At 36.2% G+C, this 71775-nt stretch overlaps 8 protein-coding genes and 1 long non-coding RNA gene across 10 annotated transcripts; 7 read left to right on the plus strand and 2 right to left on the minus strand.

Annotated features, from left to right (window-relative positions):
• The first annotated feature begins 4933 nt into the window (after positions 1 to 4933).
• Positions 4934 to 5743, plus strand: LOC133799324 (putative disease resistance protein RGA3). Its single transcript, XM_062237344.1, has one exon. It carries the CDS (start codon positions 4934 to 4936, stop codon positions 5741 to 5743), a length of 810 nt encoding a protein of 269 aa, XP_062093328.1.
• A 2-nt stretch (positions 5744 to 5745) lies between these two features.
• On the plus strand, positions 5746 to 7140 carry LOC133799325 (putative disease resistance protein RGA3). Its single transcript, XM_062237345.1, has one exon. The coding sequence runs from the start codon at positions 5746 to 5748 to the stop codon at positions 7138 to 7140; it is 1395 nt and encodes a 464-aa protein (XP_062093329.1).
• Positions 7141 to 11070: 3930 nt separating this feature from the next.
• Positions 11071 to 12402, minus strand: LOC133799326 (protein ALP1-like). The gene is made up of 4 exons (XM_062237346.1): positions 12306 to 12402; positions 11919 to 12109; positions 11600 to 11831; positions 11071 to 11522 (listed from the first exon to the last, which is right to left on the minus strand). Exons 1-4 carry the CDS (start codon positions 12400 to 12402, stop codon positions 11071 to 11073), a joined length of 972 nt encoding a protein of 323 aa, XP_062093330.1.
• A 258-nt stretch (positions 12403 to 12660) lies between these two features.
• On the minus strand, positions 12661 to 13371 carry LOC133799328 (uncharacterized). The gene is made up of 2 exons (XM_062237347.1): positions 13348 to 13371; positions 12661 to 13245 (listed from the first exon to the last, which is right to left on the minus strand). The coding sequence occupies exons 1-2, from the start codon at positions 13369 to 13371 to the stop codon at positions 12661 to 12663; spliced, it is 609 nt and encodes a 202-aa protein (XP_062093331.1).
• Positions 13372 to 17994: 4623 nt separating this feature from the next.
• On the plus strand, positions 17995 to 19933 carry LOC133799329 (putative disease resistance protein RGA3). Its single transcript, XM_062237348.1, has 2 exons — positions 17995 to 19773; positions 19868 to 19933. The coding sequence occupies exons 1-2, from the start codon at positions 17995 to 17997 to the stop codon at positions 19931 to 19933; spliced, it is 1845 nt and encodes a 614-aa protein (XP_062093332.1).
• On the plus strand, positions 19882 to 21522 carry LOC133801754 (putative disease resistance protein RGA4). The gene is made up of 2 exons (XM_062240005.1): positions 19882 to 21032; positions 21152 to 21522. The coding sequence occupies exon 1, from the start codon at positions 19975 to 19977 to the stop codon at positions 21001 to 21003; it is 1029 nt and encodes a 342-aa protein (XP_062095989.1). The 5' UTR covers positions 19882 to 19974; the 3' UTR covers positions 21004 to 21032; positions 21152 to 21522.
• Positions 21523 to 31282: 9760 nt separating this feature from the next.
• LOC133799330 (putative disease resistance protein RGA3) lies at positions 31283 to 38564 on the plus strand. The gene is made up of 5 exons (XM_062237349.1): positions 31283 to 31327; positions 31646 to 31732; positions 31844 to 32023; positions 35704 to 38348; positions 38420 to 38564. The coding sequence occupies exons 1-5, from the start codon at positions 31283 to 31285 to the stop codon at positions 38562 to 38564; spliced, it is 3102 nt and encodes a 1033-aa protein (XP_062093333.1).
• A 72-nt stretch (positions 38565 to 38636) lies between these two features.
• On the plus strand, positions 38637 to 39169 carry LOC133801017 (uncharacterized). Its single transcript, XR_009876705.1, has 2 exons — positions 38637 to 38774; positions 38894 to 39169. It is a non-coding gene; the product is annotated as an uncharacterized LOC133801017 (long non-coding RNA).
• A 3701-nt stretch (positions 39170 to 42870) lies between these two features.
• LOC133802223 (putative disease resistance protein RGA3) lies at positions 42871 to 53540 on the plus strand. 2 transcript variants are annotated; one of them, XM_062240493.1, is made up of 3 exons: positions 43318 to 51224; positions 52161 to 52224; positions 53385 to 53540. In XM_062240493.1, exon 1 carries the CDS (start codon positions 43520 to 43522, stop codon positions 45095 to 45097), a length of 1578 nt encoding a protein of 525 aa, XP_062096477.1. In that variant the 5' UTR covers positions 43318 to 43519; the 3' UTR covers positions 45098 to 51224; positions 52161 to 52224; positions 53385 to 53540. The 2 variants fall into 2 exon arrangements, with proteins under 2 accessions (XP_062096478.1, XP_062096477.1); XM_062240494.1 differs by lacking the exons at positions 43318 to 51224; positions 52161 to 52224 and adding an exon at positions 42871 to 43310.
• Positions 53541 to 71775: the final 18235 nt, after the last annotated feature.

The following is a 71775-nucleotide window of genomic DNA, read 5'->3' on the forward strand; positions in this document are numbered from 1 at the left end:
GGAATGCGCTTTCGCACTCTACTGTCCATTCAAATTTCTTGTTTCCCCGGAGCAGGTTGTAGAAGGGAAAACACTTATCGGTCGACTTGGAAATGAACCGGTTCAGTCCTGCCACTCTTCCTGTGAGGCCTTGGACATCTTTCCGCGACCTGGGGGAAGGAAGCTCGAGTAGTGACCTGATCTTGTCGGGGTTTGCCTCGATTCCTCGGGTATTGACTATGAAACCCAAGAATTTCCCCGATGCAACACCGAAAGTGCATTTCTGAGGATTGAGCCTCATGCCATATTCTCGCAGTATGTTAAAACATTCTTCCAGGTCGGCAACGTGGTTGCTGGCAGTCTTTGACTTGACAAGCATATCATCGACGTACACTTCCATGTTTTTCCCGATCTGGTCCGCGAACATTCTGTTCACTAGCCTTTGGTAGGTAGCTCCGGCATTCTTTAGACCAAACGGCATGACCTTATAACAATAGACATTAGTCGGGGTCATGAAGCTGGTATGTTCCTGGTCTGCCGGATTCATCGCGATCTGATTGTAGCCTGAGTACGCGTCCATGAAGGACATGAGCTCATGCCCCGCCGTGGCATCCACCAATTGATCGATCCTTGGCAATGGAAAGCAATCCTTGGGGCAGGATTTATTCAGGTCGGAGAAGTCAATACAGGTCCGCCACTTCCCGTTGGGCTTTGGAACTAGCACGGGATTGGCGACCCAAATTGGAAATTTGGCTTCACGAATAAAGCCACACTTTTTGAGCCGGGCCACCTCTTCTTCGAGGGCTTCGGCTCGGGTTGTTCCCAGACGCCTCTGTTTTTGAGACTTGGCAGGGACGCTTTTATCCAGGTGGAGCGTGTGCATGATGATGCTCGGGCTGATTCCTATCATGTCCTCATGCGACCATACGAATACGTCTAGGTTCTTCTGCAGAAACGTAGTCAGCTCCGCCTTTCTTTTATCGCAAAGGTTCTTTCCGAGCTTAACCGTCCGTGATGGGTTTTGTTTATCGATGCTCACCTCCTCGAGCTCCTCAATAGCTTGTAGCTCGGACCTGTCCTCGCCTACACGGGGGTCAATGTCCTCACTTAGGGTGAGCTTTTCCTCTTCGGAAATCTGAGGTTTTTCAATCTCAGGAGCCGCCTTGGGTCCCTGAGATTCCTCTTCATCCTGAATGGCCATCGTCACCTGCCCGGGTTTAGATTTTCCCTTCATGGAAATGCTGTAGCATTCCCTGGCAGCGAGTTGATCGTCCTTGATAGTACAGACCCCTGTTGAAGTAGGGAACTTCATGGCAAGGTGCCGGATGGAAGTGATAGCCTCGAAGGCTATGAGCGTAGGTCGGCCCAAAATGGCATTGTAGGCAGCGGAGCAGTCAATGACCACGAATTCGAGTAGTTTGGACACTGTTCGGGACTCCTCTCCTAGGGTGATCACCAGCTCGATTGTCCCTATCGCTGCTGATCCTTCTCCTGAAAAACCATATAGCATCATCGAGGTTGCCTTCAGCTCGGCAACAGTCGGACCCATTTTTTCTAAGGTGGATCGGAACAGGAGGTTCACCGAGCTCCCATTGTCCACCAACAATCTCCTTACTTTCTGGTTGGCGAGCTGGACTGTTACGACCAAGGGATCGTTATGAGGGAATTGGACATGGCCTGCGTCTTCCTCCGTGAAAGTTATCGGTTGTTTCTCTAATCGTTGCTGTTTTGATTGACGCTGTTCCGGGGCGAACTCCGCTCCGTTGTGGGTCTTTAATTCATTCACATACCTCTTCTGGGCGCCCCTACTCGTGCCAGCCATGTGTGGTCCTCCAGAGATAGTGGATATCTCTCCCTCGACCACGGGGGGAAGGATGTCCTGATCTGCCCGACGCCCGGGCTGACTGGCTGGGACCTCCGGAACGGGTCGACTTGCCGGGACCTTGTTCCGCGAGTATTGCGCCAATGGACCTGCTTGGATGAGAGTCTCGATTTCATCTTTGTGGTGCCTGCAGTCGTTGGTATTGTGCCCTGCGTCGTTATGAAAACGGCAGAATTTGGAAGCGTCTTTCTTTCCCTTGGGGTGCTTCAATGGTTCCGGTCTCTTCCAGGGGACCCGAGTAGCGTTGGCCAGGAAAATATTTTCCCTGGTCTGGGTGAGCTCGGCATAGGTTGTGAACACGGGCTTGAACTTATCCACAGACTTATTCTTCTTCTGGCCGTGCTGGTTGTTTTCACCATGTCCTTTTCTTTTGCTACCACCGGGCTGGTTATTCTGCGTGACGTCGGGAGTCGCCACTACGATCTCCGTCTCCGTCCCAGCGGTCTTCTCGGGGACCTGGCTGGTCCCGGCGGCCGAAGCTTCAGCTTCTTCCAAGTTTATCCACTCTTGGGCTCTGTTAAGGAGTTCGCTAACCGAGCTGACTCCCCTCCTTTGAATATCTTTCCATAGGTCTCCGCCGACTAGGATCCCGGTCCTCATGGCCATGAGTTTGGAGCTATCGTCAGCATCCCTTGCTCGAGCAGCGACATTTGCAAATCTGCTCAAGTAGGCTTTCAACGTCTCACTGGGCTGCTGCCTCACGTTAGCTAAAGAATCAGCCTGGATTCGGGCGGCCTGAGAGGCGCGAAATGCCCTCTTGAAGTCCGCCGAGAAGGTCTTCCAGGAGCTGATTGACTGCCTTTTACTCTGCTTGAACCACTGCCTGGCAGGTCCAATCAGGGTGGAGGGAAAGATCAAGCAACGCAGCTCCGGGCCGATGTTATGGGCCATCATTAGGGTGTTGAACATCCCTAAGTGGTCAAACGGGTCTCCATCCCCGTTGAACTTTGACAGGTGGGGCATACGAAAACCAGAAGGGTATGCCGTTGCTGCTATATTGGGGGCGAAGAGTTCCATCTCGTCCCCTGAATCATATTCCTCTTTTTCTTTTTCCGATAGGAGCTTCTTCATCAGCTCCTCCATCTGAGTTAGGCGCTCTAGGGTTTTGTCTTGAGATCCTGGGTTATTCCGGGGCGGTTCAACAGCTCCGGTCCCGTTGTACATATTAGGTGGGTTGTTGCCCCTCCTATCTTGAGATAGGTTATTTGGGACATTTCCACCGTTACGTACTTCGGATCGGACCCCCACTGAGCGGGCCTGGCTACCATCCCTAACTCGATCCTCTCTGTGAGAATTGAGGCGATCTCGAAGGTCGCCTCCCTGGGTAGTATGGTGACTTTGTGCTGAACTTAGTTGCTGGCGTAGGTCTCCTCCCGAGAGATCACTCCGTCCACTACCGGTCCAGTGACTCCTGCTGGACAGGCTCGGGGTGCGTCTTTGGTGGCTACGACCTGATCCTTCCTCTGGCACCCTGGCGCGCCAGGAGGGTCCAGCTGACGGCGGGTCTCTCCTGCTATTTCTGTAGGTCGGGATGTCTCGGACGGGCTGAGGAGACGGATATCTGATGGGAGAAGGAGGATGCCTGACCGGGGAGGCGATCCTAGTGCCGTCCGGACGGACTAAATTTGGTGGGGGCCTCTCGGCCTTGTCAGCTTGCTGGTCCCGCGCTGGGCGAGCTGGACGAGGAACTGGACGTTCTTCGGGGACGGGCTGGCGTCTCTGGCCTTCCTCGGCCCTTCTTCGGGAATTTCCTCGATCTCTTCTGGGCGTCCTCGAGGAAGGCTGAGAGCTAGGGGTTGACGTCCTAACCGAACGGCTGTACTGCTGCTGTCCAGTCCGAGGCATTTCCCTGAAGTTTGCCTCCTGATGGTGTGATGAAGGGGTGGAGATGGCTGCAGGAAGTCTACCCGAACGGCTATGCCTGGACCGATTACTCCGGCGAGACTTAGGAGCCTCGCCTTGCCTCTCTCCAACGTTACCGTTGGTTGTGAGAGGGGGTAGTCGGCTCAGAATATCCTGGATTTGCTGACCAGCTGCTGCTAACTGGCTCCTTAGTTGAACATTCTCCATCTCCACCGCAAAATAATAACATGGATTCGGATTAGGCAGCCGGGGCGCTGAACTACCAGTGTCGTCTTGGCCCGCCGGCTGCTTTCCTGGCCTCTGCTGGACCTCAGGAGCTTGCTCATCAGGGATGGCAACCTGGTGGGCCTCCTGCCCATCATGCTGTTCTGTCTCGTTGCCATGCCTGGATCGAGTGGTCACCATAGTTGGATGTCTGCGGTAGTACTAATCGAACTTGCTCTCAATGAAAGCACCAAACTGTTGACGCGGTTCTTCGGCAACAGGTAATTAAGAGAAGAAGAGAAAGAGATTAGCACTCAAGGTAGAACCGTCACATATATGAAATCTTATATAATGAACTAGGTGACTCAAGACACGTTTTTAAGTGGTTCGAAGGTTAAAATCCTTCTACTCCACTAGTCAATATTATTCATCCTCTCTGGGTATTTGGTTTACAAAGTATATCGTTCTTCAAAGACTATTTTTCCCCAACCCCTATCAACTCCCAGGGTCTCCATATTTATAGGAGAAGGCACCTGGAAGTTGGTAGGGAGGTCATCCCGTGACCTTACCATTTGTCATATCAACTCTGTGGCATTCATGATTAATTCCTAAACCTGACACATAAGTGTGGTCTAATCAGCATGGAAGGAGATAATGGGCCGCACGACCCAACCCATCCGTGGGTGTCTGACACGCACGTTCCTACTGCGTGTCCGAGAAGTCAGGGGGATATCAGACACGTGATGTCAGATATATGCACGTTTATCTTGCGTGCGTTGACTTCATAAAGGCTCAGAGCTTCCTGGGCTCCTCGTGACACGAACAGCTCGTATTACGAGCTGTTCTCCTGGCGTGGCCTTCTGATGCCCCTCTCGATCTGGGAAGATCCGCCCTGGAAATAGGATCCAAGTCCTGTGGGCACCTCGGACTAAACCTGATTAGTCCGAGGTTCGTCCTGCTAATTAGCCCGTGGGAAAATCAGGGCATACAATTCCTATTATAGGGATGGGGGGAATGGGGAAGACTACTCTAGCCCAGTTGGTGTATAATGATGAGAAGGTCGAGGCTCACTTCGATCTTAGAATTTGGGTATGTGTTTCGGAACCATTTGAAGAGATTAAGATTGCAAAAGCCATTGTTGAATCCATTGAAGGTAGTGCCCCAAATATCAATGAATTAGAAAACTTGCTCCAATATATGCACAAGTGTATTGAAGGAAAGAGGTATCTTCTTATATTGGATGATGTGTGGACCGAGGATAGGCAGAAGTGGGAGCTATTAAGGATTCCTTTGAAGTGTAGTGGTGTGGGAAGTAGAATACTTGTTACTACAAGGAAAAAGGAAGTTGTTGTTATAATGGAAGTAGCGGCGGAGAACATGATTACATTGGAGGAGTTGTCTGAAGAGCATTATTGGTCAATATTTAAGAAACTTGCATTCTTTGAAAGAAATGAGGATGAGTGTCGTGTACTAGAAGAAATTGATCAAAAAATTGCTAGAAAAGCCAAGGGTTCACCTCTTGTTGCAAAAATTTTGGGAAGTCTCATGTGCTTTAAAAAGACCAAAACTCAATGGGAGGATGTTCTAAGTAGTGAATTGTGGCAATCCAAAGAATTTAAAAGCATCTTTACTCCTTTCTTCTTAAGTTATAATGACTTGTCCGCAAAAGAAAAACGATGTTTCTCGTATTGTTCAATATTTCCAAAGGATTATCTATCTAACAGATATGGATTGGTTGAGATGTGGATGTCGCAAAGTTTTGTAGGATGTGGCAATAACTCAAAAAAAGAAGTCATGATTGTTTTGAAACTTTAGTCATGAGATCCTTCTTTCAAGATTTTATAAAAGATGATGATGGTGTTATCACCCATTGCAAGATGCATGACATAGTGCATGATTTTGCTCAATTTTTGACAAGTGATGAATGTGTCACTTTGGTAGTTGATAACAATATTGAAGAGAAGTTGAAACTACTTGATGAAAAGGCTCGTCATTTGTGCTTGGAAGTAGGAGCTGGCACGGAAGTTCTTGTCATGAAATACAAAAGAATGAATCTAAAGAATCTTCGCTCCTTACTTGTTTTGCCATATACAGGAACTATTAGTGATGATGCATCACTGTTCTCAGATCTTGTATTCATTCGAACATTAACTTTGAGAAGATGTGGGATTAAGAAATTACCAAAGAGTATTGGCAATTTGTTATATTTGAGATATCTGAATTTATTCGGCAATGAAGAATTGGAAGAATTACCAGAGACTTTATGTGACCTATGTAATTTGCAAACTCTAAATTTGTCATATTGCTTTTCACTTTCAAGACTACCAGAAAGGATGGAGAAACTACTAAATTTAAAACATCTCTATTTAAGGCAGTGTTTTAAATTAAAAGGACTCCCAAAAGGTATTGGTAATTTGACTTGCCTTCAAACATTAGATATGTTGACTATTCCTAACTATGAGAATAAGAATAAAGGAGAATATTTTGATATAGAGGATTTAGAAAAAATGAAGAGCCTTCAATTTGGTAGAGGGTTTCATATAAAGGATTGTGGAAATATAAAAAATGTGGAGGATGCTAAGAAAATAGATTTGATAAATAATGACCAAATTTCTTCTTTAATTCTTGATTTTGGAAGGACTGAAGACCGAAATAATGGATTTGGAGATGATATAAAGATACTCGAAGCATTGGAGCCACACCCAAACTTGAAAATCTTATGTATTGAGGATTTCATGGGGGCCAGCTTGTCTCCACACCCCAAATGGTTGATGTCATTGGTTAATCTAAAACAAATAAGGCTCTTCTCTTGTGTGAATTGTGAGATCTTACCTTCTTTTGGAAAGCTGCCATTTCTCAAGCTGCTATATGTAAGTCACATGAATGGTGTAAAAACGTTGGGCCTTGAATTCTATGGAATAGAAGAGAAAAAAGACCAAGAAGATGGGGACACAGAAATGGATAGATTGTTTATAGATTCTCTATTGATTTTATTTCCAAAATTAGAAAAGTTCTACTTTGGCTCCATGGAGCAACTAGAAAAGTGGGAATGGAGCAACATTACATCAACAATAAGAATAATGTCATGTCTAATGCACTTAAAATTTGGGAATTGTCCGAGTCTACAAGAACTACCTCAGTTTTTGCAAACAATAACCTCACTCAAACAATTATCCATAAGTGAGTGTGAGATTATGGAGGAGCATTGCTAGAAGAGAACAAGTAAGGAATGGGACAAAATCTGTCACATCCCAAACACTGAAATAAATGATAAGTTTGTGCGAAAAGATGGAATTTGGATCGACCATGAAGGCAGTGAGAGCAATATCAATGATGGTGTTGGGACATCTTCTTCAACAAACTAATATTCAGGATGCAAATATCCTTATTCAAGGTATGCGTAATCCATTTATTTTGCAACAAATGCCTTCGTAATTAGTGTTCTGTAATAAGAATTATTTATTAGCTATCTTTGATATTGTATTTTTTTGATCAGGGTTCCAGGAGTTGGAGTTGGATTTGGAAATTGCTCAAGATATGATATTATTCATTCGAATTATGTTGTTTTGTTGTGTTGTGTTTTGAGTATGTACTCTTTTTCCTTCTTAGACTTTTTCCCACTGAGGTTTTTTATCTAAGAAGGTTTTAACGAGGCATATTCTGGATTGGTGTTTTACCAATTCCAATTTAGAATTTAGTTTTAATTTGGATTGTTTGTAAACTCTTTTGTATTATTTTCTTTAATATGAATATATATCTACTTTATTTGGTGTTTGTTGAGCATATGCTAGACGAATGAGTTGGGTGCCAACCTAGTTGGGATGTCTCTAATTCTATTGATGCTCCTTCACCAAATATATTTTTTATATTATTATTTTTTTTTATATAATTTTTTACTTGAACAAAGAAATGTTTACGTGAGTTGTTTTCTAATGATTCTGATTCATTCCATTCATACTAAATAAAAATGAAAAAAAATATTTATATATATCTAGGTGATTGCATAAGTTTTTACTTTAGTGTGATTAATTCAAAACTTAATTTACTTCATTGATTGAATTTGAAAATACCATGTTGCCAATTAATTTACTTAATTTACCTCTTATGGTCTTTTCCATCATCCAAATTCATAGCAATTCACGTTAATACATGTTTGTAATCAGAAAAGCCAAAACAATTAAAATTTTGTTATTTTTTAAAGACTAAACAGACTTGATTTGGTAAAAAAAAAATCAGTGACTAAATGCCAATTAATTTAATATATTGGGATAGTTTATATCTAAACCCTTAAATTTTTACTATTAATTTAATCAGGTCCTCATTTGAGTATTTGTTGTTGGTCAAACTACCTTACAAACAACGTTATACATTTGCAAATCTTTTTCAAGGTATTTTATTTATGAGAAAATTATATTTTATATGAGATTTATAATAGAGTGTACAAAAATATGGTTTATTTTTAAAAATAAATTAATCTATGATTTTTTTGAAGAATTTTCACTTTTATGGGTTTATTTTCTCATATTTTTGTATAAAAGTTGGTTTATGCCATAATTTTACTCTTAATCAAGTTTTATTAATTTGGAATGGTATGTTTGTAATTTGATTATTATTTTTTTAGCTTATTTGTTTTTTTATATTGTTTTATATTACTAATTTTATATTAAATTTTTCTTTAGTTGTCTTGCAAATTTTTTTTTTTTGTAATATGAATTGTTTTTAAAATTATTTTTTATTTATTATAAACATTTTTTCTTTCTTTTTTTAGATTGTACGTTTTTTTTTTCAAATTCTGGATAAGGTATCCAGTTACTTGATTGATCTTTGACAGTTATGTAAAAAAAAATCCTAGAACTAGGTTAAATAACATGCACCAGGAGGGGAAACCATTTATTCTGAGATGAGTAACTTTCTGCCATAAGAGAGGTAACTAGTTACTTAAGAGGGGTGACAAGTTACTCATATTAAATATGAAAAGAAACATCAAATTTGAAGGAAATAGTCGAAGAACACTTCATTAAAAAAGGAAGAAGAAGTAACTCTGATTTTAGTAACATAGGTGACCAGTTACCATAAATAAATCATAAATATACACACACCAGAACGTGAAGGTAACCAGTTACCCCAGAATCATACACACAAAGAATGTGATGGTAACCAGTTACTCATTCATATTTTCATATTTTTATTATTTTTCTTTTCAAATTTTAGTATTCCTATAAGTGTTACAATAAAAATAAAATACTGAAAAAATTGATTTGAATTTTTTTACACATAGTTGAAAAAACTATAAAAAAAATTACAATAATAAAAGATAATAAATAAAAAATAGTAAAATAATTATATAATGTTAAAATATATGTGTGAAAAAAATGGAATGAGAAATGAATATGTACAAAAATATGAAGAAAAAAAAACAAAAGAAATAATGAATGAAAAAAAAAGATGAATAAATAAAAATGAAAAGAAGAAGAAGAAAAATAATGGAAAAAAAAATATGATTGAAAAAATTGGTAGAAAAAAAATGAAAAAATGGAAGAAGAAAAAAATCTCATATGTGTGAAAAAAGAAAAAAAATAAAAAGAGAAAATAATAAATACAAAAATGAAGAAAAAATAGAATGAAAAAAAAAGAAAAAAACTGAAAGAATATGAAAAAAAAAATACAAATGAAATAAAAAAAATAGATAAATTAATAAAAATGAAATGAAGAAGAATAATGGAAAAATAGAAAGAAAAAAATGATGAAGGAAAAAATTAGTAGAAAAAATAAGGAAAAAAAGAAAGAAAAAATAACTAAAAAAATAATAAAAAAATGAAGGAGAAAATTAAAAATTAAAAAAAAAAAACCTCAAAATCAAAGAAAACATAACTATGATAAAAAAATATGGCATTTCATATTTTAGTCAACTACTAATTATGTTTCTCATACTTTAATTTTTTCTTTAATAAATTTTCCCATACAAATTAAGAAAAGTATAATTCTCATATTTTTGCACAATAATAGTATAAAAGCCATATTTTTAAAAAATTCCCTTTATTTATTTTCTGAATCTCCAAATTTATTTTATATGAGGTGGTGTAATTATGCATTAATATTATTAGATCATGAAGTTACTAGTAACTTTAGTAACCTAATCATGCATATGAGGTGGTCAAAATTAGTAACTTACTTGACAATGAAGTCATTGAACTTTTAACTGTCTAATGTGTTTGGATTGATTTGTCTTGATTATTAATATGAAACCATTGAAAGACTAAGTTAAATTAATTGGTTATTTAAGATAATTTATATAAAAAAAAATGAGGTGAAAGCGGAAGTTTTTTTGTTAGATTTTGGAATTTGTGTAAATATTAAGTATTGTTAAAAGCTAATTATGTTTACACCCTCATTTCTAAATGTTTAAGTTTGATACCAACTTTTATTAAAAAAATATTATATATGGTTCTTTGGATTTCTATAATTATGATTTATTATTTTTATAAAAAAGATACAATTTTCAAAATTATGACCATAATTTAGATTATATTTTTGTTGACTATGATCCTTGTTATCATCTCTTTGGTGAAAGAAATGAGTTAGAGTTCGATCTAATTATAATAATATAGGCAATTTTATGTATGTCCTGTTTTATTTCTCAAACTATGGGCCAGTTTGGTACAGCTGTGCTGTGGGAAAAAGCAGCTATAGCTGTGTTGTGAGAAAAAGCAGCTGTAACTGTGCTGTGAGAAAAAGCTGCTGAGTGTTTGGTAAATTATAACTTTAGAAATACTGTGAGTTGGAAAAGTTGTATATAAGTGTTTGGTAAACTAGATTATTAGATAGCTGTTAAATACAGAATGACCAAAATAGGTATCATATGTATTTAACTAATTTTGTTTGAATAAATTTATACATATTAACATATTTATAATTATTTTTTATTTTATTAAAAATAATAATGATTTTTTATAATATTTAATTCTTTTAATATATACGTATAATAAAATGATTAATTAAATTTTAAAAAATAAAAAATCAACATAAATATTGTCTATTTTTAAATTATTATAAATTTTGATCATAACAAATAATTTAAATTTAGTTAATTTGATACGACAAAATACAAAACTTAAATAAAATAAAATAGATAAGAATATAGTTTAATCATATCCCATTAAACTTGCAGCAATCAGATCTCTAGTATTGTCCATTTCATTTAAATTTGAAGCTCTAGCTGTCTCATCTTCATCTTCAATATTAGTTTGATCTTCTACACAATAATATGGATTATCTCTAATTTTCTCAAAATGGCGATCACGTTTTGCATGCCTTCGAATGTAATTATGCAAGGTCATTGATGCAATCACTATTTTCACTTGCTTCTGATATGGATAACTAGGCATATCTCTTAATATTTTCCATCTTTTCTTCCATACTCCAAAAGTTCTTTCAATAACACTTCGAAGAGAAGAATGTGCCTGGTTGAATACCTCTTTATAACCAGTAGGTTTGCTACCTCGTTGAAATTGTGGTAGATGGTATCTTTGGCCTTTATATGGTCTTAAAAAACCTGTAATTTGTGGGTATCCCGCATCCACTAAATAATATTTTCCTGTCAAATAAAATATAAAAATATAATTACAAAATTATAAAGACTTTAATATTTTATAAATGTGTTTAGATGACAACCTTGGGGAGGTTTTGGAAAATTTGAAGTTGAATCACGTAAAGCTGTATAGAAAATTCTTGTATCATGAGTAGAACCTTCCCACCCAGCATATGCATATATAAATTGCATATCAAAATTACATATTGCCATGACATTCTGAGTTGGTATCCCTTTTCTACCAACAAATGGTACTTGATCTTCAGGTGGAATTACAGCATTCACATGTACACCGTCTATTGCGCCAATACAGTTCTAGAAAAAAAATACAAGATTATAAAAATATACTTTAGTTAGAAAAAAAATTATTAAAAAATTGTATAATTTTAAAGTATGACTTACCTTAAAATGAGGCATATATCTAGAATCTTTCAATATCTCTTCAGGAACATCTTTAAATTCTGGGTCTGGTGGTTTTAATACATCTACACTCATATGACATAAAACATCTAAAATCTTGTTGAAATATCGACTAACTGTCTCGCCTGAGTGTTGGAATCGCTCTTGTGTTAATCGGTTTCCAGCACCGTGACCTAATGTAAATAAAAACATGCCTAATATCTCAAGAGCACACATTCTCTTTGAACCCTTAAATCCATATAGCTTCCAATTCATAGCATAATTTAATGAAAACATCTTTCTCCATCCTAAACATGCTATAACATCTACTTTCATTTCCTTTTAATATTTCCATTAACCACATATGACCAGTTTGAGAAGAATTCATACAAGGTGTCTTTTCAATATATGTTGTATAATAATGTTGAACAAAGTATGTAGCTATAGACGCCGATTGTAACTCAATCTCCTCATCCGTGTCTGCCATTATTTCTAATTTAAAATAAACCTATGTATATTAAAGAGTATATAAAATACATGCCAAATAGCCATAAAGTCTTCATAACAAATGCAAGTGAAAAACATAATAAAGCATATTTATATTAAATAGTGACAACACCAAGTCTTGAGAGCAATTTAAAAAAAAAGTCTGTAAAGAAATAACATAATAAACATATACTAACGTCATAACACAAATTTTAGAAAATAAATACTACTACTACTACTATAAGTCATAGTATTATAATTATCCCAGAGTATGCTCATTCTTGAGCCAAGTAAGCATCAACTCAGGTTCTTCCAATGAAGCAAACATCTCTCTCTTCTCTTTCATGATAAACAAGCGAGTTGCAAATAAATACAAGCTGCTCCCTTTCTCAATTCCAGGCAAAGAATTTAAAATTTTCATAACTTCGGCAATACTATTCTCCTTTCTAGCTGTTTCAATATTTCTACTCCTTGTCTCCACAGCATCAGCAAGGTGACCAATTTGTTCAAATATCATTAAAGGCCCTGTCTTCTTCATTTTTCCTTTTCCATGTTTCATTGCTTTATTTTGTTTCTCAAGTGGCTCGGCTAATCTCTTGTTATTTTTCTCTCTAAGAAATCTATCAGTATTAGGCATCTCTAGATCATTGTCACTACTCTCAAGTTGTTCATGTAAGGTTTCAATATTGTTAAAAGGTTTTTCAGACTCAGAAGGAATTATTCCAGATGAAGGTGTCCAAGCATACTCTCCTGTAGCAACAGTGTTCATGAAAATCCTATCTAATTTTTCCTCTACCTCTGGTTCAATTCCCTGAATGCGAAACTTTGCAGCATCGGGATGACTCTACAAAAAAATTTTGTTAATTAAATGTAACATTTATGAAAAAAAAAAGTCTTTTAGTTTCATATAAATATTTAACAAGATTATAATGTACCTGTAATTTACTATTCCACCAATCTTCAGTTGCATCAATTGTATTCTTTTTTATATTCCATCCTAAGCCAATTTCTTTTCCCTTGAGTTGCTTCCAAAGCTTCCATTCATTTTTTAATCCATCCCACTTATTTTTCAATTGTGGTCTAGTGTATTCTCTTCCAGTTGCTTTCTTCATATTTGTAATCAAGTTTACATATCCAACTTTATCTAAATAAGTAGTAGGACGATGCCCATCATCAACCTCTTTGATACAGAAGTCTAAGAAAAAATTCAAACTCTCTGAATTCCATATTGCTTTACTTCTTGGTACGTCACTCTTGGTGCAAATATTATTTTCATTTTCCATCTAATAAAAGTGAAATGATAAGTATAAAAAAAATACAAAAGTAAAATGATGTATCCATATACGCAACAACTCTTATCAATCACTATCATCTATGTAAAACTAAATAATTCAACTAAAGTTCAACATATCCAACTTCAAGACTATTCTTAAAGAATCCCTTGGGAGAAGATAAAACACACACATATGTACATTCATATACATGTAAAAAGGTTTTCATAAATCAACTTTTGAAGTGAGAAAATTAAGTAAAAATAAAAGAACTAAAAAGATATTTTTGTTATGTATATGGTAACCATAAATGATTCATCTTTGAATGTAAAAATTGTATTTTTAATGTCCACTTCTCGGCTGAGAGAGCAGACAACCATAAATGAAATTATTTTAATTATAGATATTGTTAGACAAAATATATCTCCTTTATATTGTTTATTTCACTCAAAACAAAAAGATAGAAATTTAATCTAGTTTTTGTATTAAAAAAGCATATCTATTCTTTCATAGTAATTCTTATTCTTTATCATTAAAGTTTATTTAGAAAAAAGATTAAAAAAAAAAAAAAAGGCTGTGTACTCTCTCTCTGTGTCGTACTCTATTGGCACCCATCACTCTGTATTTTTCTTGGTCAATCACAAAGGCTCCTTTTTCAGTCAGTGTTGAATATTCAACTCTACATATGACTTTAATTCTCTCAGTGTTGAATATAACTCTATATACGACTTTAATTCTCTCTCTCTCTCTCTCCTCTGCGTCCTACTCTATATATCCATTAGAAACAAAAAAAATCTCTCTCCTCTGCGTCGTACTCTATATATCCATTAGAAACAAAAAAAACCAAATGCACTCTATATATCCATTAGAAACAAAAAAGGAAATGCATCAATATAAACCATTAAACAAGTCCAACCCATATATATATATATACACAAATATACTGGTATGAAGAAGATCGAATAACCCAGTATCACAGAAACAATAATCAAACCACTGTACAAATATATATATATATAAAATGCCCTTTAATAAATCTGTGTTTAATATATCATTAAAAAAAAAAGGTTAGAGAAATACCTTGACTTGATTGTGCTGGAGTTTTTGACAGAGAAGTGTAGTCCGTGAGGAAGAAGGAAGAAGAAATGGTGAGGCAAGGTGAAGAAGATTTAACGATTGAAAAAGAAGACCTAATAATTCTAATTTAAATGAGGGTATTTTGGTCCAAAAAAAATATCATTAAACCACAATTTCAGCTTCCCGTATAAGCTAAAATCTCAAAGTTGGTGTGGGCCAACTTTGATAAAAAGCTATAATTTTAACCTAAATTCCTAAAAAATCTATTTTTTTTATTTTACCAAACACTTTTTAGTCAATAGCTTTTTTAAAAAGTGCTTTGGGCTTTTCAAAAAGCCATTCCAAACGGGGCCTATATATAATAGAATTATATATGGTGTGCTTTTAAAATTTGTAATTTTACATGTATTTATTGTAGCTTTATTTTGTTTTTTCTTCTTCCCATGGAAATTAATTATATAGTGTTTATATCTTTTTGAACTATGTGTTTTGTCCCATTAACTATTTGGACATTGTATTTTGACAAATTACTTTCTAGACCCTATGTTTTGACAACTTATTTTTTGGATCCTATGTTTTGTAAAATGGTTCAAATACAACCCTAAATCTGATTTTGGTCAAAGTTTTTTCAACTAAAATCACAAATAATTCACCAAACTAATAATTCAGAATAAAAATAAAATCATTGTGCTTAAAAACTGTATTGTTATATTCAATTTTTTCTTCATCGAAATTGGGTCTATTTGAACTATTTTACAAAATATAGTCCAAACAGGTAATAAAAAAAAATACAGTGTCCAAAAAAGTATAAACCATTTATTGTTTAACAATATTTTGCTACTTACCATGATTATGTCCGGCCATATCGTTAAGCATTTTTTTAATCAGTAAGCATTTTGGAACTACCAAACTAAGTTTATCAAATTTATTAAGTTACTTATCTTTGTTGGTTTGTGTTAATGGTGAGTTGTCGACTTTTCATTTCAAGCTCTGGTGAAACTAGTTGGACTATACTATGTTCAAGATTTGGTCATCTACTTGCTGCAATTTAGCATATTAAATTATCTAGGTATTAATAATTTTGATATAAAAAATATTTTATTTAATTTCCAAGAGTATCTTTGCATACTTTTTTATTAGACAATCAGTTTTATTGGTTGGAGTAAATCCCTCCCAATTTGTACTCTTTTTAATCCTTTTTGAATAAAATAAATTTATTCCGGACAAAAAAATATATCATTACAAACAAAATAATATATATATGTAAATATATTTGTGATTAAGTTTATAACTTTTACCATTTAACATATCTTTCCATATATTATCACCAAATTTACTAGACTACAATATGCCCAGCCAAACTCCATGTTGTTATGTATTTGTTTTTAAATAAGACATTAAAAATATCATATATATATTCATTTAATAAAAAAAACAATACATATTAGAATAAAAACATAATTAATAATTAAAGACTTTCTAAAATAATAATGGTATTAGATTAGAGTGGGTTCTAGGGGTGTGCACAGTGTGGTTTGGGCGGTTTGAATACATTTTAATACATCACGCCACAAATGCGGTGTAGTAGCTAGAACACACCGTGCGGTGTGATTTCGTTGCACCAAACCGACCAAACCAAACCATTTTTGCAGTGTGGTTTGGGTGGTTTTCCATGGTGTAAGTGTGTTAAAAAATGTGTGAGATAGAAATGGTGATAGGGAGGAGGCGCGGCCACAGGTGAAAATCTGACAAGATTTTCAGTTTTTCCAATTTTTTTGAATGGCTTCAAAAACCCAAATAACTCTCAAATCTCATTTTTAATTCCATAAACATCCAATTAATCATTGGTAACAGCCATAGGGGTTGGTGGAATTTGAAATTCAAATGGTGCCTCTAAACTCTATAAATAGGAGTCTATTACTCACTTGAAAGACACAATTTTTCTATTCATTACAACACTTGGCTAGAAAACACATTGAGGCTTGATTATTCTAGAAAGAATTTCCAAAATCTGTTAGAGATCTCTTAGTGCTTGAGTTAGGAGGAAATAAGCTTTTGGATAAAGGTTTCAAACCTTGTTCAAGTTGGTGATCCCCAACACTCTTCACTTTGGTTGTGTGAGTGAGAGTTTCTTATTGTTTTGTTCTTGTTCTTAATTTTCTTCTATTGCTTCTCGACCCATATTATATTTTGTGTCAAATTTGGCACAACTTTTAGAGTATCTCAAATAAAGTGCAAAAAATGTGGTGCATTGTTATATTTAGCATATTTTAACAATATTATCACTCTAATGGTGTTCTAAAAGGTGTGTCAAATGTGGCACATGCTTAAAGTTGTGCCAAATTTAGCACATGTTTAATGTTGTACCAAATTTGGCACAAGATATATCATGAGCCAAATTTAGCACGGCAATTAGTGTCACTTTTTTAATTTACCATGTTGTCACTAATTTATTAACTAACAATTAATAATTATTTTTTTTACAAAAATAAAAATTTGGTTACTTTTTGTATATTATCAATAAATATTAAATGAATTGTTGACTTTTTTTTAGTTAATTTGCATCTTGTGCATTGGAGCACAATTACAAATATTGAGTCAAATATATCAGACTCATTTTTTGTGCTAAATTTGGCACAAAATTTACATATTGCATTAGAGATAGTCTTAGCATATGTCAAATTTGGCATACTTTTTACACCATTAGAGTTATAATTTTTGTAACATGTGCAAAATATAGCTGCATCAGCTTTTTGGCACTTCATTAAAGATGCTCTAACTTTGTTATCTAAAAAGTGAGCAACTTGTATATTTATATGGTTTTATGTTTATCATGGGCGGCTACTTAAAAAAAAACTTTGAGTAAACAAATAGGAGTATCAGTTGTTCCAACCCACCTTTCCAAGTTCATTATTACATATATAGTATAATTAAAATTTTTGTGTCTTAGGAGAATAAATATTGTAGGGTCACATGGTTGGGGATTAGTTAGGGATTGCTCTTTTAATACATATAAAACGATGATGGTCTTTCTTTATTCATTACAAAAGATAAGATTCCCACGATTAAGGGTAGAATAATTAGTCCACACAGATTTTTCTTGACTAATTAGCCCCAGTATAACGCGCATAATGAATATATATATATATTTAATATACTCCATATCATGTTGTCTCTTAATTCATTTCTATTATTGTGAATCAAATCTGCTTTAGACTCTAAGCATTGAAGCTCAAAGCATTGCCATGGCTGAGGCTCTAGTTTCTGGTCTCATAGAGGAGCTTGTTTCACTCGCTTTTCAAGGACTTAATGAAGAGGTGAGACTGGTGAAGGACGTGGATGAAGATGTTCAACAGCTGAAGACCAATCTGGAAGCTCTTCATGCTGTGCTCGAAGATGCGGAAAGAAGACAATTTGCCGATCAAAGCGTGAGAAAATGGATGGATAGGCTGAAAGATGTGTCGTTCGACATGGATAACGTGTTGGATGAGTGGAGCACTGCTATTTTGAAACTCAAAATAGATCAGAAACAACAAGGTGAACATGCTTCTTCTTCTCGAACTAGCATTAATGAGAAGGTATGCCTCTCTATTCCATCACCTTTTTCTTGTTTCAAATCCAAAGTTAATCGAATTACTCTGCGTCATGACATCGCTCACAAAATCAAAGACCTCAATAAAAAACTAGATAGGATTGCTGGAGAGAAAGATAGGTTTCAACTTAGCACAACAACCTTAGAGCAACCTATGGAGCGACCTAGGACAACCTCGTTTGTTATTGAAACTGACGTGTTTGGGCGGGATAATGATAAGGATATTTTGGTTAGCAAGTTATTGGCTGAGAATAGTTGTACTCATCAGGATCAAAATTTCAATATTATTCCTATTATAGGGATGGGGGGAATGGGGAAGACTACTCTAGCCCAGTTGGTGTATAATGATGAGAAGGTCAAGGCTCACTTCAATCTTAGAATTTGGGTATGTGTTTCAGAACCATTTGAAGAGATTAAGATTGCAAAAGCCATTGTTGAATCCATTAAAGGTAGTGCCTCAAATATCAATGAATTAGAAAACTTGCTCCAATATATGCGCAAGTGTATTGAAGGAAAGAGGTATCTTCTTATCTTGGATGATGTGTGGACTGAGGATAGGCAGAAGTGGGAGCTATTAAGGATTCCTTTGAAGTGTGGTGGTGTGGGAAGTAGAATACTTGTTACTACAAGGAAAAAGGAAGTTGTTGTTGTAATGGAAGTCGCGGCGGAGAGCGTGATTACATTGGAGGAGCTGTCTGAAGAGCATTGTTGGTCAATATTTAAGAAACTTGCATTCTTTGAAAGAAATGAGGATGAGTGTCGTGTACTAGAAGAAATTGGTCAAAAAATTGCTAGAAAGGCCAAGGGTTCACCTCTTGTTGCAAAAATTTTGGGAAGTCTCATGTGCTTTAAAAAGACCAAAATTCAATGGGAGGATGTTCTAAGTAGTGAATTGTGGCAATCCAAGGATTTTAAAAACATCTTTACTCCTTTATTCTTAAGTTATAATGACTTGTCCGCAAAAGAAAAACGATGTTTCTCGTATTGTTCAATATTTCCAAAGGATTATGAATTTTCTAGAGATCTGTTGGTTGAGATGTGGATGTCACAAAGTTTTGTAGGATGTGGCAATAACTCAAAAAAAGAAGGTCATGATTGTTTTGAAACTTTAGTCATGAGATCCTTCTTTCAAGATTTTATAGAAGATAATCTTGATGGTGTTATCACCCGTTGCAAGATGCATGACATAGTGCATGACTTTGCTCAATTTTTGACAAGTGATGAATGTGTTACTTTGGTAGTTGATGAAAATATTGAAGAGAAGTTGAAATTACTTGATGAAAAGGCTCGTCATTTGAACCTGGAAGTTGGACCCGACACAAAATTTCCTTTCATGAAATACAAAAGAATGAATCAAAAGAATCTTCGCTCCTTACTTGTTTTACCATATAGAAGAACTATTAGTGTTGATGCATCACTGTTCTCAGATCTTGTATTTCTTCGAACATTATATTTTAGACATTCTGAGATTAAGAAATTACCAACGAGTATTGGCAATTTGTTACATTTGAGATATCTAAATTTAGTCGGCAATGGAAAATTGGAAGAATTACCCGACACTTTATGTGATCTATGTAATTTGCAAACTCTAAATTTGTCATGGTGCTATTCACTTACAAGACTACCAGAAAGGATGGAGAAACTACTAAATTTAAAACATCTCTATTTAAGCCAGTGTATTCAATTAAAAGGACTCTCAAAAGGTATTGGTTATTTGACTTGCCTTCAAACATTAGATATGTTCACTATTCCTAGCTATGAGAATAAGAATAAAGGAGAATATTTTGATATAGAGGATTTAGAAAAAATGAAGAGCCTTCGATTTGGTAGTGTGTTTCATATAAAGGATTGTGGAAGTATAAAAACTGTGGAGGATGCTAAGAAAATAGATTTGAAAAAATTTGACCAAATTTCTTCTTTAATTCTTAGTTTTGGGAATGAAGACCGAAATAATAGATTTGGAGATGATATAAAGATACTTGAAGCTTTGGAGCCACACCCAAACTTGAAATGTTTAAAAATTCAGGATTTCATGGGGGCCAGCTTGTCTCCACGCCCCAAATGGTTGATGTCATTGGTTAATCTAAAAAAAATACGGCTCTACTCTTGTGTGAATTGTGAGATCTTACCTTCTTTTGGAAAGCTGCCAGTTCTCGAGAGGCTATCTGTAAGTAGCATGAATAGTGTAAAAAGATTGGGCCTTGAATTCTATGGAATAGAAGAGAAAAAAGACCAAGAAGATGGGGACATAGAAATGGATAGATTGTTTATAGATTCTCCATTGATTTTATTTCCAAAATTAGAAAAGATCTACTTTGGTTTTATGGAGCAACTAGAAAAGTGGGAATGGAGCAACATTACATCAACAATAAGAATAATGCCATGTCTAATGCACTTGGAATTTTGGAAATGTCCGAGTCTACAAGAACTACCTCAGTTTTTGCAAACAATAACCTCACTCAAACAATTATCCATAAGTGAGTGTGAGATTATGGAGGAGCAATGCCAGAAGAAAACAAGCAAGGAATGGGACAAAATCTGTCACATCCCAAACATTGAAATAAATGATAAGTTTGTGCGAAAAGATGGAATTTGGATCGACCATGAAGGCAATGAGAGCAATATCAATGATGGTGTTGGGACATCTTCTTCAACAAACTAATATTCAGGATGCAAATATCCTTATTCAAGGTATGTGCAATGCATTTATTTTGCAACAAATACCTTATTCAAGCTAATGCCTTCGTAATTAGTGTTCTGTAATAAGAATTATTTATTAGCTATCTTTGATATTGTATTTTTTTGTTCAGGGTTCCAGGAGTTGGATTTGGAAATTGCTCGAGATATGATATTATTCATTCGAATTATGTTTTGTTTTGTTTTGTTGTGTTGTGTTTTGAGTATGTACTCTTTTTCCTTCTTAGAATTTTTCCCACTGAGGTTTTTTATCTAAGAAGGTTTTAACGAGGCATATTCTGGATTGGTGTTTTATCAATTCCAATTTAAAATTTAGTTTTCATTTGGATTGTTTGTAAACTCTTTTGTATTATTTTCTTTAATCTGAATATATATCTACTTTATTTGGTGTTTGTTGAGCATATGATAGACGAATTAGTTGGGTGCCAACCTAGTTGGGATGTCTCTAATTCTATTGATGCTCCTTCACCAAATGTATGTTTTATATTATTATTATTTTTTTATAATTTTTTACTTGAACAAGGAAATGTTTACATGAGTTGTTACTTAATGATTCTGATTCATTCCATTCATACTAAATTAAAATGAAAAAAAATATTTATATATTTCTTGGTGATTGCATAAGTTCTTACTTTAGTGTGATTAATTCAAAACTTAATTTACTTCATTGATTGAATTTGAAAATACCATGTTGCCAATTAATTTACTTAATTTACCTCTTATGGTCTTTTCCATCGTCCAAATTCATAGCAATTCACGTTAATACATGTTTGTAATCAGAAAAGCCAAAACAATTAAAATTTTGTTATTTTTTAAAGACTAAACAGACTTGATTTGGTAAAAAAAAATCAGGGACTAAATGCCAATTAATTTAATATATTGGGATAGTTTATATCTAAACCCTTAAATTTTCACTATTAGTTTAATCAGGTCCTCATTTGAGGATTTGTTGTTGGTCAAACTACCTTAAAAAGAACGTTTATACGTTTGCAAATCTTTTTCAAGATATTTTATTTATGAGAAAATTATATTTTATATGAGGTTTTTAATAGAATGTACAAAAATATGGTTTATTTTTAAAAAAAAATTAATCTATGACTTTTTTTTTAAGAATTTTTACTTTTATGAGTTTATTTTCTCATATTTTTGTATAAAAGTTGGTTTATGCCATAATTTTACTCTTAAACAAGTTTTATTAATTTGGACTGGTATGTTTGTAATTTGATTATTATTTTTTTAGCTTATTTGTTTTTTTATATTTGTTGACGCCATTTTTCGTCAACAGTGAAAGAAGAGCACGTAAACAATAAACAGTAATGGCCAATAAAAATACGATAATACAAAACACGATTTTTACGTGGTTCAACAGTTAAGTCTGCCTAGTCCATGAGTCTTTCTTATTAAGACTTAAGAATATCTCTGAAAATCCTTCAAGGACGAATTCTCCAGAGTTTTCCTTAAGCTCACAAAAGTTCGTTCCTTTACAATAGTGCATGACCTCTCTATTTATAGAGAAGATTGTAGAATACTATCCCACATATTTTGGATAGTTACTCTTTTTATGCAAATAAATTAAATGACCTTAAATGCCTGTAATCCGATGTAAAAGGAAACGTCCCCTGAAGACCAGGGGGCGTATAACTAATCAAATAATATCCCCTGATTGTAGGGGATTTACAGTAATAAATGTAGACCGCGTCTCTTATAGACGACTCATTAGGATATTCAAGGTTATTATCCTATATCACCAAGGCCCTATTCTCCCAGGCCTCCTATCGACTTTCGAGCTAATAACATCTCCCGAGGCCACATGACTTCGAGATCGTATGCGCGTCAGGCTTGGAGCCCATGATCCGAGGTCATCCCTGAGAACAGATGCACCTTGGGGGCTACCTTTCGAGCTCATGGATTTCGAGGCCACCATCTTCGAAGTCATCTCAGCTTTGCAGGCTCGATGTCTAGATTTGGAACATATTCCAGACTTTACGAGTTCATTCATTATGCATCCAGCTTTCGAGGTTACACTTCTCATGGCTCGAAATCTGGGTATAACAATATTGTTTTATATTAAATTTTTCTTTGGTTGTATTGCAATTTTTTTTTTGTAATATGAATTGTTTTTAAAATTATTTTTTTATTTATTATAAACATTTTTTCTTTTTTTTTTTTAGATTGTACATTTTTTTTTCAAATCCTGGATAAGGTATCCAGTTACTTGATTGATCTTTGACAGTTATGTAAAAAAAAAACCCTAGAACTAGGTTAAATAACATGCACCAGGAGGGGTAACCAGTTATCCTGAGATAAGTAACTTTCTGCCATAAGAGAGGTAACCAGTTACCTAAGAGGGGTGACGAGTTACTCATATTAAGAATGAAAAGAAACATCAAATTTGAAGGAAATAGTTGAAGAACACTTCATTAAAAAAGGAAGAAGAAGTAACTATGATTTTAGTAACATAGGTGACCAGTTACCATAAATAAATCATAAATATACACACACCAGAACGTGAAGATAACCAGTTACCCCAGAAATATACGCACAAAGAATGTGAAGGTAACCAGTTACTCATTCATGTTTTCATATTTTGATTATTTTTCTTTTCAAATTTTGGTATTCCTATAAGTGTTACAGTAAAAAGAAAATACTGAAAAAATTGATTGAATTTTTTTACACATAGTTGAAAAAACTATAAAAAAAATTACAATAATAAAAGATAATAAATAAAAAATAGTAAAATAATTATATAATATTAAAATATATGTGTGAAAAAAATGAAAAAAATGGAATGAGAAAAGAATATGTACAAAAATATGAAGAAAAAAAACAAAAGAAATAATGAATGAAAAAAAAAGATGAATAAATAAAAATGAAAAGAAGAAGAAGAAAAATAATGGAAAAATGAAAAGAAAAAAAATATGATTGAAAAAATTGATAGAAAAAACTGAAAAAATGGAAGAAAAAAAGCTCATATGTGTGAAAAAAGAAAAAAAATGGAAGGAGAAAATAATAAATACAAAAATGAAGAAAAAATAGAATGAAAAAAAAGAAAAAAACTGAAAAAATATGAAAAAAAACAATACAAATGAAATAAAAAAAATAGATAAATTAATAAAAATGAAAAGAAGAAGAAGAATGGAAAAATAGAAAGAAAAAAATGATGAAGGAAAAAGTTGGTAGAAAAAAATGAAAGAAAAAATAAGTAAGGAAAAAAAAGAAAGAAAAAATAACTAAAAAAATAATAAAAAAAATGAAGGAGAAAATTAAAAATTAAAAAAAAATTACCTTCAAAATAAAAAAAAATATAACTATGATAAAAAAATGTGGCATTTCCATATTTTATTTAGCTACTAATTATGTTTCCCATATTTTAACTTTTTCTTTAATAAATTTTCTCATACAAATTAAGAAAAATATAATTCCCATATTTTTACACATTGATGGTATAAAATCCATATTTTTGAAAAATTCCCTTTATTTATTTTCTGAATCTCCAAATTTATTTTATATGAGGTGGTGTAATTATGCATTAATATTATTAGGTCATTAAGTTACTAGTAACTTTAGTAACCTAATCATGCATAAGAGGTGGTCAAAATTAGTAACTAACTTGACAATGAAGTCATTGAACTTTTAACTGTCTAATGTGTTTGGATTGATTTGTCTTGATTATTAACATGAAACCATTGAAAGACTAAGACAGTTAAATTAATTGGTTATTTAAGATGATTTATATAAAAAAAATTAGGTGAAAGCGGAACTTTTTTTTTTTTGTTAGATTTTGGAATTTGTGTAAATATTAAGTATTGTTAAAAGCTAATTATGTTTACACCTCATTTCTAAATGTTTAAGTTTTATACCAACATTTATTAAAAAAATATATATATGGTTCTTTGGATTGCTATAATTATGATTTTTTATTTTTATAAAAAGATACAATTTTCAAAATTATGACCATAATTTAGATTAGATTTTTGTTGATTATGATCCTTGTTATCATCTCTTTGGTGAAAGAAACAAACCAGTCTAATAATGAGTTAGAGTTCGATCTAATTATAATAATATAGGCAATTTTATGCATGTCCTGTTTTATTTCTCGTTTTGTTTTATGTTTTATTCCAGAAAACATAAAACATGAGACCATTTTCACAAACTATATATAATAGAATTATATATGGTGTGGTTTTTAAATTTGTAATTTTACATGTATTTATTGTAGCTTTATTTTGTTTTTTCTTCTTTTCATAGAAATTAATTATTGTAGTGTTTATATCTTTTTGGACTATGTGTTTTGTCCAATTAATTATTTGGACATTGTATTTTGACAAATTATTTTTTAGACTCTATATTTTGATAATTTATTTTTTGGACCCTATGTTTTGTAAAATGGTTCAAATAGAACCCTAAATCCGATTTTGGTCAAAGTTTTTTAAACTAAAATCACAAATAATTCACCAAACTAATAATTCAGAATAAAAATAAAATCATTGTGCTTAAAAACTGTATTATTATATTCAATTTTTTCTTCATCGAAATTTGGTCTATTTGAACTACTTTACAAAATATAGGGTCCAAAATGAATTTTTTAAAACACATAATCCAAACAGGTAATCAGAAAAAACACAGTGTCCAAAAAAGTATAAACCCTTTATTGTTTAACAATATTTTGCTACTTACCATGATTATGTCCGGCCATATTGTTAAGCATTTTTTTAATCAGTAAGCACTTTGGAACTACCAAACTAAGTTTATCAAATTTATTAAGTTACTTATCTTTGTTGGTTTGTATTAATGGTGAGTTGTCGACTTTTCATTTCAAGCTTTGGTGAAACTAGTTGGACTATACTATGTTCAAGATTTGGTCATCTACTTGCTGCAATTTAGCATATTAAATTATCTAGGTATTAATAATTTTGATATAAAAAATCTTTTGTCTAATTGCAAAGAGTATCTTTCCATACTTTTTTATTAGACAATTAATTTTATTGGTTGGAGAAAATCCTCCCAATTTGTACTCTTTTTTATCCATTTTGAATAAAATAAATTTATTCCCGACAAAAAAAATATATCATTACAAACAAAATAATATATATGTAAATATATTTGAGATTAAGTTTATAACTTTTACCATTTAACATATCTTTCCATATATTATCACCAAATTTACTAGACTACAATATGCCAAGCCAAACTCCTTGTTGTTATGTATTTGTTTTTAAATAAGACATTAAAAATATCATATATACATATATATTCATTTAATAAAAAAAACAATACATATTAGAATAAAAACATAATTAATAATTAAAGACTTTCTAAAACAATAATGATATTAGATCAGAGTGGGTTCTGGGGTCTATGAAAAAGTCTTGCCTGGCTTTTCCTGATAAATAAACAAATAATTTTGATGATGGCTGAGTTGAGATCATCAACATTCCATTTAATAATTTTCCAACGATGAAAGAAAAAAAGTTGACTTAATAACAAAACTCATTTTTTTTTCCATCTTGCACATATTTTATTGAGGAAATTACACCAAATATGGAATTTTTTTATAAATTTTGAAAAATATGGCAGTTTTTTTTTAAAAGTTTTTTATGGCATATTTTTTTTGTTTATATTTTTATGGGAGTTTTTTTCCCATATATTTGTAAAACTTTATTTGTATACCATATTTTATCTTTTATACTTTTTTAGTACCTATTTTTTATTATTTTGAGATTATATTTTATAATTTTAATTTATTTGTGTTAATTTTTATCATTATTAAGAGTAATAACACTAACATTTGCATATGTACTAAAGTATTGCACTTGTTTAAAATATAACATGTGAGAATGAAATGAATATTTTAAAAATGTAAAATAATTAAGTGAATATGTGAAAAAGGAAAGCATTGTTACAGTGAAAGACATAATAAGCAGAAAACTAGTACAGTATAATACACGTGTACTCTCCTTCTCTCTCTCTCTCTTTCTCTGTAAGTACTCTTTCGTTTGGCCTGTCTATTTGTGTTTTCTCTCTCTTTAATTGGCTATTGTTGGAGACTCAGAACATTAGCCCAAAACTCATCGAAACTAGCTCTCTCTCTCTCTCTCTCTCTCTTCTTTTTGTTGAGTATTATCTACTTGACTTCTTTTCCACCTTCTCAGGGATATCTACTTCTTAACCAAGAATGTTAAAAGCAATACATTTTTATCAAACAAGGGAGAGAGAGAGAGAGGTTCCACCTTAGTAGTGCTGCAGCTGCTTTTGCTAGGACCTGCCTCACAACCACTGCGAGGCAGTGAGGAAACAAGATCCTCATTTTCTAACGATGACTTTATACAGTGAGCAATTGTTTTTTTAAACTCATATTCATCATGCTGAAATAAAAGGCGAAGGCCACACTTTTCTACATGCAATCTTCTTGTAGTGTCACTCACAAAGAAAGCCTCTATGACACTGCAATCATTTAGCTGCTCATCCGAAAACCATTCTCTTGGTATGTAAGAAAGCCAAATGAATCGACCTTCGTATTTGAACTTCATATTTGATTTTTCTGGTTTTTTTTCCCAAATCTGTTCAAGTAACCAGGTACCATGACACCTGATTCATTTAATTCATATCTGATTTCTTTTAGACCTAGGTGTAACCAGTTACTTTTTATTCTCATTTCTTCTTCTTTTCTTCCATTTTTTATCTTCTTTAATAAACATGTTATCCACAGTAACTAGTTACCACTATCAAAACAATTTTGATTTTTTTTGTAATAATAATCGTATGCCAGTGTCCATTTTTTTTAATGATGTGTGGTAACTGGTTTCAACTATAAAAATTAGTTTTATAATTTAAGAGGTGTTGTAGTACTTGGTTACAACTATAAAAATCATTTTTATTTTTTTAAGTAATGTACCATTATCAAAATATCAATTGAATTGTAACCGGTTACTTAGTCAGATTTGGAAGAAAAAAAATTTATATGAAAAAAATAAACTAAATTGATGGTGAAGGTAACTGGTTACAACTAGGTCTGAAAAAAAAAAATCAGAGACAGTTGCGACGGTAACCGGTTACTTAGCCAGACTTGGAAAAAAATAAAATTCAAACAAAAAATCTAAACTAATCATAATCGTAACTGGTTACATCGAGATTAAAAAAAATCAAATCTAAAAAAAAAGAACCAATTGTCATGGTACCTGGTTACTTAGTCAGGTATGAAAACAAAATCAAATCTAAACAAAATAATCTAAATAAATCGTTATTGTAACTGGTTACAGCTAGGTCTAAAAAAAATTAGATATGAATAAAATGAATCATGTGTCATGGTACCTGGTTACTTCAACAGATTTGGAAGAAAAAAAAACCCAGAAAAATCAAATATGAAGTACAAAATAAGATGTGAAGAAGAAGAATAAAACAATATTTGAAGAAAGAAAAAAAAAAGAATAGATAGAAGAAAAAGAGGAAGAAGATAAGACTCCATCACATGAGGAATGATAAACACACATATCAGTAAACAAATAAAAGTACAAAGTACAAAATATTCCAAAGTGACCATACTGTGCAATCCTTTGGGTGAGAGAGAATAGAACCACATTCTGTCACAAACCCAACAGGGACTTCAACGCTGTCATCAGTAGGGTTTTCTAGAAGCACAGTGAACAATTCCAAAGCAAATCCTCAATTAATAATAGAATGAATAAAGGCAAAGAACACATAGATTTAGGGATTTCCACTAACAAAAAACTTGTTAAGTAAATGAAGATAACCAGAAGAATAAAACAAGATTTGAAGGAAAAAAAAAAGAATAGACAGAAGAAAAAGAGGAAGAAGAAAAAGAATAAAGAAATTAGAAGAAGAAAAAGAAGAAAGAAATTAGAAGAAGAAAAAGAAGAAAGAAATTAGAAGAAGAAATAGAAGACGTGTATATATATATATATAATATTCTTAGTGTGAGTGATGAGGCCGAGGTTCTGGTACTTGGAGAGCTCGGATTTGGTGGAGCTGAAGTCCATCTGGAGCTGCCGGAGTTGATGTTGGAGCAGAGTGATTATGCCCACGCAGCCGTAGACGGAGTCGTGGAGATGATGTTGAGGTCCATCTCTCTCTCTCTCTCTCTATATATATATATATATAAACTTGTTGGGAAGCACAGTTTGGCTAAAAAGCCATGATTATATTATGTGAAACAACTTTGAAAATTACTCTGGTTGGAATAGCAGCAGCTATATCACCTAGTTAATCCAGTTTAATTTCAATATGCATAGAAGTCTATTTCTATGGTAATTTATTTTTTATATTTTATGGAATTACCATATTTTAAACTTTTTTTTTCCAAAACTTACCATATTTTGTATAATTATTTTTTTTCCCATAAATTTAGAAATTATATATATTTTTCCCATATTTACATAAACTTCTCTATTTTATTTCATATTACTTCATATGTAGCTAATAAATCATTACCAATCTCACCTTCTTTACCATTGTAGGGTCACATGTTTGGGATTAGGTGGATTGGCAATGAGTGTGGAAGAAAATGATAGTATTAAGATTTTTGTTTTAATTTATTATTATTTTATTTCAGGAGTAGATTGGATAATACAAAAAATTCATTAATAAAAGAAGTTATTTAGCTAAAGCTATTGAAAGTGTTATCCCAAAATTTCAGTTTAATGATGTGACAATTAGAGGTGACAGGTGGTAGCTCATTGCTACCAAGTTGAGCATTAATGGTTAAAAAATGTGTTAACCAAGGAAAGTGCAAAGGTTAGGAAATGATCTACATAGTCATGTCACAGGTCGGAAGAACATTGGTCGAAAAGATGGTTTTACCTAGTCAAGAAGTAATTTACCCGATCAGATAAGAATTTGCCTGGTCAGGAGGGAGTTTTACCTGACCAGCAACATCAGGAGGGAATCTTACCCGACCAACCATATTAGAAGGGAGTCTTACCTGACCAGCCACATCAGAAGGGAAGTTTAGCCGACCAGGTATGTTGAGTTACCTGCCTAGTGATTTTTTTTTACAAATCTTAGTAACAACTTCAACCCGAATTGCTCGTAACTACTGCACGAATCTCTCAGATATCACGGGGTAATAGATATATTATTGTAATTTAAATTTGTTTATTACTTAATTAATTAAAGTTGGTTGAAATAACTAAGGACTCCGTCAAAACGGGAGATTTTTCGGTCCATAAGCCTATACATAAAGGGCTCATGCCATCATTTAAAGGGGTTGATCTTTTTGAGACTTGGAAACTCTCTAATTTTGAGACTTTGAGACTGTTACTTGGGGCATTCTTGGGGCATTTTCTGAGAGAACTTAGAGAGAGAAACATTGTACTTTTCGACTTATACTTAAGAAATTCAGTTGGCTCAGGTTCATCTGATCTTAAGTGTAGGGACATATATAATAACTCCAAGTGGCTTAGGCTATTATCAACAAATTGGGGCTGAACCACTATAAAATATTATTTGTGTCTACTCAAGGCTTACTGTCGTTTGTGCGTCTACTCGCCTTAGCCAAAATCGTGGTCAACAGAAAGTAAACCAAAGTGCAAATTGCACTATAAAAGGGAAATTTGACTATTGATGCCATAACAAAAATATCTTACCCACTATATACATGTCCATTTGATCCTAGTATTTTCCTTAGTTCCAAAAATACCCTTGTCATTTGTTTCTCACTTTCTCTCTCTACTATCTCGGACTCTCTCTATTCTCTCCCTCACTCTCTCGGTCCTAAAACAAAAATCCCCAAAATCTCTTATTCTCCTTTCGCATTCACTGTCGAATTTTTGGCATTTTCTTCCACGACCACGACCGCACAGAAAGTGACAAGAAATCTCGACCGGAGTTGAAAAGGAAGGTGAGAAAACCCACGAGGATTGTCAAAACAACCCTGAAATAGAAAAAAGTGAGAGATTTACTTGTTATTTTGCAAGAAATTGTTTGGGCCTGGTTTATTTGTTAATTTTTTATTCATAGGATAGATCAGGGCTGGGGAATAAAGAAATCTGGGTTTTTTTTTTAGATTTTTGTTCACCTCAATAGACTTCGATAGACCTCGATAGTTATGTTAGGTTCTGTGTTTGATTGTGCCTCGATAAGCCTCGACAAGCCTCGATAGAATTAGGCATACTCTGTTTTATCATTTGCCTCGATAGGCCTCGATAAAGTTAGATATATTCTGATTTTGCATTGCTTTGATAGACTTCGATAGACCTCGATAAAGTTAGGTATTTCTATGATTTAGCATGGACCTCCATAGGATTCGAAAGAATTATGTCTATTCTGATTTTGTCTGTGCCTCGATAGACCTCGACAGGCCTCAATAGTAATGGTCAGCATCACTATTGTGTGTTACCTCGACATGCCTCAATAGAGTTAGGTATTTTTATGATTTAGCATGGGCATTGATAGGCCTCGATAGAATTCGAAAGGATTATGTATATTCTGATTTTGCATGTGCCTCGATAGACCTCGACAGGCCTCGATATTTTATTTGTCGTTTTATTTTTTAAAACCTCGATGGGTCTCGACATGCCTCGATGGTCCTTGATGTTTACCAGATTGTTTAAAATATATTCCTAATATTTTGTTTTTGTTTTTGTTTTTAGATGCTTGATTTCATTGTACCATTGGAGAAGCACTTTTCTAGTCGTGTCCTTAAGGGGTATTGCTTACTTGGATACCCTTATATAGCAGTTTAGGAGGCATGGGCTAATTGAATGGGCAAAGGCATGCCCATTGGGACAGTTCTTCAAGGCTAAGCCATTTAGTTTTCTGGGGTTCTACTGCATCAACTTATGTTGCAGAAGGTGGAAAGCAAGAAGCCTGAAGAGGGCCAGTTCTACTTGGGAACCACTCTTTGCAGATTTGGGATTGCAGAGTTTTCCGTAGTCACCGAGCTGAATTTTGGGAACACCCCGTCCCCAGATGAGTTGAGAAAGCATCTTTCAAGTGATCGGGTCATCGCAAAATACTTTAATGGTGATGTTTGATGAACTTGAGGACCTCCAAACATATCTTGAGCAGAAAGCAAAGCCTTTTTCGTATTGTCGTATTTCTCCTGAGTGTCGTTAGACTAAGACAAGGTATTCCCCTATTTAATTAGTGTTTTTTGAAATCTGAATATTAAAGTTATTTTTATCTTGTATTGATACAAAATCGATTATAAGCAGTGTGGATTGTGGTATGTTTTCCATCAAACATATCGAGCATTTAGTTTCCCGGCTACCAATCGATACCATTATCGATGAGAACATGCCGCATTTCAGGACCAAGTGGTGTGTGGACCTATTTTATCAGAATTTGTTACCGTGATGCTCTTTACATTTTCTTGATACACATCTTGTATAATATAGTATATAGTTAGTTTTGTATTTGGTTTTTTATCAAACATTATTTTTTTGAAAGTTATTAAATAAAAAACTACTAAATTCACAAAATTTGTTTGCCTCGACAAAACTCGATGGGTCAAACGAACTGCCTCGATAAGACTCGATTGGGTCTAGAATAATGCTTAACCAAATATGCCTTGATAGACCTCGATAGGTCTAGAATAATACTTAACCAAATCTGCATCGATAGGACTCGATTGGCCTTGATAGGTCTTGAATAATACTTTACAAAATCTTCCTTGACATGCCTCGATAGGTCCAGAATAATACTTAACCAAATCTGCCTCAATAGGCCTCGATAGGACTCGACTGGCCTCGATGTGTCTAGATTAATACATAACGATATATGCCACGATAGGACTTGATTGGCCTCGACTGGCCTCGATGAGTCTAGATTAATACATAACGATATATGCCTCGATAGGACTCGATTGGCCTCAATGAGTCTAGATTAATACATAACGATATTGGCCTCGATGAGTCTAGATTAATACATAACGAGATATGCCTCGATAGGACTCGATTGGCCTCGATTGGTCCAGATTAATACATAAAGATATATGCCTCGATAGGAATCAATTGGCCTCGATGGGTCTAGATTAATACATAACAATATCTGCCTCGATAGGACTCGACTAGCCTCGATGGGTCCAGATTAAGGCCTATCTGTTAGGAAAATATATATTTGCCTCAATGGAAATGGTAAGAAATTTACAACTCTATGAAAAAAATACAATAGATAAGGATTGATTAAATAAAGTGTTACAACTCTATGACTGAAAAATACAAATAAACAAAAGAAGAAATAGAAGAAGAGAATAGTGAAATACAACTCTAAGCAAAAGATACAAATAAAGTGAAGTGTTTGAAACAAAAGAAATAAAGATGACAACTCTAAACAAAGATACAAGTAAATATAACAAGAATGATGAGAAGAGAAGCAATAGAAGAAAAATAAGAACAAGAACAAAACAATAAGAAACTCTCACTCACACAACCAAAGTGAAGAGTGTTGGGGATCACCAACTTGAACAAGGTTTGAAACCTTTGTCCAAAAGCTTATTTCCCCCTAACTCAAGCACTAAGGGATTTCTCACAGATTTTGGAAATGCTTTATGGAATAATCAAGCCTCAAGGTGTTTTATAGCCAAGTGCTCTAATGGATAGAAAAGTTGTTTCTTACAAGTGAGAAATAGACTCCTATTTATAAAGTTTAGAGAGACCCTTTGAATTTCAAATTTCACCAACCCCCATGGCTATTACCAATGATTAATTGGATGTTTATGGAATTAAAAATGAGATTTGAGAGTTATTTGGGTTTTTGGAGACGTTAAAAAAGAATTGGAAAAACTAAAAATCTTGTCAGATTTTCACCTGTGGCCGTGCCCAGGGACATCAACAAATATTGTAACATATAATAGAGAGTATCACATATTGTAACATATAATAGAGAGTTACAATATTTAGATATATGAGAAATATCCAAATATGTAACATATTTGGTGTTACAAATTCAGCAACAAATTTGTAACTTCCAAATATTACCCCTTATTGTGTAAATTTGTTGTTACACAATATTGAGATGAATTTCTTAAAGCCATATGTGAAATAACTATTAGAGATAAGATTTAAACCCTAATAATGTGTTTTGGGGGTTACAAAATCAATTGGGAGGGTTTGGAACCGTTTGGAAAAACAACATAATTTCAAGTGCTGAAACTGGTCAGTGGCCGCGACCATAGGATGTTGGTGGCCACGGCCTGTGGGACAGAGAGCAGTGGCCGCGGCCATTGATGTCTCTGGGCGCGGCCATAGGTGAAAATCTGACAAGATTTTCAGTTTTTTCAATTCTTTTTGAACGGCTCCAAAAACCCAAATAATTCCCAAATCTCATTTTTAATTCCATAAACATCCAATTAATCATTGGTAACAACCATGGGGGTTGGTGGAATTTGAAATTCAAAGGGTGTCTCTAAACTCTATAAATAGGAGCCTATTGCTCACTTTAAAGACACAACTTTTCTATTCATTAGAGCACTTGGCTAGAAAACACCTTGAGGCTTGATTATTCTAGAAAGCATTTCCAAAATCCGTGAGAGATCTCTTAATGCTTGAGTTAGGATGAAATAAGCTTTTGGACAAAGGTTTCATACCTTGTTCAAGTTGGTGATCCCCAATACTCTTCACTTTGGTTGTGTGAGTGAGAGTTTCTTATTGTTTTGCTCTTGTTCTTATTTTTCTTCTATTGCTTCTCGACCCATATTATATTTTGTGCCAAATTTGGCACAACTTTTAGAGTATCTTAAATGGAGTGCAAAAAATGTGGTGCATTGTTATATTTAGCATATTTTAACAATATTATCACTCTAATGGTGTTCTAAAAGGTGTGTCAAATTTGGCACATGCTTAAAGTTGTGCCAAATTTGGCACAAGATATAGCATGAGCCAAATTTAGCACGACAATTAGTGTCACTTTTTTTATTTACCATGTTGTCACTAATTTATTAACTAATAATTAATAATTATATTTTTTACAAAAATAAAAATTTGGGTACTTTTTGTATATTATCAATAAATATTAAATGAATTGTTGACTTTTTTTAGTTAATTTGCATCTTGTGCATTGGAGCACAATTACAAATATTGAGTCAAATATATCATTGACTCCTTTTTTGTGCTAAATTTGGCACAAAATTTACATCTTGCATTAGAAATGGTCTTAGCATATGTCAAATTTGGCATACTTTTTAGAACACCATTAGAGATATAATTTTTGTAAGATGTGCAAAATATAGCATTGCGCCAGTTTTTTGGCACTTCATTAAAGATGTTCGAACTTGGTTATCTAAAAAGTGGACAACTTGTATATTTATATGGTTTTATGTTTATCATGGGCGACTACTTAAAAAAAAAAACTTTGAGTAAACAAATAGGAGTATCAGTTGTTCCAACCCACCTTTCCAAGTTCATTATTACATATATAGTATAATTTAAATTTTTGTGACTTAGGAGAATAAATATTGTAGGGTCACATGGTTGGGGATTAGTTAGGGATTGCTCTTTTAATACATATAAAACGATGATGATCTTTCTTTATTCTTTAAAAAAGATAAGATTCCCACGATTAAGGTAGAATAATTAATCATAATTAGTCCACTATGACGCGCATAATGAATATAATATACTACATATTTATATATATATAATTTTAATATACTCCATATCATGTTGTCTCTTAATTCATTTCTATTATTGTGAATCAAATCTGTTTTTAGACTCTAAGCATTGAAGCTCAAAGCATTGCCATGGCTGAGGCTCTAGTTTCTGGTCTCATAAAGGAGCTTGTTTCACTCGCTTTTCAAGGACTTAATGAAGAGGTAAGACTGGTGAAGGACGTGGATGAAGATGTTCAACAGCTGAAGACCAATCTCGAAGCTATTCATGCTGTGCTCGAAGATGCGGAAAGAAGACAATTTTCTGATCAAAGCGTGAGAAAATGGGTGGATAGGCTGAAAGATGTGTCGTTCGACATGGATAACGTGTTGGATGAGTGGAGCACTGCTATTTTGAAACTCAAAATAGATCAGAAACAACAAGGTGAACATGCTTCTTCTTCTCGAACTAGCATTAATGAGAAGGTATGCCTCTCTATTCCATCACCTTTTTCTTGTTTCAAATCCAAAGTTAATCGAATTACTCTGCGTCATGACATCGCTCACAAAATCAAAGGCCTCAATAAAAAGCTAGATAGGATTGCTAGAGAGAAAGATAGGTTTCAACTTAGCACAACAACCTTAGAGCAACCTATGGAGCGACCTAGGACAACCTCGTTTGTTATTGAAACTGACGTGTTTGGGCGAAATAATGATAAGGACAAGTTGGTTAGTAGGTTGTTAGCTGAGGATAGTTGTACTCATCAGGATCAAACCTTCAATATTATTCCTATTATAGGTATGGGGGGAATGGGGAAGACTACTCTAGCCCAGTTGGTGTATAATGATAAGAAGGTCAAGGATCACTTCGATCTTAGAATTTGGGTATGTGTTTCGGAACCATTTGAAGAGATTAAGATTGCAAAAGCCATTGTTGAATCCATTGAAGGTAGTGCCCCAAATATCAATGAATTAGAAAACTTGCTCCAATATATGCATAAGTGTATCGAAGGAAAGAGGTATCTTCTTATCTTGGATGATGTGTGGACTGAGGATAGGCAGAAGTGGGAGCAATTAAGGATTCCTTTGAAGTATGGTGGTGTGGGAAGTAGAATACTTGTAACTACAAGGAAAAAGGAAGTTGTTGTTGTAATGGAAGTCACAGCGGAGAGCGTGATTACATTGGAGGAGCTGTCTGAAGAGCATTGTTGGAGAATATTTAAGAAACTTGCATTCTTTGAAAGAAATGAGGATGAGTGTCGTGTACTAGAAGAAGTTGGTCAAAAAATTGCTAGAAAGGCCAAGGGTTCACCTCTTGTTGCAAAAATTTTGGGAAGTCTCATGTGCTTTAAAAAGACCAAAACTCAATGGGAGGATGTTCTAAGTAGTGAATTGTGGCAATCCAAGGATTTTGAAAACATCTTTACTCCTTTCTTCTTAAGTTATTATGACTTGTCCGCAAAAGAAAAACGATGTTTCTCGTATTGTTCAATATTTCCAAAGGATTATGAATTTGTCAGAGATCAATTGGTTGGGATGTGGATGTCGCAAAGTTTTGTAGGATGTGGCAATAACTCAAAAAAAGAAGGTCATGATTGTTTTGAAACTTTAGTCATGAGATCCTTCTTTCAAGATTTTAGAAAAGATCTTGATGGCGTTATCACCCGTTGCAAGATGCATGACATAGTGCATGACTTTGCTCAATTTTTGACAAGTGATGAATGTGTCACTTTGGTAGTTGATGACAATATTGAAGAGGAGTTGAAACTACTTGATGAAAAGGCTCGTCATTTGTGCTTGGAAGTCGGAGCTGGCACAAAAGTTCCTGTCATGAAATACAAAGGAATGAATCAAAAGAATCTTCGCTCCTTACTTGTTTTGCCATACACAGGAACTACTATTAGTGATGATGCATCACTGTTCTCAGATCTTGTATTCCTTCGAACATTAACTTTGAGAAGATGTGGGATCAAGAAATTACCAAAGAGTATTGGAAATTTGTTACATTTGAGATATCTGAATTTAGTCGGCAATGGAGTATTGGAAGAATTACCAGAGACTTTATGTGACCTGTGTAATTTGCAAACTCTAAATTTGTCATATTGCTCTTCACTTTCAAGGCTACCAGAAAGGATGGAGAAACTACTAAATTTAAAACATCTCTATTTAAGGGAGTGTTTTAAATTAAAAGGACTCTCAAAAGGTATTGGTAATTTGACTTGCCTTCAAACATTAGATATGTTGGCTATTCCTAACGATGAGAATAAGAATAAAGGAGAATATTTTGATATACAGGATTTAGAAAAAATGAAGAGCCTTCGATTTAGTAATGTGTTTCAAATAAAGGATTGTGGAAATATAAAAAATGTGGAGGATGCAAAGAAAATAGATTTGAAAAAAAATGACCAAATTTCTTTTTTAATTCTTGATTTTGGAAGGATTGAAGATCAAAATAATGAATTTGGAGATGATATAAAGATATTCGAAGCTTTGGAGCCACACACAAACTTGAAAATGTTACGCATTGAGGATTTCATGGGGGCCAGCTTGTCTCCACGCCCCAAATGGTTGATGTCATTGGTTAATCTAAAACAAATATGCCTCTACTCTTGTGTGAATTGTGAGATCTTACCTTCTTTTGGAAAGCTGCCAGTTCTCGAGAAGCTATCCGTAAGTGGCATGAATAATGTAAAAAAGTTGGGCCTTGAATTCTATGGAATAGAAGAGAAAAAAGACCAAGAAGATGGGGACACAGAAATGGATAGAGTGTTTATAGATTCTCCATTGATTTTATTTCCAAAATTAGAAGTGATCTACTTTGAGTCCATGAAGCAACTAGAAAAGTGGGAATGGAGCAACATTACATCAACAATAAGAATAATGCCATGTCTAATGCACTTGGAATTTTGGAAATGTCCGAGTCTACAAGAACTACCTCAGTTTTTGCAAACAATAACCTCACTCAAACAATTATCCATACGTAAGTGTGAGATTATGGAGGAGCATTGTCAGAAGAGAACAAGTAAGGAGTGGGACAAAATATGTCACATCCCAAACATTGAAATAAATTTTGATTTTGTGCGAAAAGATGGAATTTGGATCGACCATGAAGGCAATGAGAGCAATATCAATGATGGTATTGGGACATCTTCTTCAACAAACTAATATTCAAGATGCAAATATCCTTATTCAAGGTATGTGTAATCCATTTATTTTGCAACAAATACCTTATTCAAGCTAATGCCTCCGTAATTAGTGTTCTATAATAAGAATTATTTATTAGCTATCTTTGATATTGTATTTTTTTGGTCAGGGTTCCAGGAGTTGGATTTGGAAATTGCTCGAGATATGATATTATTCATTCGAATTATGTTGTTTTGTTTTGTTTTGTTGTGTTGTGTTTTGAGTATGTACTCTTTTTCCTTCTTAGACTTTTTCCCACTGAGGTTTTTTATCTAAGAAGGTTTTAACGAGGCATATTCTGGATTGGTGTTTTACCAATTCCAATTTAGAATTTAGTTTTCATTTGGATTGTTTGTAAACTCTTGTGTATTCATTTCTTTAATCAGAATATATATCTACTTTATTTGGTGTTTGTTGAGCATATGATAGATGAATTAGTTGGGTGCCAACCTAGTTGGGATGCCTCTAATTCTATTGATGCTCCTTCACCAAATGTATTTTTTATATTATTATTTTTTTTATATATATTTTTACTTGAATAAGGAAATGTTTACATGAGTTGTTATCTAATGATTCTGATTCATTCCATTCATACTAAATAAAAATGTAAAAAATAGTTATATATATCTAGGTGATTGCATAAGTTCTTACTTTAGTGTGATTAATTCAACACTTAATTTACTTCATTGATTGAATTTGAAATTCTATCTTTTAAGATTACCAACTGAATTTAACAAATAATTTAATTAATGCGAAATAGTTAAACAATTGTTTGATCAGAAAGATATCATGATGTATCTAAACAGATTGCGTTGATGAATCAGAATAGACGAACATAATTTAAATAAACTAAAAGTAATGTGACACAAGAAATTTTTTACGTGGTTAAAAAAACCTTGTCCATGGGGCTATGCCCAGAAATAAAATCAATTAGTAAAGTTTCAAGAATACAATAAGCAATTGACTTATACAAGTTTAGACTTACTCTATATCATTGTCGTAACATTGAAGTACTCCACTTTAATAATCATATTTTGATAAAATCAAGAACACGAAATCCCTTCTGAACTTGATGAGTGCTCGCTTCCTCCCGAAGTGAGACTTATGGAATTCTTCTCTTGAAGATTGTATGTCACGTTCGCAAACTTTATGACATGTTTAAGAATAAACAACACAACACAAAGCAAAACAAACAAAGAAAGAAATAGTTAAACAAAGACTACTCTTTACATATAAAAGAACTCTTCAAAATATAAAACGTTAGATTGGTGAAGAGATGATATTAGTTGCTGCTTATGTCTGATATTTATAGAGTTTAGGAAATCTTAAGCGAGCCCAATCTCATCCATGATCTCAATCAGATCAAATCAAGAAGTTTCTAAAAATAACTCTCAATTATCTTTATTGCAGAATATTCCAGATGTAACAGAGAGAATCATCATGTAGCATTAAGAAAATGGACGAACTTGAACTTAAATCCAAACCAGATTCATTTCGAATTTAACTTACTTGGGCACAAAGAATATTTCAGTTTTCTCTTTTTAAATCAAGAATTATATGCAGTGATCAATTCTATATCAATCATGATTATTATAGACAAAATTGTCATTAATAAATATGGAAACTTTAACTATATAAAATTCATTAAATTTAGAATTCATACTTAACCAAAAGAAACAAATCCACTAATTACTCAAGATAAAATTTCAAAAATAACAATTAAATTGAAAAAATATATTTGATAAAAAGAGCCAATATTAAAATTTTATAGAATTTGAAAATACACCGTTGCCATAGCCTCCTCTCTTTCCCATCATCCAAATTCATAACGATTCACGTCAGTACATGTTTGTAATCAGAAAAACCAAAACAATTAAAATGTTGCTATTTTTTAATGACTAAAAGACTCGATTTGGTAAAAGAAAAAATCAGGGACTAAATGCCAAATAATTTAATATATTGGTATTGTTCATATCTAAACCCTTACATTTTTTTGCTATATATTGTTTATTCTATCCTTTATCCGATTTTCCATGGAATTTGGGTTGAGTGTTTCTAATTATAACTTTTAACAAAATTTTAAATTTTATCGACAATCTTAGTATTATTCTATATATTAAATCCTCATATATCTTTTACATAATATTTTGTATAATAATAATAATAATAATAAAATCATTAAAAAACTAAAAAAATTGTAAAAAAAAAACAATAAAGACTTAATTCATGTTATTTATTGATTTCAAAAATTTTAATTTTAGTTATTCTTCTTAGAGACTAATAAATTGCTAAACAAAGTATTAATGCTAAGAGTAATAATTGGAATACACTCAAATTACAAGTTAATCCCAACCATACAATTAAAAGTGATGTGTGTAGAAATTATGTATAATTTAAGTGTGTTCAATTATTACTCTATATAATTTTATTGTACTAAATCTAGTATAATTGATATTATTTTACATATTTTGCACAAAACATTTGCAAATAATTTGATACAGTGGGATAATAGTGTAACTAACCTAAAATATGTACTACTACAATATATACTTTCCTAGTCACATTTTTATGTCCTAACAAATGATATAGGACATGAAAATTTTTAAATGACTGTTCATGTCCTACATGAGGGTTATGAATTTTTTTATATTTATGTTCTACTTTGTTGGATATGAAAAGCGGTGTGGGACGTGGAAGTCCATGGAATAAAAAAAAAAAAAGCATTCACGTTCCACAATGCAAGACATGAAATGTCTATCTAATTATACAAAAAAAGTCTCACGCCGTTTAGAACCAATGCACTTCCTCTCTCTTTCTTCTATAAATTAAACATTCAATATTTCTAAACATAATTAATCAAATATACATTTATTATTAATAATTACACGATCTTTGTTTATTTTCATATAATTCACATATTATAAAACAAGCATGCTAATTCCTAGAACATACTCCTGTGAAATTGATATAAATACAAAGTAAAATATAGAAACTTACATTACGTAGCGGTGGAACAACTCCTTCCTTCAATCTCTAACGCAGGGTACTAAATCGTTGGCGGCCATCCGTCACGAAAGAGTAAGTTAAAGTTAAAATGTTATCAAAGTTATTTTCTTTTAAATTATATACTCAATAACATTTGGGAAATATATTTTAGGTGAACCCGGACCTTATTGAGTCATGGAAGAAGCGATAAATGATTGTGTAAACGATGCTCACCCAGATTATGTAAGTTTAAATTATGTTTTTTTTTTAATATTCTTAGAGTTATTTTTATTGTTATTGTCTTCAACATTTTCTGAAAACAGGAAGGTTGATTTTGAGTTACAAACCTAGCACGCATCCAGTGTCGCCTCCAATGATGATGATTCGACAATAGTTAATCAGGTGAAGGTGGTACAAAAAGTATTGGGTCAAAGGCGTGGACAAGAGCGAGGAGTGGGCCGCAAATTGAAGGGGTCGGGGTCAAACAAGGCAAAAAATAATTATGATCACACTATAAATATTAGTATTAATAATATAATTTGGTTTTAAATAATTTTTATTATTTATATTTTATTTATTTGTAAACTCAATTATATTTCTATTTTACATTTTAATCATTTGTAAGACTTTATAAATAAGAACTCATTTTCTATAATTTACATGTAAATTTTAAGTAACAAAATTCTACCAAATTTTAGTTATATTTCTCATCTTTTTTCTAAAATTATTAGGAGAATATCTAGCATAATACACTAACATTCTTAAGAAATTATTATGCCTTGTGATTTTGTTTGATATTTTTATTCACCACTACGTGCTTTAAGTTAATATATTGTAGTAATTTATCTTCTTTTATTTCTTTCTCGTCATATTATTATCTCTAGTATATAGATTTTGGTAGATGACAAGTCTTGCAGCGGTGGGGACGTGTAGGGTGAGAATAGGTACAATAGAAACCAAAACCAAAACTATTCGTTTTGGTTGAGGTTCAAATCTACAGTAACAGCACCGACACTTTTAAGATATGTAAGATAAGAAGATAAGATATGGGACACAAATACTGACAATGTGGATATTCATGATAGAAGACAAATTATTTTATTAATTTGTAAAATGAAAAAAACTTTTTTTTTTACTAATTAGCCCTACAATAATACGCATGATGAATATAATATACTACATATCAGATCATGTTGTTTCTCAATTCATTTCTATTATTGTGAATCAACTCTGTTTTCAGACTCTAAGCATTGATGCTCAAAGAATTGCCATGGCTGAGGCTCTAGTTTCTGGTCTCATACAGGAGCTTGTTTCACTAGCTTTTCAACGACTTGAAGAAGAGGTGAGACTGGTGAAGGACGTGGATGAAGATGTTCAACAGTTGAAGACCAATTTCGAAGCTATTCATGCTGTGCTCGAAGATGCGGAAAGAAGACAATTTGCTGATCAAAGCGTGAGAAAATGGATGGATAGGCTGAAAGATGTGTCGTTCGACATGGATACCGTGTTGGATGAGTGGAGCACTGCTATTTTGAAACTCAAAATAGATCAGAAACAACAAGGTGAGCATGCTTCTTCTTCTCGAACTAGCATTAATGAGAAAGTATGTCTCTCTATTGCGTCACCTTTTTCTTGCTTCAAATCCAAAGTTAATCGAATTATTCTGCGTCATGACATCGCTCACAAAATCAAAGACCTTAATAAAAAGCTAGATAGGATCGCTAGAGAGAAAGATAGGTTTCAACTTAGCACAACAACCTTAGAACAACCTATGGAGCGACCTAGGACAACCTCGTTTGTTATTGAAACTGACATATTTGGGCGAGGTAATGATAAGGACAAGTTGGTTAGTAGGCTGTTAGCTGGGGATAGTTGTACTCATCTGGATCAAAAATTCAATATTATTCCTATTATAGGGATGGGGGGAATGGGGAAGACTACTCTAGCCCAGTTGGTGTATAATGATGAGAAGGTCAAGGATCACTTCGATCTTAGAATTTGGGTATGTGTTTCGGAACCATTTGAAGAGATTAAGATTGCAAAAGCCATTGTTGAATCCATTGAAGATAGTGCCCCAAATATCAATGAATTAGAAAACTTGCTCCAATATATGTGCAAGTGTATTGAAGGAAAGAGGTATCTTCTTATCTTGGATGATGTGTGGACTGAGGATAGGCAGAAGTGGGAGCTATTAAGGATTCCTTTGAAGTGTGGTGGTGTGGGAAGTCGAATACTTGTTACTACAAGGAAAAAGGAAGTTGCTGTTGTAATGGAAGTCGCGGCAGAGAGCGTGATTACATTGGAGGAGCTGTCTGAAGAGCATTGTTGGTCAATATTTAAGAAACTTGCATTCTTTGAAAGAAATGAGGATGAGTGCCAAGTACTAGAAGAAGTTGGTCAAAAAATTGCTAGAAAGGCCAAGGGTTCACCTCTTGTTGCAAAAATTTTGAGAAGTCTTATGTGCTCTAAAAAGACCAAAACCCAATGGGAGGATGTTCTAAGTAGTGAATTGTGGCAATCCAAAGATTTTAAAAGCATCTTTACTCCTTTCTTCTTAAGTTATTATGACTTGTCTGCAAAAGAAAAACGATGTTTCTCGTATTGTTCATTATTTCCAAAGGATTATGAATTTTTCAGAGATCACTTGGTTGAGATGTGGATGTCGCAAAGTTTTGTAGGATGTGGCAATAACTCAAAAAAAGAAGGTCATGATTGTTTTGAAACTTTAGTCATGAGATCCTTCTTTCAAGATTTTATAAAAGATGGTCTTGATGGTGTTATCACCCGTTGCAAGATGCATGACATAGTGCATGACTTTGCTCAATTTTTGACAAGTGATGAATGTGTTACTTTGGTAGTTGATGACAATATTGAAGAGAAGTTGAAACTACTTGATGAAAAGGCTCGTCATTTATGCTTGGAAGTCGGAGCTGGCACAAAAGTTCCTGTCATGAAATACAAAAGAATGAATCAAAAGAATCTTCGCTCCTTATTACTTACTTTGCCATATAGAGGAACTACTATTAGTGTTGATGCATCAATGTTCTCAGATCTTGTATTCCTTCGAACATTAACTTTGAGAAGTTGTGGGATTAAGAAATTACCAAAGAGTATTGGCAATTTGCTACATTTGAGATATCTGAATTTATTCAACAATGAAAAATTGGAAGAATTACCAGATGTTGACTGCATTTTTGGCCAACGACGTGAGAACGTCAAAAACGATGAAACCTTCAAGAGAAATAAAACGACACAGACGGTTTTGAAAAGAAAGCAAATAACACACACAATTTTTATAGTGGTTCAGCCCCAATATGTTGGTAATAGCCTAATCCACTTAGAGTTGTGATTATAGATCTGTACTCAATATCAGATGAACTGAGCCAACTGAGTTTCTTCAGTACAGATTACAAGAATACAAGAATTCTTTCAGATACAAGCACTTTCTCTCCCTAGAAAATTCAGACCCAAAATTTCCAAAAGTCCAAAAAGTCCCCCCTTTTCTAATCCCATAAGCCATATATTTATAGGCTTAGGATCGTACATCTGCTATCCCCTAGAATCGGGATATTTTATTATTCTTATTATATTTAAATTACAAAAATATTCAAAATGTAACAGAACACCAAATTTGTGGGAAGAATGAGAGATTCCCGCGTATGCCAAGACCGATTCTTGTTGAAGCCGTTTCTGGGAATCTTGACGTAGTCTGTTCTACCTGGTTGATGAATATCACCTTCTGGTCGACCATACCTCTACTGGACAGTCACGCACTTGGCATGTAGGACACGCACTCCTCTGGTCTAACATGGCACACTGGTCTAGCATGACACATCTCTGGTCTAACATGGCACACTGGACTAGCATGACACATCTCTGGTCTAACATGGCACACTGGTCTAGCATGACACATCTCTGGTTTAACATGGCTTACTGAGCTACTCCTAAGCCAAGTCACTTTATCACAACTCTGAGGAGCCAATATATTTATCGACTTATTAATGTGTCTTTTACGGACCATGTACTGCCACTTGTCACCTCTATTGCCACGTCATCGTTCTCCAATATTTGGGGATAACACCAGAGACTTTATGTGATCTATGTAATTTGCAAACTCTAGATTTGTCACGTTTCTATTCACTTTCAAGACTACCAGAAATGATGGAGAAACTACTAAATTTAAAACATCTCTATTTATGGGGTTGTTTAAAATTAAAAGGACTCTCAAAAGGTATTGGTTATTTGACTTGCCTTCAAACATTAGATATGTTGGCTATTTGTCACGTTTCTATTCACTTTCAAGACTACCAGAAAGGATGGAGAAACTACTAAATTTAAAACATCTCTATTTATGGGGTTGTTTAAAATTAAAAGGAGTCTCAAAAGGTATTGGTTATTTGACTTGCCTTCAAACATTAGATATGTTGGCTATTCCTAACGATGAGAATAAGAATAAAGGAGAATATTTTGATATAGAGGATTTAGAAAAAATGAAGAGTCTTCGATTTGGTAGTGCGTTTCATATACAGGATTGTGGAAATATTAAAAATGTGGAGGATGCTAAGAAAATAGATTTGAAAAATAATGACCAAATTTCTTCTTTGATTCTTGATTTTGGAAGGATTGAAGACCGAAATAATGGATTTGGAGATGATATAAAGATACTCGAAGCTTTGGAGCCACACCCAAACTTGAAATGTTTAAATATTCAGGATTTTATGGGGGCCAGCTTGTCTCCATGCCCCAAATGGTTGATGTCATTGGTTAATCTAAAGCTAATATGGCTCTACTCTTGTGTGAATTGTGAGATCTTACCTTCTTTTGGAAAGCTGCCAATTCTCGAGATGCTATATGTAAGAAGCATGAATAGTGTAAAAAGGTTGGTGTAACGCCCCAACTCCTGGGACCGTTATGATGTGCCTTGCAAACAGTGCTAAACTCGCTAATCGAGTCATTTGGCCAAAATCGTGAACTAAGTATGATTAGCGGCTTAGGGATTAAAAACTTTGGTTAGGATGTAACGTCTCACTAGAACGTTTAATATATATATACATTGGGATCCTGAAAATATAATTTCAGGGTTTATTACAGAAAATATTTACAACAGGCCGTTCTAAGCGGCAAAACAGGGTTCAACCCTAGTTCCACTTTAAACCTCGGCCGTGGTGGACGAGCAGCTGCATATGTACACGTCATCACCTAAGCTCTCCAACTCAAGGATGGCCCAGCTTCCTCTTGCCTTTACCTGCACCACATAGCACCCGTGAGCCGAAGCCCAACAAGAAAACACAATATAACATGATATGATATCAACTATAACCATAGTAACCATTTGGAACCAACGGTCCATCCAGATAGGTGACAATAGCCAAAAGTCACAATAATGAGCATCGCTCCCTCTAGCCATGTGACGATAGGGTCACCAGGGCTCAACTGATAAGTGATTCTTTCATAAGTTTGATTTGATTAGGACAGGTGCAAGGTGATTAGTCACCAACATAACCTTCCTCACGACTCTAGAGTCGAAACTGTGGACAACGTCCCTTAGCCATGTGACAACCAGTCACCGGGGTCATATACCTTGGCTATAATCATCTGGTCTTAGACCAGGTAAGCGCTTATAGTTCTCATTGACCTTCCGGTCGATCCAGCACTAATACCCCATATGAGTCATTCAATGCCGACCTCGATTAGATCTAATCTTTATTTGGCCCGGCGTTTACAACGCACTGCCACCCCTGACCCTTGGGTCGGTAAAACACGACCAGTGTTCAGCCCGTGGTGAACTTAACTGATAAGTCACAGCTTCACAGACGGATCTGACACCATTGTCAATTCTGACTAATAAGTCAGCGCCATACACAGGTAAGCCATGCCACCAAACATATACCACATGTCCAATATCCATAAACAAGGTATACAACATGCTTACTTAACAGATATTAGTACAATTAGGACAATGCATTAACACAGAGGCTCAAACTCTGAACGATATCACACCCAGTATACAAAGCATGTCCTAATCACATGTTTCTCATGCATCATATGCAATATATCCAACAGTCCAACATGCACCAGTAACAGCCATGCATGTCACATTTAATAGTCAACCAACATGCATCAAGAATAACCATGCATGTCACACATAATAATCAACCGACATGCATCAATAATAACCATGCATGTCATACTCATTAATCAACCAACATGCATCATAATAACCACGCATGTCTCACATACACAGGGTGCAGTTTCTTACCTCAAAGTCGAGCTAGAACGATTAAAAGAACGACCCTTGAGAACGATCAATTTTTAGTCCTTTAGCGGTCACCTAGTCATAACCAAATATAAGATATCATCAATAAAAATGACCAACATAAGTTCCAAAACCAATATCTAACCTCCGGGACCTCAATCCCCACTTAACCGGCTACTCGGATCAACCCTGAGGCCTATGGTTTGAATCCCTAAGCTAAAAACATGCTTTTGGTCAAAATGGCCTAAAGGGCCGCGGCCCTCCCCTGCTGCACCGCGGCACGCCCTCAAACAGAGAGGGCTCCCCTCTGCCAAACGCCAAGGGCCGCGGCGCTCCCCTGCTGCGCCGCGGCGCCCAGCCCAAACCAGCCAAGTCGGCCACACGCACCCGATTTTCCCCTGTGCTATTTCCTCTCGAACCAGTCCCTCTAACCAACATAAAACCTTCTCCAAACATATAATTAAACCCCTAGACAACACCCATAACCTCCCCTCATCAAAACCCAATCCTATAATCCATCAAAACCCCTTTGAATCCAAGCTTCTAACAAAGATCAAAAGCTGAAAACCAAAGTTTGAAAACAGAGCACCACCTGAAGTAAGTGACTAGAAATCACCTTGAATCCTGTTTTGAGTCCCCTTTGATGGTTGTTACAGGTTCCCTAGCTGCCACCCTTAATCCCCTAGCTCAACACCTCCATTTGAGCTCTCAAAATCCAAAGAAAGGTGAGGGAGGAAGCTTGTACGGGATGGAAGGAGAAGGAGGAAGATAGGCTCTGTTTTAATATCAATCTACAGCCTTTATATCATATATATCCTTAGGGTTAAAAGACCAAAATACCCCTAGGTCTTCCAAAGCTTCAAAAGCCACTTCAAGGGTAAAATTGTCCTTTCCGACCTATACCGTTAACCATAATTAACGCTCTCCAATTCCCGCTAATCTCAATATCCTCAAACACCAATAATTCATACCCCGTTACCCTAAAATCCCCGGTAACGCTATAATTACTAATATCACCCCGAGACTCACCTCGAGCCCCGAGCTCAATCCCGTTATGACTAGACCGAACACTTGCATCCCATGATCGTCTCATGTCGATAAGCTCGAACCAATCCACCTTATAATGTGGCTATATTAAATAATCACTATCATGCACCCAAAATATACAATTACGCCCACAGTGGCCAAATTACCAAAATACCTTCACAATAATAAATTCTCCCATATGCATGCACCCACCATCATATAATAATATAATTCACGTAAACATGCATATAATCATTAAATACTTAAATAAATCAATTATGGCCCTCCCGGCCTCCTAATCAAGGTCCTAAACCTTATTAGGAAATTTGGGGCATTACAACTATCCCCTCCTTACAGAAATTTCGTCCTCGAAATTTACTCAACAACTCGGAACCGAAGTTCCACTCACTGGATATAAATTCCCTTAAGTCATTCCTTGACTTCAGTATTTCGATAGCCTTACATTAACCCAAGGTACATTATGCTCAATGGAACCTCATTACTTATGTCACAATCTGAACTGGCTATTCCTTACCGGAATACTTAACCTAACCTTCAGATCCTTACAACTCAACTCATAGGTTCCCTCGGTCCATACCCACCGCATGGAAACACATAACTCACTGCATACTACTGCCAGTGCTAAAAGTAAAACTGATTCAGAGTCACCCTATTCAGACCCAATCAGGATCCAACTGCCGACGCATACTAGGGCTTAACTCACCTTAATTTCTCACCCCTTTTCCCATGGTGATACTTTAGAGAAGATACATTCTCCTACTTGGAATTCCACATTCCCACTATCCAGTTTAATAATATTTCCCATTCATTCCAAGGAGTGATCATCCAAGATTCAAACTTCAGCAATCTCATAACTCCCCTGAACCACCTCAGGATCCAGACACATACATATATTTCCTCACTCATCTTATAAGATGTTCCTCCAATCATAATTGGATAACCCTCTCTCTCTGATTTGCCACCAGTCTGAGAGTAACAATCTGCACTGAGTTTCCATTTGCATACTCATTGCCTTCCTAACCCTTCCATAACTTGGAAGTCACAATAAAGTCTTCATCTGATAAGATAGACCTTGAGTCCACGAAGGCTCTCTATCCTTCCCACAAGGAAACTTAAATATTGACCAGTTGTACTATTCACCTATCTTTACTGATAGAACAAACTCACTTGGACTACCGGTCCACAATGACTTAATTCCCATTTCATACCGATCCATCAACCTGGGAATCCCACCGCGAAACTCATCGCGATGCTCACCTATTCCCACTATGAAATACCCAAAGGCTGTAATGGCCTTGCTGTTTCCTGATACTCTGTCTTAATCTGTTAGCAGGTTAAGAGCTTACACGTGCCTCAATATATGCCTCTTCTGTAATATCCAACATTTTCATTATACATTTTTTTATTATAAATCAGAGTTTTAATACATAAAATGTACAAGTTTACAAATTTAAGAAATAGTAATGGAAAAATAGTGTTTAAAATATGATTTTATGTTTTTAATGAGATTAAAGAGAGAGAAACTTGAGTAGTCAAGTATTGGACCCAAATGTCATATAATTTTAATTGGGGATATTTATAAAATTAAGAAAGTTTTGCTAAAGGGCTTATTTGAAAAGAATTTTAGTATTTTGGGTCCAAGTGTAATTTAAAAAAAAAAAAAAAAAAAAGGCTTCAGCCTTTCTTTTTACCCGAGCCCCTCTCTCTCTCTCCTCGGAAACTCTCTCTCTCTCTCTCTCTCTTTCTCTCTCTCTGCGTGTTACTGTTGCCGACGACGCAGGAGTACTTTCCGGCCACCACTTTTAGCCACGCGCCGGACCGTTGGATTCAGAGGCCTCCGAACTATCGACCTACGCGGGAATCTAGAGCTCACTCGCCGATTAAACGCCTCAACCACTCGATTTAAGTTCGGCCACCCCGCGACTTCAAAGTTGCGATTCGGCCACCTCGGGCATCCGTTTGCCGATCCGTCACCACCATCGTGCTCCTCATGTTGTGGGCTTCAAAACCCAATAACTTGTTCCTACATCTACCATAGTTGGGTGGTGGGCCCACCACGAGCCACCGCGATCCACCGTAAACCGACGGTCGAAACTTAGTGTTCGAGGTTCCGAAGTACGTTTTGAGTTTCAGAAAATCATCGTTTGACTTGTTGTGGAACCTGATCATTTTGGTATAATTTCTTTAACCTATATATTGTGATTTAATTATGATTGATTAGAGTAATTGTTATTATGTGTATTTATAGTATATAATTATATATTATTGATATATGGAATATTTTCTGTAATTTACTGGCTGTCTGGGATTATATGTATTTTTTTTATACAGGTTTTGATTTTGGGATTGTCAACTTTATAGCCGTTGTGCTGTCCAATTTCCTAGAAAATATTAGATATTAAATAAAGTATAAAAATACATATTTAATTGATTTTATATTAATATGGAAATTATTATGATTAATTAATTTTAACTATTATTGTTATTGTTTTGTTAAGTAAATCAAGAATACATATATATATATATATATATGAAAAGTATGATTTATAGTAAACCTATTATCTAACCATTATTATTGTATATTAATATTTTATTAATATTTGAATATTAAAATAATATCAAATATTAGTTTCTTACAGTTATTGATATTTGTAAGACTAGTGAATTTTGGAGAAAGTATATTTACTATATCACTGGAATTGATATTATGACTAATTAATAATAATATAAATATTTATATTTATATTATTATCATTATATTGATTATTACAACTTTATGTTAAAAATATGATTTCTTTTATAAAATGACTATTTGAATATATACATTCATATATGTATTGCTATTGAAGTATTTTGTTATTAATATCGAAATAAGTTTAATTATAGACGATAATTATTATTTTTGTTGGGATTATTATTATTATTATCATAAGAGTACATTATCTTATGAGCAAGGTTTAAAGCATTGTTTTATATGAAGAGTTATTTGCATTACGTTGATAATAATTATTATTATCATTTATATAGTTTCTGGTATTGTTAATATACACTATCAATAGTGTATATTTACGATTTTGATAGAATTTAATAAATGATGTGCCTTGAATAGGATTTGTATGGATTTGATTGATTGACTCTTGCTGAGCAATTTTAAAATAAGCTAAGGACCTAAGGTAAGTAAATCTCACCTTTTTGTGCTTAGGTGTAAGATGCATGACTACATTGATTGTGTACATCTAATGAGTTAAGTATGGTATGATGATGATGCATATGATAAGTATGTGAAGAATGGTTATATGAACACCATAAGGGTGTTGTGTGATATGTAATTGATGAATTCCGTGATATGTGAAAGATGTCTTACTTGGTTAAGAATGATATGAATTATGTGCAAGTATGTGTTCTTATGTTGATGGATATGTGGATTACTCTATGTTCATGATTTGTTATATGTTATGATATATGAAGCGTTTAAGTTTTTAGGCTGGAAACCTTAGACCTGAGTCATAGCTCTACGTTAAGGTATAACAACGCCACCAACCCAAAGCTTCATGTATTATGACTAAAGATGTTTTGAGTTATATGAGATGTGATACAATGCCTTGATTGAATACCATCAAACATGAATCATGAACATGAACATTGACATTTCAGCATCAGCATGTATGCATGGCATGTACAGTTATGTGATACATTATTATGTGATATAAGACCATGCATATAAATATGAGGAAAATTGTTAATGCATTGAAATGTCTTATGTGAAGTGAACATTTTAATGACACAAGGCTTAAGCAAAGTGATAATAAGATGTTTAAAAAGGGTGCCACTGTTTTGATGAAGCAATCAAGTAAGTTCAGTAAAGAAGACAGAAGTCTATAAGACTTATAGTGGCTGCCCACTAGTGTGGGCTAGGTCAGAGTTGACCATTCAGATATGTTTGCCATGTTTCCGTCTTTCTCCTCCATATGTGTAATAAGTATGGCAGCTATGGCAACGATGAAATGAGTGTTATGATGAGCCTAGCTGAGATGATGGCTAGCCGGAGGAGAACCCATGGGATTCTATATGATATGTGTAACAAGCCCTGCAGGCATTGGCTGAATCAAACAGTGTGCACAAGTGATATTGGGCCCATAAAAATGTGAAACTAAAAGAAAGAGCATAAAAGTAAAGTTTGAAAGTGCTTGAGCAATAAATGAAATGCATAAGTATATAAGTCAGCATATTAGTATATGTGCACCACAAACTCACGACATTCATGTGTATGTGTATGCATGAGATTTGCTTACTGAGCGTTAGCTCATTATGTTATTTTCCAACATTTTTCCAGGTGTGGCTTTAGCTGTTGAGCAACTTGTGGAGCACGGACTCAGTAGCAATGCAATAATGGTTTAGAGTTTTCATATGGCTGCCTTAAATTTAAAGTATTCATACGTGTAATAATTTCTACTAATAAGTTTATATAAAAGTTATAAATTTTTCTGTATTTCTTCGTATCATTTTATTTAATTCTTTTGGTCAAGTGCCTTACATACTCGTAAACCCTAGAATTACGAGTATGTGACAGACGTACCCTACCTTAGGGACGTTACATCTTCATCCCAGGCCATCACTATAAAATTTCCATATCGTGCTACCCTTTCACAACGCCTGAATGAAATGAATTAAAGAATAGCATGAGATTCATCCAGAATCTCTCAGTAAACCTCAATATCCATCGGATCCCAAGTCCGATCTCTATACCACCATAAACTCATGTCTGTTACTAAACAACCTTTAGCTAATCCAGCTAAAGCTTCGCATTCAACCTTGCCCGTCTGTGGCTCACTTAACCATCTTTCCCTTTTATCTTTCTCGAGATGATAATCTCAAACGATAAACTGGCCACTTGGCCCACTAGAAACTCTACCCAGTCCTGGTCAGATTCCTTAATCAACATGTTGCATAGGCAATCACTTTTCTCTATCACTAGGATGTCATAACAACCCACTAGCTGATCCTGATCTATAAAGACCCAGCACTTCCTTCCCAAGGCACCTGAAATATCTTTACTATCCATGGACACTCCTGTCCCCAAGGCACTCTTCACTCTTGGAAATTCTCCGCAGAGAAAACACCACTATTCCATCGTCCAAGACGATCATAAATCCCATTCAAGTCTACCCTTGATTGCACTATTCATCTGGTTCACAAACACTTAGCATCAAACCAATTCTCAAAATATATCAAGCACTCGCAGTGCTCTAATCTGATACTAGCTCAATCCTTTACATAATTTTCTCACTCTGATCTCTAACTGGTCTTAACCAGATGCAAGATCCACTTTAAAGGATTCCGTCTTACTCAGCAACTAACTCTTTAATTCTTATAACCCCACTGAGCCACTCGAAACAGTGCCTACATCTGATTCCATCCCTGGTATTAAACCAATCACTCGATTGGGAAATCACTCGAGATATGGTATTATTCATTCAGTTCATGTTGTTTTGTTGTGTTTTGAACATGTACTCTTTTTCCTTCTTAGAATTTTTCCCACTGAGGTTTTTTATCTAAGAAGGTTTTAACGAGGAATATTCCGGATTGGTGTTTTACCAATTCCAATTGGGAAATTTGATATAATATGCTAAAAAATTAAACAAGGTAAAAAATTAAACCCGAAAAATAAACATAGGAAAGTTATCCTACTTTTTCAATTTCTTCCCCAAATTACCCCTCACTTTTCAACTTCCCCCCATTTTCTCTAACTCCCTTCTCTCTCCTCCTTCTCGCCATCTCTCTGTTCTACTGACCAGAAAGTGGGAACTCGTGCATGGAACCCAGCCACCGAGCCGAACCCAGCCACCCCGCAATGCCACACTGAACCCAGCGAGACCTCCACCCACCACGACCTCAGCTAGACCTCAGCCGGACCTCCCACACACTCAACCGACCTCCACATTCATTTTTCTCACCCAAAAGCAATGGGCAAGTGTTTTTTATGCAAAATATTGTTGGCTTTTGTTATATTTAGTGTAAGTTGTATGGATCTGCACATTGTTGGTTGTATTTTGTCCATTTTGTGTTATGAAATGATAGTAGACTATGCTCCGTTTTCTGCGTTTTTTTCTGGGGTTTTCATTTTTTTGCGATTTTTGAACGATAAATTGCGATTTTGTGCGATTTCTACCAAAGTCAGAGGTTATGGATGAAACTATGCGACATTTGAACGATGCCATTGCGATGTTATATGTGTGATAAAAACTAAGTATTTTTGGGCGATTTGTGGGCGACTTTAAATTTTTTTTGTTTGTGACACATTCAATTGTATTTGGGCCTGTATTGTATGATGGTGTTTGGGCTGTCGAGGGTTTCAACTGGGTATTCAATTCCCCAACAAGTAAGACGTTGATGTTTGACATTGACACTACTCTGGAAAAGTTGCGTGAAGTTTTGTATGAAGAGTTGGATGTGGATCCTTTAGTGTATGAACTGAAATTAGAAGTCTGTTACATGTACATGAAAGGCACCAAGTTTCCGCTGGAGGTTTTAGTGAAAGATAGTCAACTACGAGTGTTTTTGAGCATGAAGGCAAAGATGAGTGTGGACAACTTGCTGCCACTATTTGTGACTAAGGTGAAGAAGAATGTGAATTTGGAGCCTACTCGAAGTGTAACCCCTCGAAGTGTGGTAGGGACCTTTGTCCCAGAAACTGATCAGGGGGTTGGTTTGAATGAGCAACTACCTAATAATATAGATGACCACAGAGTCGATATCGCATTTGATCATTTAGATGAGTTCGATGGTCCTTATTACAACGATGATCCTGTGGTAGATTTGGATGAGGATGATGATGTGGAGCTGGAAGTTGATGGAGCTGTACAGGTACCTCCCTTGAGGTTGGAACTAACTCCAAGCAACCAAGCAGTGCGACAAAGAAGACCCCCCCGTAGTGAGAATCACCAAACACCAGGAACTAGTAGCAGTCGGCCATGTCCTTCCATTAGTACTCCTGCTTCTGAATTTGAAGTTTGTACCAAATTCAAACCTCTTATGTGGACTAGGGAAGACATAGAGGAAAATCATGTCTATACGACATCTCTTAGTGGTACGCCTTCAAGGGAGATACATCTTGGCAAGTTGTACACAAACAAGGAAGAATTTAAGAATGTAGTGGGAAGGTATGCACTGAAAAATAATTTTGAGTGGATGGTGAGGAAGTCTGGCACTGATGTGTTGTACGTTACTTGCAAGGATCAAAATTGTAAATGGAGATTAAGGGGGAGGAAGAAGGCACGTTGTGACATGTTCGAGGTTACTGTGTTCCACAACGAACACACATGTAACTTGGATTCTAGAAATTCTGATCACCGTCAAGCAGCACCGTGGGTTATTGGCCACATTATTAAGGAAAAGTACACATCAGATGGAACTAAGTACATGGAAAAAGACATACAGAGGGATATGTTTAAGGAATATGGCATCAAGATTAGTTATGAGAAGGCTTGGAGGTGCAGAGAGAAGGCACTTACGTATGTGAGGGGTACGCCATCAGAATCTTATACAAAGTTATATGGTTACTTGTACATGCTGGAACAGAAGAATCCAGGTACTATTACTGACATTGTGAGAGAGGACGACCGGTTCAAGTACTGTTTTTGGTCACTGGATGCTTGTAGGAGGGGATTTAAGTTTTGTCGTCCTGTGATTAGTATTGACGGAACATTCTTGAAGACAAAGTATGGGGGCACAATGTTACTTGCTGTTGCGTATGATGCAAACAACCAATTGTTTCCGATGGCCTTTGCAATTGTCGACAGTGAGAACCACGACTCTTGGAAGTATTTCTTGCAGAAGTTAAGGGAAGCCATTGGGGAGGTTGAGAACCTTGTGTTCGTATCGGATAGGCATCAGAGCATTGAACATGCTGTCGAGGTCGTTTTCCCCGAAGCATGCCATTGTTTTTGCTTTAAACATATTACTATGAATGTCACGCACAAGTTCAAGACTGATATATGTAACACGCAAATATGGCTGGTAGCCTACGCATGGTCGAAGACTGAATGTGATAGACATTTTGAGGTGCTCAAACGGATGGATCCTCCCATTGCTACATACGTCGAGCAAATAGGGCTTGAAAAGTGGGCTCATCCTTATTGTCCAGGCGATCGGTACAACATAATGACAAGCAACGCCGCTGAAAGCTTCAATAATGTGACAGAAGAATTCAGGAAATATCCAATAACTACTTTGGTTGAATTCACCAGGTTCACACTGCAAAATTGGTTTGCTGATCGTCTCGAAAATGCAAGTAAGCGCACTACCCCCTTTGGCAACTACTTTTGAGAAGGATTTAAAAGCACAACATGAAGATGGTAGGTTCAGGAGTGTCTATCGTAATGGTGCGCAATTATTTAACGTTGGTACGGGTCCTGAAGGTCAGAGAGGTGGTGATGTGGACTTAGTCGAGAGAACATGCACATGCGGAATGTTCCAATTGCTAAAAATCCCTTGTCCTCATGCATGTGTCGCAGCAATTAGTCAGAATTCTAGCCTATACGCACTTAGCTCCCCGTACTACACAAAAGACACGTGGAAGAAGACCTACGATTAGGGGTGCACACGGGACCCGCAAATCCCGAAAATCCGCAAAACTCGCCCGACCCGAACCCCGAAAACCCGATTTTTTGAAAAACCCGTCAATTTCGGGTTTAACCCGACCCGAACCCGAAATATATCGGGTCGGGTTCGGGTTTAAATATATGCCATATTCGGGTTCGGGTGTAACCCGATGAACCCGAACTAAATTTAAAATAAAAAAAAAACAAATATGCTCTAAAAAAAGTAAATAAGTTTTTGTTTTGTTTTTCTTCTCTTCTTCAACCTTTCAGTCCAGCCAGCCCCTTACTCACGCATGCACGGCGCCGACCGACAGAGCCAAGCCACCACCACCACCCGCACGGCCAGCCAGCCACCACTAGACCAGATCGCCTCCCTCCCTCTCCCTCACTCACGTGACACGCCTTGCCGTCGCTAGGCACCCGCCACCACCTGCACCACAAATGGCCTCTCCGTTCTGATGCTACGTTCAGTTAGTTTTAAGTTTAAGATTATAAAAATATATATATATATAATATATTCAGAAACATTAATATATATATATATATTCAGAAACTTTTTTGTTTGTTTGTTATTTATTGTTAAAAATAAGATATCTGTGACCCAATAACTTAGTCGAAAAAAAGTCAAGAAATTGTTATGTAAAAGTAGAACACAATTAGTTGTGGATATTTTGCTACAGAGACAGACCCGAAAAGTTTATGCCTTATAACTCACAATGTTTTCTTTTAGCAAATAAACAACCATATTTTTGAAAAAAGATGGCACTTTTGCAAATTTGGGTTTTTTGGTCCAAAATCACAAATGGCCCAGCCAACCCGAAATGAAACCCGAACCCGAGTGAACCCGAACCCGAAAAAACCCGAAAATTTTGGATCGGTTTCGGTACCATTTTTCTTAACTCGAAACCCGCAAAACCCGAACCCGATGAACCCGAAACCCGAAAATCCGACCCGTGTGCACCCCTACCTACGATGCAACAATTAATGTTGTCGGCGAGGAGGATGATTGGGTACTACCGGAACACATCAAGAACATGAGAGTCGGGGTACCAGTGGATAAAAAACTGGTGGATCGGCCTAGGAAGAGCAATGCAGGTAGAAGACCGACGAAGCGTCGCCCGTCTAATGGTCAAGTGGTTGTGGAACCTCGCCATTGTACTAACTGCGGTGGTTCGGGGCACAACAGAGCTACATGCAAAGCTCGAGTTTGAAGCTTTTCTCTATTAGTATACTTATCTATATTAGTTGTAATGCACTTATTTTTGGACTGGATTTTTGTGTTGTATTACTGGTTGTTGTTACAGTTTTTTAACCTTTTTTTTTATACACGAATGTGTGAACCATGTAGAATTTTTAACAGGGTCAAAGTAGATTTTTTTTCCACTTTTGCGATATCTGGCGATGTTTTTGCGATTATACGCGATTATTTGCGATAGCAAATGATATTTCTGCGATATGTTTGTGAGAGTTCTTGCGATTTGTTCGCGATTTTTGGGCAATTTAAAACATAAATATTTACAAGATCCTTGTTTCGTTTAAAGCGATGATTTGCGATTATTAGCGATATTTTTGCGATGCTTAGTTAATGTACACCAGAAATCTATGAAGTTTAATTACGCGATTAGTATGCGATTTTGTGCGATATATTTGCGATGCTCAGTTAATGCACACCAGGAATCTATGAAGATTAATTATGCGATTTTTATGCGATTCTTTTGCGATATATTTGCGATTTTTTTAAATTTACACCAGAAACTATGGAGATTAATTATGCGATTTGTATGAGATTTTTGTGCGATAAATGCGATTTCAGACGATGTAAATGTGCGACAATGTGTGGTTTTCAAAGCGAAATTAGCGATTAAAGACGATTTCTAACATATTTTACTAATCTGACAAAATATAATAGTGTCGTAAATATTATACATTCTGGTAAAATAAGTCAACACACCACCTATGCCTAAAGGTGAGCATGTTATCATCGTTAACTTTCTCAAACGACCGATCCAACATTCGGTGCTCCACGTATTTAATGGCATACATTCCACAATCGCCACTGCAAATAAAAAGATATTGGTAATTATTAGTAACAATTTAGTAAAGTAATTCATAATGGAGTACAAAATAAAATAAATACAAAAAGAGACATTTACCTGCTTTCCGCTTGTGGTACAACTTCCGGAGTAGTTCGTTTATAATGCATTGGTGGGAGCTGGCTGAGATCACCTGTTTCAACCGGAAATACATAACTGTTGGTCTTAAAATAACCAGAAGCCCGCAATAAGGATGCAAATAGCTCGGTATAAGGCTTCAAATATGACTTCATATTGTCCTCAGTCGTGGCGCCGATATCACAGTCATATACAACAATCTGCCAATTTTCAATATCTACCTCAACAACCACCCAATGCTTCTCAGCAGGAAGGTTCAATGTGAAGTAGATGTTGTAATGACCCAACTACTCTAGACTTTTGGACCATTAACGAAACTATACATACTAATCCTTAATAAAACTTACATTGCGAAAATACCATAACTTTATTAGGAAACTTGTAAAAATAAGAGTTACTTACACAAAATGTCAAGTAGGATATGGTATCCCATTGTTTTAAAATCAAAACATAATTTAAAATAAAAGGAGTTACATAGCAAGTGCGGAAAAATACATGTAAAACCATAAAACAAGACTACATCCTCGAAAATCGAACTCTCGACTCCTCGAATCCATTCATCACCGATACACATTCCCCAAGCATCCATGAACCTTACCGCCACTATAGCTATTTTCCTGCACATATAAACAAAAAAGAATGAGCCTAGTGCCCAGCAAGGAAAATCTAACACATAGTTCATATACATAAATTCCATAAGAAACATAAAAGACATAACATAACACTTATATCATACACATACTATAATGGCCATTATTACTTGGGGTCCCATAGACTAAACAAGTCATATGCCCATAATCTATTTGGGGCTTGTTAGTCATATGGGTCATATGCCCAAGCCTACAAACATACATATCATAACATAAGAAACATAAGATAACATAAACATATAACATATAGATTCTATCCTATTTTCCTTACCAAAATACCGGGATGAGAGGACAGAGTTGGGACTTTGGAACACTCCTAAGAACCATTTGAAAAAGAGTGAGTATAGTGAAGAAGAGAAATGGAAGGACTAAACCATTGAGAAAAATACTTACCGAAACCTTTTTGCTCAAGAACTTAGATTTCCTAACCAAAATAAAGATTAAGGTTAGAGGCTGAGTAGAAGACTATGAGAACTTAAAATAAAATAATACCAATGAACTAAGGTGTAGAAATACCTTGAAGACTTGTAGACCAATCTAAACCTCGAACCGAAATACTATGAAACCTTACTTCCCCAAGTGTTTGATAAGCTTATGATGATCAAGCTTATGATTTCCCCACCCAAGTGTTTAAACTCTCACACTCACCTAGAAACTTGCAGCCTCTGAACTTAGAGTAAAAGGTGAATAATGGCTGGGTACTAGGTCCTATTTATAGAGTTTAGGAATGAAAGGATCTTAATTTAACTTGAATAAAAATAATGGCTTTTTAGGTGAAAATAATTTGAATAATCGTTCAGCAGAGGCTGAAGACTCGTTCAAAAAGGTGCTGGACTTATCAAGAGGTTGAATGGAAAAAGAATTCAAAAACTTTCAAAATAAGCTGAGAGGGGCGATATATCGCCTGGACCATTATGCCCGAGGCAAACGTGCATCGTTTCGTGTTTTCCGTATCTACGTGTTGCGATATATCGCCCCCTATAGCTGCGATATATCGGCATTCCCTGATTATTTAAACACGAAATTACACATTTTTAGCTTAATTCAAATTGAGTAAACAACCTTGACTAAGCCCTCAAACGTATTCAAAGCTGCTGACTGACCTTAGAGCATTCAAACTTTACCCTTATTAAATTTAATCCTCAAAATACTTAATCCTTAATCACCCATTCATAACATGTGCTTAAAATCCTATTGGTTCTCATCTAAACCTTATAGTATAATAAATATTATCCTTAATATCAGTCATATTAATCAAACCTTAGGTTAACATTAATATTCTTAAACTATAGGTTAAACTTAGAAAATCTACAAGTACTACTATGAGTGTCCAAATAATTCCCGGTCTGAACCAAAATCCACAGTCATAAAGATAATACTATAAATACTATAATACTACTATCTAACTAGCTAAGTAAGGTTCTTGGACTCTACAGATGTACTCCTGGTTCTCCCAACAAGCCAAGTACCGATGCTCCATCCCCCTCACATAATGAATAACTGACTTATCCCAGATAAATGTGCTTCTGTCATCATCATGACAATTCCAGTACATTGAAAATATTTGTGGAGCAGATGTGTCCAGAACCACACAATTCGTAGTGTACACCTCAGGGAAGAGCTTCCTCCTTCTTCTCAACAAGTGGAATATGGCATCAATTTGCTGCATTTGAAATAAAAATGGTTAGAATCGTATCGCAAAAGAGTCGCACAAATGTCGCAAATAAGTCACAAAACACAAATTTTCTAGGCTAATATCGCAAACATGTCACACAAATGTCGCATATAGGTCGCATAAAACACAATTTCTGTAATTAAATCGCTTTATGTCGCACAGACATTGCAAAACATCGCGCATATCCCAATGTACCATTTTCGCGATTTTCTGAGCGACTTAAAGCGATTTAATTGCGATTTAAACAAACAATCAACTTATACATCGCTAAATATCGCAAATAAAATGATGTATTGTTCAAAATGAGAAAACAGTTAAGAAACAAGTACTTACAGCATCGTCGATCCATTTGTGCTCCACCATCAATTTCACGAACCAACTCCGATCGGCAATGCCAGTGTGCACTTCTCTAGGACGGCGGTTGTCCCTCGAGTAAGTAATCCACCTTTTGAAAAATTTGTAGAGTCGTGGGTTTTCTGGCCTCAAAGTATCAACCTCAACTGGACCAGTTCGTTGTTTCTTCTTCCCCGCTGTGTAGTCCTTCAAATACACTGGCTTCCGTTTTGCCCTCCTCACAAATTCCACTCCAGCTGGTGGCCCATCCAACTGTTGCACATCCTGAGACTGCGTATCTCCGATGGCCATAATAATGGCATCCGTTGGAGTAGAAGGAACCTCATCTACGTTGGGTTCCCAATCTTCAGGGTACAAGAGAAGTTTTGAGAAAATTGTATAATTTGAAAACTCAGCTCAAATGAGCTCTATAGAATTCATTGAATATATATAGCCATACGGCATTTACAACCCAGGAAATAATACAGCTTTCAATAACAATGTGACACGTATAATAACAGAATTGCACAAGTAACAAAGCATAACAGAAATTGGTTTAGCTAAAGACAAACAATTCTAGCAATTCTATTTTTCTAGACTGCCTTATTCCGTGCTGCTGAGCTCTCTGTCCACTCCAGCCGATCCAGCCAATATACCTTCCTTAACTCCACCCCTCAAACGATATGGTGACTGAGTCACATTGAGTTTGTGAATTAAATATTGAAAACGAGGAGGAGGAAGACCTTTTGTTAAACAATCAGCAATCTGCTCATGTGAGGGCACATATCTGATTTCTAACTTCTTTTCCAGCACTTTATCCCTTACAAAATGAACATCAAGTTCGATGTGTTTGGTTCTAGCATGGTAAACGGGATTAGAGGCCAAAGCACTGACACTTTGATTGTCACACCATATCACAGGCGTCGATCTGTACTCAAACCGTAGTTCTTTTAATAACTCTTGAAGCCAGGACAGTTCAGCTGCAAGGTGAGCCAAGGAGCGATATTCAGATTCTGTACTAGATCGTGCTATGACACTCTGCTTTTTGGAGGACCAAGACACCAAGGAATCACCAAAGAATACACAGAAACCACCAACTGATTTGCGGTCATCGGGGCAGCAAGCCCAATCAGCGTCAGAAAAGCCTATGAGTGTAAGATTATCACTTGGCATTATATGAATTCCATGATAGACAGTACCCTTAAGATATCGAAGAATCCTCTTGGCTGCATTCCAGTGAACATCAGTTGGTTGTTTGAGGAACTGACTCAGTTTATTAACAGCATAAGAAATATCAGGTCTGGTGTGACTGAGATATTGAAGAGCCCCAATGAGTTTCCTATAATCAGTTGGTTGATCAAGAGGACTACCATCAGTAATTGAAAGAGGCTTGCCTACTGTGATAGGCGTATTGGTTGGCTTTGTGTTTTGCATCTGAAATTTGCACAACAACTCAGTAACATATTTCCCTTGAGAAAGATAAAAACCTGTTTGATCTTTGAAAACTTCTATGCCCAAAAAGAAATGGAGAGGACCCAAATCTTTGAGTGAAAAATATTTATTCAGCTTGTCAATGAACTGATTTAATTCTTCCCCACTATTTCCAGTTATAACTATATCATCAACATACACCAAAGCCATTATAACGAACTTACTTTCCTTGAGAATAAAGAGGGAAGAATCTGCCTTTGAATTTGTAAAACCCCACTGCATCAAGGTTGTCTTCAGCTGCTCATACCAGGCTCTTGGAGCCTGTTTTAACCCATAGATCGATTTGTGCAATTTGCACACATAGTCAGGATGTTTGGGATCTTCAAACCCAGGAGGTTGTAGCATAAACACATCTTCTTCAAGAACTCCATTCAAAAAAGCATTGTTTATATCAACTTGCCTTACTTCCCAGTCATGTGCCACGGCTAGAGTTAGAACAATGCGAACTGTAGCTGCTTTAACAACAGGGCTAAATGTTTCTCCAAAATCGAACCCAGGCCTTTGATGAAAACCCTTGGCCACTAATCTGGCCTTATAGCGTTGAAAACTTCCATCAGCGTTAAACTTCTCCTTGAAGACCCATCTGCAACCTACAATATTTTAATCATCAGAGGGAGGAACAAGGTGCCAAGTTTGATTCCGTTGAAGAGCCTCAAACTCCTCTGTCATTGCCGTTTTCCACCCCTCATGCTGAAGGGCACTTGTGACCGAAGCTGGAAGCACAGAGAGAGAGGACGAAGAAGCTTCTCCAATAAAGGTGCGAGGCTTGAAAATACCCGCCTTAGCACGGGTAATCATAGGATGCGTGGGAACGACTGGAGGCGTGTTCACAGAAGCAACAGTGGCATCGACATCAGCTGAGTTCGGACTGAAAGATTATGGGAAATCAGCAGCAACATCACTGTGATAGGGAATAGGAGAACCAGTCGAAGAGTGCTCAGCATGGGCAATAGAGGAGCAGGAAGGAGATGCCGCGAGAACACTGGATGAAGAGGCAGGCGCGACTGGAGAAGAAGTAGGTGGTGACTGTGCGGGAGCAAAAGGCAAGGAAAACCACAAGTGAGGGGTAGCTAGTGTAACAAACTGTTCAGGCTGTTTTGTGTTCAAGAAACCAGTGGAAAAGGGAAATTCTTTTTCATTGAAAATTACATGCCTGGTAATATAAATTCGACCATGAGGGCTGAGACATTTGTACCTCTTGTGAACTTCACTATAACCCAAATTCACGCACTTAACCGAATGAAACTCAAATTTATGGCTTTGGTAGGATCGGATACAGGGGAAACATGAGACTCCAAAAAGTTTTTGAAAACATATAATCTGGAGATTTAGAGAATAAAACTTCAAAGGGAGATTTGTTTTTAAGCACAGGAGTTGGCAATCTATTAATTAAATAAACAGATGTTTGAAAAGCATCAGACCAATATTTGAGAGGCATTTGTGCCTGTGCAAGAAGTGAAAGCCCAGTTTCTACAATATGCCTATGTTTACGTTCAGCCCTCCCATTTTGTTCTGAAGTATATGGACAAGAATGATGAAAGAAAATGCCATGGTCACTCACGAGCTGTGTAAAAGCTTGAAACTCTCCTCCCCAATCTGTTATGAGTTGTTTAATTTTTCTATCAAATTGATTTTCTACAAGATTCTTGAAATGAGTAAAGGCAGCCAAAGCTTCAGATTTGTGTTTTAAAGGATAAAGCCATGTAAATCTACTATAATCATCTAAAAAATGAATATAGTAGTGATAGTTTGTATGCGATGCAACTGGGGAAGGACCCCATAAATCAGTATGTATAAGATCTAAAACATGCTGTGCATGACTTTGTGAAGTTGGAAAAGGGAGAGAATGCGCTTTGCCAAATTGACAGGCATCACAGAAAGAAAGAGATTCATTAACATTAACATTGATGTTTGATTATTTCAAAACAAGACCCAAAACATTCTTAGAAGGGTGACCAAGGTGTTGATGCCACATATCTACAATGGACTGAGTTGACTGGGTTTGACTCGTGGGTTTTGGACGATGGGTTGCATAAGCATGCTTCTTGGGTGAGATGGAATCCAGTCGTGTTATACCCAGATTTCGAGCCATAGTAAATATGACCTCGAAAGCTGAGTTCGCAACAAATGGTCTCGTGAGGATTAGAGTGATCTAGGATTGTAAGTCGAGCCTGCAAAGTATGATATATGATCTCGAATGCGGTGATCTCGAAAGGTAGTTCCGAGAATACCTTCATCTTCAGGAACTTCGGAGCATGGGTCTTGAGCTCGATATCCCATCTCGAAAGCAACGTTAGCTCGGGAGATGTCAATGGCTCGCATAATGACATGAAACCTGAAATGCTAAAGCCTTGGAGATACGCTATAACCACCTTGAATATCTACAAGTATTGTAAACCTGAGATGTAATCCTCATTTATTGATGTAAATCCCCAAGAATCGTGGGATATTATTTAGTCAGTTATGCGTTCCCTGGTCTTCAGGGACGTTTCCTTTTTTATCTGATTAAAGGCATTTAAAGCCATTTATTTTTATTCACAAAAGAGTAACTACCCAAAATATGTGGGATAGTATTCTGCATCCTTCTCTATAAATAGAGAAGCCATGCACCATTGTAAAGGACCGAAGTTCTGATCCTTGAGAGAAAACTCTGTAGAATTCATGCTAAAGAATTGTTCAGAGATAATCTTGAGGTTAATAACAGAGACTCGTGGACTAGGCAGATTTAACTGCTGAACCACGTAAAAAATCGTGTGTTTGATTCGTTTGTTTCTTTTGGCCATTGTCTTTAATTGTTTACATGCTCTCTTCTTTTATCTGTTGACAAAAAACGGCGTCAACATTTTGGTGCTTTCATTGAGAGCCTCAAGCATCCATCCCTGAGAGATTCATGGCTGCAAACAATCAAAACACTCCTGAAGAAAATTACCCAAGGCGTCCTGGAAAACAGCCAATGGAGAACCCGGACGCTGATGAAAGGAGTGGGTCCTCTGATTCCCGGGGACCACCTCCACAACCAAGGGATGAGGACATGTACTATAACCCTGAACATTATGTCCCTATTGTAGAATTGGAGAATCGGCAGCTGAAACAGTTGTTGGCAGAAGCCAACAAACGTAACGAGGAGTTGACTAGGATAGCCGCAGAGGCGCAGGTGGCTCAGCCCCTGCCTCCGCGCGAAGACCAAGTCCCTCCTCCAAGGGACGTGCACGTTCCTCCCCGGAGGCCCCGTGGACGTCCACGAAAAAATGCTGCCACAAGGAGGCCGGCACAACCTCCAGCACCAGCAGAGCCATCTGCTCCTTCTAGGCCTCAGAGGAGTACCCGAGCTCGGGTCCCGCCTAATCCACCTGTGGGAGTGCCTGCAGGAACTGAGAACAACCGAGCTCCTGCCGAGGCTCGGACTCAGGTTCCTGGTAGTGCACCGAACGAAACTGGCCCATCTCGGGCAAATTCTGGACCCTCTAGGCCGAGGCAAGGACGACAACCACCGTCACCAATACGCTTCCCTCCGTCTCCCATAAGATATCCTTCACCTCCCCGCAGAAACGCTCAACCTGTTCGAGATCAGGATCAAGGGCGTGCGGGGGAAAGACAAGGAAACAGGGAGACGTTCCAGGAGCGGAGAGGCGCGCCATCTGAGAGAAGTCAGACGTCCCGATCTCGCACTTCGGAGACAAGGCGACGTAGAAAGGATCCACCATGAAATGACCGATCAATGAGTTTCACCAGTGATGAGTCCGGAGAAACTAGGTCTGTCAGTAAGCACGACCGGGGTCGTAAAAATACCGGAAATCACAAGAGACATCCTGACCTGCGAAATCATCTGAATCAGAGCAGGGGGAAAGGAGATCAGACAAATCCGGATCTAAGGAATCATCTGAATGGGCGTAGAGATCCCTCACGGAGACGCGAGCCTGGGATCGCGATTAATGACTATCAATTCCAGACACCACCTAAGGACCCAGTCCAAGAAAGGATTGATCAGCTCAAAAAAGCCTTTAGGCTTTTGAAGAATGAACGAGGGAGTGGTCGGTACGAGGACTCTGATGAGGAGCTCGAGCCGTTTGCTCCCAATATTTCTAACACTCAGTTTCCTCAAGGGTTCCGGATTCCTCACGTCCCAGCGTTTGAAGGAAAAACCGACCCATGTAGCCACCTAAGTACATTCAACACTATTATGAGAGCCAGTAACATAGGTTACGAGCTCAGGTGCATGTTGTTTCCGACATCATTGGCCGGACCTGCCAAGAGTTGGTTCGAGAAGTACAAGAGACACTCGATAACTTCGTGGGATCAATTGTCTAGAGACTTCAAGAAGCAGTTCCGGGCTATGATGGGAGTCAGACCAGAGGCGTACACTTTGACTAACGTCCGGCAACAGCCAGGTGAAACACTGAAAAGCTACCTGACAAGATTTAATCTAGAGGTCGCCCGAGCACGAGATGTGGACGACAGTGGGCATTTGATGGCTATCCGAGCTGGTGTGTTTCCTGGAAGTGCCCTTTGGGATGACATGCAAGGAAAACCGGTGAGGTCAATAACCGAGTTTAACAAGCGGGCGCAGAGATTTGTCAATGTAGAGGAGGCGAGGTCAACGCTAAAAGCAACCTCGCAAACCGAAACTACAACGATAAACATTAACTCTGCCTCAACCTCGGCTGATCCAGTAACTTCCCAGCCTACCTCAGAGAATCCCTCTAAGAGGAAAAAGAGCGAGGGAAATAACCCCGAGGCTGAAGGGGGAAAGAAAAAGAAAGGAGAAAGGTATTACTCCATATATAAGGTACACACCGAGCTCAACGAGTCTCGGGAAAATATATACCTGGCTAATGAAAACCAGGTCCCCTTCAGGCGTCCGGACCCTATGAGGAATCAAAATTCCAAGAGGGATTCCAGTAAGTATTGTCGGTTTCATAGGGACACCGGACACACAACTGATGAGTGCCGACAGCTGAAGGACGAGATCGAAGGGTTGATCTCGAGAGGTTATTTCCGGCAGTATGTCAAAAACCAGAGTACTGGACAGACTACTGCCAGCTAGAGAGTAGCCGCGCTTCCAGCAGCACAGAATAATAACTCCCGATCTCGGGAAGAAGACAGGCCTCCGCCGATAGATGGAGAGGACGTAATAACCATCTCGGGAGGTCCTCATCTCGCAGGAGGGGGTAGAAATGCTCAAAAGCGATATGTGAATGAGCTGAAGACAGGGGATGGGTCTCCTTATGAACCCGAACCAAGGGCACCAAAAAGCCAAAGGGTTGAAACTCAGCCTCTAACCTTCACCGAGGAAGATGCCTCCCATGTCTAGTTCCCTCATCATGATCCACTTGTCATCACCCTGCAGCTTGCCAACAAAAGAGTGCGCCGAGTTCTCATAGACAATGGGAGCTCAGTTAACATTCTTTATAAAGCAACACTAGAGAAAATGGGACTCTCCCTTCGCGACCTGAAGGCTTGTGCAACCACTTTGTATGGCTTTTCTGGAGAAGGAACCGCCTGTATGGGGTCCATCGAACTCCCTGTGACCTTGGGAGACTATCCAGTCTCGGTGACCAAGATGATGGAGTTCGTGGTAGTAGAGTTACCATCTGCCTACAATGTATTGCTCGGGAGACCCGCCCTGGTCGGGCTGGGGGCAGTTTCATCTGTAAGGCATCTAGCCCTTAAGTTTCCAACTCCGAGCGGGGTCGGAACATTGAAAGGAGATCAATTGGCAGGAAGGGAGTGCTACAGCATTTCCTTGAGGGGAAAGAAACAAACGAGCGCTCAAGCACTCGTTGTCATACAAAATAAAGATGGGACAGTTTTAGAAATTGATGAGGAGATCGATCCGAGGATTGAGGAAAAGGTTGACCTCCAACCTTTGGAAGAGCTCGAAGAGGTTCAGCTCGAGGAAGCTGATCCCTCAAAGAAGGTGAAGGTCGGAAAACACCTCCAAGACGAATCAAAATAGCAATTAATTTGCTTTCTGAAGAAAAACCAGGATGTCTTCGCGTGGTCACACTCTGACATGGTGGGAATAAGCCCTAATGTAGCGAGCCACGCATTGAATATAGACAAAAGCTTTCCCTCGAAGCAGCAAAAGCGAAGGCAGCTGGATGAAGACAGAAAGAAAGCGCTAAAGGAGGAAGTGGACAGGCTGAAAGCAAATAATTTCATAAGGGACGCTTTTTACCCTGACTGGGTGGCCAATCCAGTGTTGGTCTCGAAGCCCAATGGGACGTGGAGAACGTGCATTGACTACTCGGACCTCAACAAGGCCTGCCCAAAAGACTGTTTTCCCCTGCCGAGAATTGACCAGCTCATAGACGCCACGGCGGGGCATGGTCTGATGTCGTTCATGGATGCCTATTCTGGATATAACCAGATTCCCATGCACGCCCCCGACCAAGAGCATACGAGCTTCATCACAGATAAAGGGCTCTACTGCTACAATGTCATGCCATTCGGACTCAAGAATGCCGGAGCCACGTACCAGCGGCTCGTAAACATGACGTTCTCAGAGCAAATAGGGAACAACATGGAAGTTTATGTTGATGACATGCTTGTAAAGTCTCAACTTAACAAGAACCATGTTGAAGACCTTGAAGAGTGCTTTGGCGTGCTCAGAAAGTACAACATGAAGTTGAATCCTCAGAAGTGCACTTTTGGGGTGTCTTCAGGAAAATTTCTGGGTTTCATTGTCAATTCTCGTGGGATCGAGGCTAATCCCGACAAAATAAAGGCCCTGATCGATATGCCTTCGCCTCAGAAACATAAAGATGTTCAAAGATTGACTGGCAGGATGGCAGCTTTGAGCAGGTTCATCTCGAAGTCAACGGACCGCGGTCTCCCATTCTTCAACTTATTAAAAGGAAGTAAGAAGTTCGAATGGACAGATGAGTGCGAGCTAGCCTTTCAGGAGCTCAAAAAGCACTTAGTCGAACCGCCCATCCTATCGAAGCCTAAGACGGGGGAAGTACTGTTCCTATACCTCTCAACTACTGAACACGCAATAAGCGCGGTGCTCGTGCGAGAAGAAGAGAAATTATAGAAACCCGTCTACTATATCAGTAAAAGATTACTGGGGGCAGAATCAAGATATCCACTGATGGAGAAGCTCGCCCTCAGTCTAATCCACTCATCTCGAAAGCTCTGCCCTTACTTTCAGGCACATCCTATCCATGTACTGACAGATCAACCATTAAGGCAAGTCTTGTCTAAACCAGAGGTGTCTGGTCGACTCCTAAAGTGGGCTGTTGAGCTCGGACAGTTCGAGATCACCTACCATCCGAGAACAACCATTAAGGCACAAGCGTTGGCGGATTTCATAGTGGAGTGCACCGGTATAGCCGACGACGAGGTAACAACCACGGCCCACGAGCTGTGGAAACTTTACGTCGACGGGTCGTCAAATGAAAATGGAGCGGGGGCAGGAGTTATTCTGATCACCCCTGCAGGGAGCAAATTTCACTCTGCGTTAAGGTTCGGCTTTAAAGCATCTAATAATGAAGCTGAGTACGAGGCTTTACTTGCGGGACTACGAATAACAAAAGAGCTCAAGGCCAAAGCTATACATTGCCACAGCGACTCCAAGCTCGTGGTTAATCAAATCTTGGGAGAATACCAGGCTCGTGGCACAAAAATGGCAGCTTATCTGGAGAAGGCAAAGTCCGCATTAGAGTTTTTTGAGTTTTATGCAATCGAACAGGTTCCCCGAGAACAAAACTCAAATGCAGATGCCTTAGCTCGGCTCGCCACCTCCGCCGAAAATGAGGAGCTGAATGTTGTACCCGTAGAACACCTGTCAGCACCCAGCATT

The sequence above is a fragment of the Humulus lupulus genome, chromosome 9 (assembly GCF_963169125.1).
Source record: "Humulus lupulus chromosome 9, drHumLupu1.1, whole genome shotgun sequence".
NCBI lineage: Eukaryota > Viridiplantae > Streptophyta > Magnoliopsida > Rosales > Cannabaceae > Humulus > Humulus lupulus.

What these genes read in the sequence shown, in the direction of transcription:
- LOC133799325 (XM_062237345.1), top strand. Translation starts at nt 5,746, where the DNA reads ATGAGATCCTTCTTTCAAGATTTTATAAAAGATGATGATGGTGTTATC.
- LOC133799326 (XM_062237346.1), bottom strand. Translation starts at nt 12,402, where the DNA reads ATGGCAGACACGGATGAGGAGATTGAGTTACAATCGGCGTCTATAGCT. An exon ending in ATATATTGAAAAGACACCTT is followed by an intron (nt 12,110 to 12,305) that starts GTATGAATTCTT and finishes TATTTACATTAG; the next exon opens with GTCACGGTGCTGGAAACCGA. An exon ending in TTTTCCAAAACCTCCCCAAG is followed by an intron (nt 11,523 to 11,599) that starts GTTGTCATCTAA and finishes TTTATTTGACAG; the next exon opens with GAAAATATTATTTAGTGGAT.
- LOC133799328 (XM_062237347.1), bottom strand. Translation starts at nt 13,371, where the DNA reads ATGCAACTGAAGATTGGTGGAATA. An exon ending in AACTGAAGATTGGTGGAATA is followed by an intron (nt 13,246 to 13,347) that starts GTAAATTACAGG and finishes ATTTTTTTGTAG; the next exon opens with AGTCATCCCGATGCTGCAAA.
- LOC133801754 (XM_062240005.1), top strand. Translation starts at nt 19,975, where the DNA reads ATGGAGAAACTACTAAATTTAAAACATCTCTATTTAAGCCAGTGTATT.
- LOC133799330 (XM_062237349.1), top strand. Translation starts at nt 31,283, where the DNA reads ATGGACCTCCATAGGATTCGAAAGAATTATGTCTATTCTGATTTT. An exon ending in ATTATGTCTATTCTGATTTT is followed by an intron (nt 31,328 to 31,645) that starts GTCTGTGCCTCG and finishes TTTTGTTTTTAG; the next exon opens with ATGCTTGATTTCATTGTACC. An exon ending in TTGGATACCCTTATATAGCA is followed by an intron (nt 31,733 to 31,843) that starts GTTTAGGAGGCA and finishes CTTATGTTGCAG; the next exon opens with AAGGTGGAAAGCAAGAAGCC.
- LOC133799329 (XM_062237348.1), top strand. Translation starts at nt 17,995, where the DNA reads ATGGCTGAGGCTCTAGTTTCTGGTCTCATAGAGGAGCTTGTTTCACTC. An exon ending in CATCACTGTTCTCAGATCTT is followed by an intron (nt 19,774 to 19,867) that starts GTATTTCTTCGA and finishes ATCTAAATTTAG; the next exon opens with TCGGCAATGGAAAATTGGAA.
- LOC133799324 (XM_062237344.1), top strand. Translation starts at nt 4,934, where the DNA reads ATGGGGGGAATGGGGAAGACTACTCTAGCCCAGTTGGTGTATAATGAT.
- LOC133802223 (XM_062240493.1), top strand. Translation starts at nt 43,520, where the DNA reads ATGGAGCGACCTAGGACAACCTCGTTTGTTATTGAAACTGACATATTT.